The 72,089-nt window shown below is 34.5% G+C and overlaps 5 protein-coding genes across 8 annotated transcripts; 3 read left to right on the top strand and 2 right to left on the bottom strand.

Moving 5' to 3' along the window:
• Positions 1 to 9,240: 9,240 nt before the first annotated feature.
• On the top strand, positions 9,241 to 10,266 carry LOC140887594 (germin-like protein subfamily 1 member 13). Its single transcript, XM_073294940.1, has 2 exons — positions 9,241 to 9,404; positions 9,596 to 10,266. The coding sequence occupies exons 1-2, from the start codon at positions 9,281 to 9,283 to the stop codon at positions 10,156 to 10,158; spliced, it is 687 nt and encodes a 228-aa protein (XP_073151041.1). The 5' UTR covers positions 9,241 to 9,280; the 3' UTR covers positions 10,159 to 10,266.
• A 485-nt stretch (positions 10,267 to 10,751) lies between these two features.
• LOC140891448 (protein cornichon homolog 4) lies at positions 10,752 to 13,446 on the bottom strand. Its single transcript, XM_073299944.1, has 4 exons — positions 13,168 to 13,446; positions 11,950 to 12,131; positions 11,125 to 11,247; positions 10,752 to 11,017 (listed from the first exon to the last, which is right to left on the bottom strand). The coding sequence occupies exons 1-4, from the start codon at positions 13,237 to 13,239 to the stop codon at positions 10,975 to 10,977; spliced, it is 420 nt and encodes a 139-aa protein (XP_073156045.1). The 5' UTR covers positions 13,240 to 13,446; the 3' UTR covers positions 10,752 to 10,974.
• A 9,744-nt stretch (positions 13,447 to 23,190) lies between these two features.
• On the bottom strand, positions 23,191 to 24,723 carry LOC140876040 (uncharacterized protein At4g22758). The gene is made up of 3 exons (XM_073279880.1): positions 24,410 to 24,723; positions 24,067 to 24,265; positions 23,191 to 23,494 (listed from the first exon to the last, which is right to left on the bottom strand). The coding sequence occupies exons 1-3, from the start codon at positions 24,713 to 24,715 to the stop codon at positions 23,232 to 23,234; spliced, it is 768 nt and encodes a 255-aa protein (XP_073135981.1). The 5' UTR covers positions 24,716 to 24,723; the 3' UTR covers positions 23,191 to 23,231.
• An 11,196-nt stretch (positions 24,724 to 35,919) lies between these two features.
• Positions 35,920 to 39,815, top strand: LOC140875019 (methylsterol monooxygenase 1-1-like). Its single transcript, XM_073278529.1, has 5 exons — positions 35,920 to 36,335; positions 36,645 to 36,967; positions 39,066 to 39,213; positions 39,318 to 39,350; positions 39,482 to 39,815. The coding sequence occupies exons 1-5, from the start codon at positions 36,006 to 36,008 to the stop codon at positions 39,560 to 39,562; spliced, it is 915 nt and encodes a 304-aa protein (XP_073134630.1). The 5' UTR covers positions 35,920 to 36,005; the 3' UTR covers positions 39,563 to 39,815.
• A 9,477-nt stretch (positions 39,816 to 49,292) lies between these two features.
• Positions 49,293 to 53,563, top strand: LOC140879481 (uncharacterized). 4 transcript variants are annotated; one of them, XM_073283219.1, is made up of 2 exons: positions 49,293 to 52,056; positions 52,863 to 53,563. In XM_073283219.1, exons 1-2 carry the CDS (start codon positions 49,592 to 49,594, stop codon positions 52,867 to 52,869), a joined length of 2,472 nt encoding a protein of 823 aa, XP_073139320.1. In that variant the 5' UTR covers positions 49,293 to 49,591; the 3' UTR covers positions 52,870 to 53,563. The 4 variants fall into 4 exon arrangements, with proteins under 4 accessions (XP_073139320.1, XP_073139326.1, XP_073139336.1 ...); XM_073283235.1 differs by having other exon boundaries at positions 49,294 to 52,010; positions 52,860 to 53,563; XM_073283211.1 differs by having other exon boundaries at positions 49,294 to 52,056; positions 52,860 to 53,563.
• The last annotated feature ends 18,526 nt before the right edge of the window (positions 53,564 to 72,089 follow it).

The following is a 72,089-nucleotide window of genomic DNA, read 5'->3' as shown; positions in this document are numbered from 1 at the left end:
ATAATATTTATGGTTTCTGCAGTTTATTCTGATTACCGTTTAATTAAGTTAATTTGCATGCCTAAGTTCTGTTTAGTAGGTGATCCAGGTAAGGGTCACTACATTTATGGTATCAGAGCATGCAAAGTATTCTTGGGATTTAGATTCTACATAAGATAACCGTTAGGTTAATTTTGTAGATGGCAGATCGTGACGACCAGAGTTCTCATGGCAGTATTGGTGGGCGTTGGGGTGATGCCGACCGGGAGCCTCGTCGGGAACGCCGCCATCGTCATCGAGATGAGGACCGTTTCAGTGTACGTCGATTCTTGCAGATGGGGCCTAAGCCCTTAGTTGGAGGTGAGTCTCCGGAGGATGCGGAGAATTGGATTGACCGCATGGAGATGACTTTTCAGACTTTCCACTGCACCGAAGAGCAGAAGATGGAGACTCTTGGCTATCTTCTGGATGGGCGAGCCCGTAGGTGGTGGAGGTTTATTTCTTCACCTTTTGTTGCGGCGAGAGGAGTGGCCACCTGGGCCGAGTTCCGCACAGCTTTTCAGAAGCTGTATTTTCCTCCTGCACTCCGTCAGTCGAAAGCGGGCGAGTTACTGAGTCTGTGACAGGGAGCCATGTCTATTGATGAGTATCAGCAGAAGTTCTTTTATCTGCTATCCTATTGCCCCGAGATTGCCGACATCTCCGAGATGAAGTATAATCTGTTCCTTCAGGGCCTTAACCCTGAGATCCATGACCATGTGGCGGTTGGCGACAACATGTCCTACGAGGGTTTGGTGAGCCGTTGTCACCAGGCGGAGGACAGCATTCGGCGGAATAGGTCTTTCCCTCAGTCGAGGCCTGCTAGTTCTTTGGGTCCCCGTGCCCAATCATTCAAGAAGTCTGGATCCACTTCTTCTTCCTCTGGCTCTGCTGGTGTTGTTCGTTTCGGTAAAAAGGACAAGTGTGATCACTGTGGGAAGAACCATCCATCCGACAAGTGTCGTAGAGCTTCTGGAGCTTGTTTCCGTTGTGGAGAGACTGGTCATATCCGGAGGGATTGTCCACTATCTGGGGGAGGCAGTTCTGGTTCTGGTTCTGGTTCAGGATCTGGTTCTCAGGCCACCGTTCAGCAAAGGTCGCAGGGACAGCCTGCTGGGAGTTCTCATTTGAGGCCACGAGCTTCTGGCCAGGTGTTTGCCTTGAGGCATGATCAGGCTGTGGAGGAGAATGAGAAAGTCATCGCAGGTACATTTCTGCTTTATGGTATACCTGCTCTTGTACTTATTGACACTGGTGCATCTCATTCCTTCATTTCTGCACGTTTTGTTAAGAGGCATAAGTTACCATGCATTGCACTAGACGTAGTGATGTCTGTTTCTACTCCGATGGGCCAATCTGCTTTGGCTAAGCGTCTAGTGATGGGTTTCCCTTTAGAGTTCGAAGGGAACATTCTGTTAGTGAATCTCATGGTCCTGGCGATGGATGACTTCGATTGCATTCTGGGAATAGATATGTTGACTACCTATCGAGCTTCAATGGACTGCTATCAGAGATTAGTACGCTTTCATCCGGAGGGGAGTGAGAGCTGGTTTTTCTATGGAGAGGGAGCGCGACCCCCGATGCCTTTGGTATCAGCTTTGAGAGCCTGTCGAGCTCTAGAGTCAGGCGGGGAAGGCTACCTTATCTATGCAGTTGATTTGTCTGCTGAGAGCATTGGGATAGAGAGTATTCCTGTTGTAGATGAATTCCCAGATGTTTTTCCTGATGAGATTCCGGGTTTTCCTCTTGTTAGGGAATTCGAGTTTGGCATAGAGTTTATGCCAGGTACTTCGCCTATTTCTCGAGCACCGTATCGTCTGGCTCCGTCAGATATGCGTGAGTTGAATAATCAGTTACAGGATCTTTTGGACAAGGGGTACATTCGTCCTAGTGTATCTCCTTGGGGAGCTCCTGTTCTTTTTGTAAAGAAGAAGGATGGGTCGATGCAGTTGTGCATTGACTATCGGCAGCTGAATCGAGTCACTGTGAAGAACAAGTATTCGTTGCCTCGTATTGATGACTTGTTTGATCAGCTGCAGGGCACGTCAGTTTACTCCAAGATTGACTTGAGATCTGGGTATCATCAGTTGAGAGTCCGTGATCAGGACGTAGCCAAGACTGCATTTCGTACTCGCTATGGGAATTACGAATTCCTAGTGATGCCATTTGGTTTGACTAATGCGCCGGCTATATTCATAGATCTGATAAACCGTGTCTTTAGGGAGTATTTGGACAAGTTTGTCGTGGTCTTCATTGACGACATCTTGGTGTATTCGCGTAATACGGAAGAGCATGTTTCTTACTTGCGGTTGGTACTGCAGACTCTTCGAGATGAGCAGTTGTACGCCAAGCTGAGCAAGTGTGAGTTCTGGATGGATAGAGTGGTCTTTCTTGGCCATATCATATCCAGGGAGGGGATTTCTGTTGATCCAAGCAAGATTGAGGCGGTGCTTAATTGGTCGCGTCCGACGACGGTTGCTGAGATCCGTAGTTTTCTGGGACTAGCAGGGTATTATCGTCGCTTCATTTTGAATTTCTCTCAGCTAGCTCGACCTTTGACGCAGCTTACCCGCAAAGGTGTGGATTTCGAGTGGTCCTCCGAGTGTGAGGAGAATTTCTGTGAGCTTCGACGGCGGTTGACTTCTGCGCCGGTGTTGACATTACCGTCAGGATCTGGAGGGTATGTGGTGTACACTGATGCTTCTCTTCAGGGGTTAGGTTGTGTCCTGACTCAGAATAGGCATGTGATCGTATACGCTTCTAGACAGCTGAAGCTTCACGAGGACAACTACCCAGTCCATGATTTGGAGTTAGCAGCCATTGTGTTCGCTTTGAAGATTTGGCGCCATTATCTGTATGGCGAGAAATTTGAGATCTTCACCGACCATAAGAGTCTCAAGTATTTGTTCACTCAGGCGGAGTTGAACATGAGGCAGAGACATTGGATGGACTTTCTTAAGGACTATGATTGCGAGATTAAGTACCATCCGGGAGCTGCTAATCTCACCGCTGATGCTTTGAGTCGCAAGGTGCGACTATCCGCACTTCAGACTTGTTCGATGTCTAGTGCGATCAGTGACTGTTGTACTTCAGGTTATACCTTCAAGCATAAGAAAGGTATGCAGAGTATCCAGATGTTTGTGATATTATCTGAGCCAACTTTGTATTCGCGGATTCGAGATGCTCAGATGTCTGGTTCGAAGACCCAGCGTTTAGCTCGTTTAGCTAACGAGGGTAGCTCGTCTGGATTTCATTATCAGTCAGATGGCTTTTTGTGTTTGTCTGGTAGGCTTGTGATTCCACAGGATGAAGAGTTGCGAGAGGAGATTTTGTCTCAGGCACATCGCACTAAGTTGAGTATTCATCCTGGGAGCAACAAGATGTACAAGGATCTACGTACTCGTTTCTGGTGGAAAGGAATGAAACGCAATGTTTATTAGTTTGTTTCGAGATGTTTGGTGTGTCAACAGGTCAAGGCAGAGCACCGACGACCTGGAGGATTGCTTCACAGTCTGTCTATTCCTGAATGGAAATGGGAGTTTATCACAATGGACTTTGTGACCCATTTGCCGGTATCCCCGAGGAACTGTGATGCTATCTGGGTTGTGCTGGACCGACTCACCAAGTCAGCGCATTTCATTGCCTATAGTCGGGAGTACAATGTGGATCGTATGGCTCGGTTGTACATTCAGGAGATCGTTCGACTTCATGGAGTACCTGTGAGCATTGTCAGCGATCATGACCCCAGGTTCACTTCTAGATTTTGGGGGAGTGTTCAGCGTGCGATGGGTACTACTCTTTGAGTACTGCCTATCATCCGGAGACTGATGGTCAGTCAGAGCGCACTATCCGTACTTTGGGGGATATGCTTAGAGCGTGCGTCATGGATTTTGGTTCAGCCTGGCAGGATCATTTTCCATTGATCGAGTTCGCGTACAACAACAGCTATCATACTAGTATTGGGATGGCACCTTTTGAGGTGTTGTACGGACGACGTTGTCGTACTCCACTCTTCTGGGAAGAAGTGGGGGAGAGACAGGCTGAGGGACCAGAGTTTATCCAGCAGGCAATAGACATTGTTGATCAGATCAAGAAACGGATTAAGACTGCACAGGATCGTCAGGCCAGCTATGCTAATACCAAGCGCCTTTGCAGTTCGATGTCGGGGAGAAAGTGTTTCTGAGAGTGTCACCTTTCCGCAAGATTCTCAGATTTGGCCTTAAGGGCAAGTTGTCTCCCAGATTTATCGGTCCGTTTGAGATCTTGGAGAGCATTGGCGATTTGGCTTATCGACTAGCTTTGCCACCGCATCTTTCCAGTATTCACGACGTGTTCCACGTATCTCTATTGCGACGATATATGGCGGATGAGTCTCATATTCTGCAGCGGTCTGAGGTTCAGGTGAGCAAGGATTTGACTTATGTTGAGAAACCTATTCGTATCCTGGATTATAAGGATAAGGTTTTGCGAAACAAAGTCATTCCTTTGGTTTTAATTCAGTGGCAGCGCCGAGGCACTGAGGAAGCTACTTGGGAGCTTGAGGACAGGATGCGTGAAGACCATCTTGAGTTGTTTTGATTTTATTCTTAAAGTTGTATTCAGTTGAAAACTCTGTAAACGTTTGATTTGAATAAAGAATGTTTCTGATTTCTGTATTACATTCAGTACTTAAAATCTGATTTCGAGGACGAAATATCTTAAGTGGGGGAGAATGTAGTAGCCCGTAACCAAAATCAGTAATTAAGGAATTAATCATAATTACTTGGGTAGAGTTCGAAAGCTCCGAAGGTGAGTTCGGAAGCTCCGAACAGGATCGGAAGCTCCGATGCAGGATCGGAAGCTCCGATGGTATTACGTCAGGCATGACGTGTGGCAAGATCGGAAACTCCGATCAGGATCGGAAGCTCCGATCACCCCTATCCGAAGTCAACAAGTGATATTTTGACACGTGGCAGATCAGGATCTTCGGAAACTCCGATGGCAGGAGTGGACGTTCCGATCGAGATTCGGATGTTCCGATCGAGGATCGGAGGCTCCGATCGTTGTCTATAAATAGAAGGCCGAGAATTCATTTTCATTTGCCAATTTTGGATTTCCTCTAGTTGTATTCGAGTTGTTCCAGCCTTCCTAGGCTTGACCCGGGAGTTGTAGAGGCGTTCGATAGTCGTAGCGAAGTTGTGCCCAAGTTCTGGAGGCATCGACATCAAAGGGCTAACGACGGAAGAAGGTATAGCTTTTGCTTTCTAAAAATATTTAGGAGTATGCAATAGTTTAGTTAAGGCTTTTAGAGCACTATAATGATAGTAGTATCATTTGGCAGTGTAGAGCAGACTATAGACGTGGACCTAGAGTTGGTAGAGCTTGCACTGATTTGAGGTACGAAAGTACTGTTCGAGATATCCTGACTGAGTATGCATGTATTATGTGACTGCATGATTTATATGTCATTGATTTATGCTGCATTCATTTGCATACTAAGCTATCTCCTTCGAGATGTCTGTTAGTAGGGTTTTTCCCTATCCTGTTAGTGATTGGACTTCCATCGATTTGGGTCCGGCATATCCACTTGTATTATGGTATGGGAGCCACTTCCTGAAGCGACGGCACAGCGTGCTACATACCAGGGCCCGGTCTGTCTCTGTTATCTGATCCTTGACCTCGAGTTTATAGGGAGTTCACTTTGCATGCATGTATACTCATACTCTCGTACTGAGTGTTTTATGCTCACGTCTCGTACTCTGTGTTTCTGGACACCCTATTCCATGGGGCAGGTTTGCGATTGGACGAGGCAAGTGGATCCAAGAGGGGCTAGGCAGTTGTTGACCAACTGGAGCTTCGCCTAGGTTTTATTTTGTTGTTATTTGGATTGATACAACTATTCGATTGGGTTGTATTATATTTGGGTATTTACAGATTCTTTTACTTGGGATTGTATAATATTTATGGTTTCCGCAGTTTATTCTGATATCCGTTTAATTAAGTTAATTTGCATGCCTAAGTTCTGTTTAGTAGGTGATCCAGGTAAGGGTCACTACATAATTTCTCCTACCTTTCCATCTCTATCCTTTCAAAAGAGGTACTCTACTTCATAAAGGTAAACTTGAATCAATCGTTATTGCAATATCTTTGATCATTATTCCAAGAACTATCAAGATGTTAACTTTTTCATAACTTGAATTAACGAGCATCTTTGAAAGTAAGAATAAATTTGATGTGGACAATAAAACTAGCTAGCAGGATTATCCAAATAATAATTTAACAGAATTATCAATAAATTAAATATGCTCACAAAAATGCCCAAATAAGTAATATTAAATTCAAATAAAGGCAATCCACATCTCAAGATACCGAACACTCCATTAATATTTCATATTTGGACAAAATATTAACTTGTAAACGATATCTTTGTGTAGTAATCAAATATTGATCATAAGAACATATCAAATAATAAATTTTCCTTTGGGCCGATTTATTATTCATATGTAAAACCGAATAATAATCACATATTTATTACCACAACTGCACATGTAATTCTGTTAAATAATAACCTTCCTTTGGGTCGATTAATTATTCACATAAGTTACATATACAAAACCTTTTATATTTCAAAACAAATTAATTTCTACAATAGAGAATACTTTGGCGACATGTTGCTTTAATCAATTTATCCCAAAATATATATATACCTTAAACGTTCATTTATTCAAATTTAATATCAAAGAAAATTGACCCTTTTCTTACAAATTAAATGTTAAGTATTTTGGTCAAATTCAATTATTTAACCATTGACCGTACGGTCAATGATGTCTGGTGGTCAAATCAGGCAATTATCTGGTCATGAATGATCTTTTCGGGTTGAATTCCCGTATATTCAAAAAATTAATTGACTCATGTATATTGACCCGATAAACTTAATCCATAGAAAATAATCAATTAATTCAAATAATGCAAACCTCATAAGGGATACCGAAAATTGATAGTAAATAACATGTCAAATAATAATCTTCCTTTGGGCCGATTATTATTCACATGAAAAACCGAATAACTATCACTTTTTACCCTTCTAAAACGCATATGTAACCATATTAAATATTAAACTTCCTTTGGGCCGATTAATACTCATAAAAATTACATATACAAAATTTTTTATATTTCAAAATAAATTGATTTTAATCAACTCATTTTAAAATATATAAAAATAACCTTATCATTATTTGAATAATTGAAAATTTAAACTTTTAAGTCAAATTATCCTTAAAACCCAAAACAAAATGGATTTATAACCGAATGAAACTTTATCCAAAAAAATATATGATGGGTTAGAAAAAATTTACCAAAAATCTGAAATATTTTCGTTTTCTTGATTTTAAAATTATTTTTTTAAAAAATTTTCGAAAATTCGAAAATTGCCCCCCAAAAAAAACAAACCCTAACCCATCATCTTCCTCAACTAGATGTCGCCGCCCTTACTCCAAACTATTCCGACCGGCCCTTGGTAACCCAGAAAGAGGCGACCACCAAGACAACAACATCCATCCCGATCGTCCAGAGAATGGCGGGAAAAGTGGTCCCAATTGCTCTGTTTCGCGCACAAATTCCAGGCGCAGCTTCGGCATCCAAATTCGACCACTTCACGGAGTTTTTCGGCCAATAAACTGTACTATGTGAGGCGCCTGAACATGGTCAAGTTTTCGCCTCATCAATCGCCGCCGGAAACTGGCCGTAGGTCGGCCAATTTAACCAAAATCCGGCGGCCCTGAAACCCTAGATCGAAAAATCGATTTTTCAAGTTTTTTTTTTATAAATCCGAAAATAAATAATAAAAAAAACTGGACTGAAAATTCAACATCGATTCAAAACCATAATTTTCTGTTTTCGATTAGACCAAATCGAATATAAAACTGTATCTCAAGGATTTAAACATGAGTGGCTCTGATACCACTTGTTGGGAAAAATTCATATAAACTTAAATCCAGAATTGTCATGTTAAATCATCAAGATTAAAACTGTAAACTTAATCGGAAGCGTACCTTAATTATTAACAATTGATACCGATGTAGATCTGCATGGTTTGGCTTTCCAGATCAACACGATTTGTCTTGAGAGTTGCTTCAATTCTCTCACGCTCTCTAACTATCGATGAGAATAGAATAGAACAGAACGACAGTGTTGTCAACATCATGTGATCTGGAGACCATAACCCTATATTTATATTTTGGGATTCTATTTAAGCCCATCAATCAAATAGAAAAGATCACTAGTATCTACACATTAAAGGTCACACCCTATTAGATACATCAAAGCCCAAATAAATCGAAATCTTATTTAGATCAATTTCATGGGCTAACTTTATTTGACAGTCCACAACACATAATTATTTACATATAAGCCCAACGTTAGATTTATGAGCCAACATACGTAAATCCTTTGATATTATATATATATATATATATATATATATATATATATATATATAGTTTCGATCACATAGACAACCATGGGTAACTACGTGAGCAACAGCTGACGTGACAATCACTCATTGGATGTACAAGATGCCACGTCAGTTGTTGCTCACGTGGTTGCCCATGGTGGTTACTTGTGTGATCGAAAGTATATATACATATATATAATATGTGTTAAAGCTAGCTTTCCCGTTAATTCAAATTAATTTAACCATCAATCGTCGTCCAAATTCATGACTCTGTCTTTTATATATCAGTTACGATTATTCACGGTAGTATCTACTAATACATCTAGAAATTCTACGGTTGTTGAATGAATAATTAAACTATATATTTAAGAATCCATGACGCAGGTAATTAAAGAATCGATAAACGTTTTCTCTACCCTTGAACAAGTAAACTATTAATTAATTGTGACATATGCTCTAAGAAATAAGAATAAAACATATAATCAGCACGAAACAAAATCTGTATAAAATTAATTTGATTGACGTACGTGGTCGATTTTTACAAATGTCTTGGTCTTAATTCTTCCTTTGCTTAGTCATTGGGTTCGGTTAAGTAATGGATCGGAAATAATATTAAGACCACGTAAGTTATCCAAATCCGCAGGTAAATGATCAGTTTGGACAAGTTCAATTACGTACCTTTTGTTTATTAAGGAAATCTTCCGACTTGTTCAATTATTTCCAAGTATAAATACACTTACATTTTATGCATTTCAAACCACCTCTCAAGCTCAAACATTTCAGCAGATATAGCAAGTGCAATCCATATTCCTAACAGCTTCAATAGTTAACATGGCCGCCATTCGTTTCTTTCTTGGTTTTTCTGCATTAACTTTGATTTGTTCATTAGCTTCTGCATCTGATCCTAGTCCTCTTCAAGACTTCTGTGTTGCCGTTGATGATGCAAAGGCTTCTGGTAATTAATTCCATGCAACTTTTTTAGCTTTATCCAAGTTTTATTAATGTTTACTTTTACAGGATTATTTTGATCAACTTATAAGAAACTTTATACCATTTTATAATTATTTCATCATTAGACGTTATATTATAACTCTATTTCCTTGCATGTTTTGTATGTTCATGCAAAATTATATGTGAATGATGCAGTGTTTGTTAACGGGAAGATATGCAAGAACCCGAATATTGTCTCGGCAGATGATTTCTATTTAAGTGGTCTGAACAAGCCCGGAAACACATCCAATCCATTAGGCTCAAGGGTTACTCCTGTTAATGTCAACCAAATTCCTGGACTCAACACTTTGGGCATTTCTTTGGTTCGAATTGATTATGCACCATACGGCCTCAACCCTCCTCACACGCATCCTCGTGCAACCGAAATCCTAGTCGTCGTTGAAGGAACTCTTTACGTCGGGTTTGTGACTTCGAATCCAGCAAACCCGAACCAAAAGAACAAGCTTTTTACCAAGACATTGCATCCAGGAGATGTGTTTGTGTTCCCTGAAGGCCTAATTCATTTTCAGTTCAACACCAGAAAAACGAATGCCGTCGCCTTTGCCGGGTTGAGTAGCCAGAATCCAGGGGTGATCACCATTGCAAATGCTGTTTTTGGCTCCGAACCACCGATTTCTATCGATGTTCTTACCAAGTCATTCCAGGTTGACAAGAATGTGATCCAATATCTTCAAGGACAGTTTTGGATTAACAACTAAAAGAAAAATAGGCCACACGACTAATAAACTCCATTGTTTTTAAATTTCATACATGTTTCATTAATATAATAAAGTGCTTGCATTATAATATGATGCTTTGATGTTCTCTTTAATAATTTAGGCAAGCAAATAAAACCAGACCAGATGCTGAAGCATTGTTTCTCTTTTTCTTCTTGTTCAAGTATAATAAAGAATATTGAGTAATAGTTCTTTGATCTGATGCACTTATTAAGTTATTATTCAATTGGCAGTAAGTATTGGTTGATAATCGATAACTTCGTATCCAGATTATACCATTTGATGTTCAAAGTTTTTTGAACTTAACAGGAAAATTGTTCTTTTTCTTTAATTGATCATTTTGTGAGTAGTTACCATTTAATTAAGTTTTGACATCTTTGAATCAAAATAATTGGGATGGCTTTCTAAACGTGCTTTTCAGCTTTTTCCTCACATAATTTCCAAAATATTTTTCCTACACAAAATTTCCAAAGAAGTTGCGCCTCAATCAAGGGAGTATTTGAGATTGCTTAACTAAACTTTTTGGAAGCAATCTCAAACCGTCTTAACGAATATCCGGGTCAACAACAATTCGATGAAAAAAAAGTGAACGTTGGAATATGAAATATTCGTATAATTAACCTTACAGGTGCCAAATATAAGACAGCTTGAAATGTCAGGGAAAAAGAAAGGGATTAAATACATCTTGTGTTCAACTACAAACTAATTCAATTGCATGCTACAAAATAAAAAATCAATCCAGCAATGTAGTTCCCGTTTGACTGCTCACATTTTAGCCGTGGCATGATTCTGGAAAATTTATAGCGACTGCTCGTCGTCTTCTAACGCATTGTAAATCATCCTGCACAGAGGATAGTATGATAAATTCAATAATCTCAACAACGCTCCAGAGAGAGATCAAAACCGGCTTTTAATGATTATAAGAGATGCTGTATCAGTTTTACTTACCAGAACAAACACATGAAGAGAAGAAGTATTACGTAACCAAGCTTGAAAAGCCGTTGCTTCTTTTCCCAGCTTAGCAAATTAAAGATCTCGGTTACATCCACTAGGTGCTGCCTTCGAAGATACCTGATACAACAAAATAATGGCTCAAAAATGAGTGGCTCGATCAGCTAAAGGTTATGTAGCCTGTTCTAAACATCAAACAAACTATTTATGACGATTGAGAAGTTACTAGTTCAATGTTCTGATGACTGGTACAATTCTTCATTGTATTACCACCCCACTCTTTCATTAGAAGAGGTCATAGTGACCGGCAAGACATTGTTCTTGTTCTGACTCTGGTAAGCACAAAAGTCCAAACAATTTTGTTTTATCACTGCCTGAGATTAACGACGTTCATTTTCTCTTTCATAGCATCAATTTTATCTCTTTCGAGTAGACTATGATCTAAAACGATTCATGAGGGCTGTCAGGGGAGGAGGGTGGGATTGTCTTCTGAAAGGAAAGATGAGCAAAGTTTACATTTAGAAATAGCAAACAAATATTTAGTTAAAGTTTCGAACCCAATTCGGGTAGAACATTAAAAATTGAATAAATCTACAGTTTTTCTTCCACAAGTTGAAGTGCAAACTTCTCAACATAAATAGAAAGTCAACAAAATTATAAAGTTAGAATAGCAAAAGTATCACTCTCAAAAAACATGTTTCATATTATCAGACAATCAGTAAAGACATCAGCGCAGACAATGAGCTAGTTTGTTACAAGGGTGTATGTATTTATTCAGCAGATTCAAGCAAATAGAATTTAAGAAAGGCCGAGTGATCTTACAATCGAACATTGTAGTATAGGTATGGAAGACAGAGAAATGACATAACCCAATGTCCTGTTAAGAGGAAGAGGGCACACAAAACTCCTTGTGTAATGAATTCCGGTAAAACCACCGAATTTATTCGAGAAGCAGAGTCATATGGATTGATATAATCAAACTCTAGATCCGCCAAGCACATGAGCTGAATCAGATATAAAAAGGTTAGATAGCAGATACAAACACATTTCACCTAAAAGTTGAATCAATTCGATAAGTTCCATAAGCAAGTTGCTACCACAACAAAGCAAATACAGCTGGGGACTGAAACATGAATCGAAGCATTTTGCCTGATAACATTCAGTTGTAAAAGATCAAATTCCAGGTTCTAACCACTTATCATAAGCTCAAGCGGTTGAAAACTCTGGAAACCTTAGAAAGAACTCAATTCCAGTAAAATCTCGGTTTACATTTCTTGTAGAACTCGAATTTTTGTAAAACAAAAAAAAAATGGTCACTAAACATTATAGAGTATAGACTGCAGTTCCATATGCGGCTATGCCACTCTTGAGATAAGAGCCACCATCAAAATTTGCTTCTACTCCAGAGATTACTTATTGGCATTTGAAGCAAGCAAACACATTAATTGCAGCCTTAAACAAGTTGGCCTATATCTTAAACTACGTGCATCTTTCGTGCAAGAAAAAAAACCACGAGACCATGGAATTATTCTCTAACTACAGGGCAGAACGACAAATATTCAATCCAAATAAAAATTATAAAATCTTTCATAGACTAACCACTGGAAGTTTTGCTTCAAACCATTTGAAATTAGTCAATATCTATAAGTCTAACTCACAAATAGTTTAGAGGAAAAATCTAAGGAACCAAACATGTTTCCAACAAAACCCATATGGACAATTTAGCTGATTCAAGATCTCATCTTTCATTGCCATAAAAAAAAAAAAAAAAAAAGAAGAAGAGTTTGGATCCGAAAGAAAAAAAATAAATACACAAGCACCAGTTCTGCGTCAAAAATCAATTCTTTCACCGGCAAAAAAATACTACTTCATCCCAAAAGTCGAAATCAAGCACAGCAGTACACTCACAACCACAGAGCCAAAGAACCCAATTCATAGGATTAAATCCACGATCACATCAGGAGAAATCTTTCAAAAATCATTCAACATCACATCAAACCCATTGAAGCCAGAAAAAGATAGAATTTTGAACAAAGAAACCTGGAAAACGAGCATGACGAGTAGGGCAATGACTATGAAGAAGAAAAGCAACCATGCCCACACATCCCCCATATCCTCTTTATTCAATTTCCCAGAATACAAGCGCAGGATAGAGGGAAATGGGAAAAGATTATGATAGCTAGCGCCAGGTGCGTAGCGTATCCTGGTGCTTTACTCGAAAGAAACGAATAGGTCTTGATCTGGACTTCCAATCAGTAACCCTAATTTCAGGTAAACAAGAAATAGGAATTCTGCCTTTCCCCAAAAAAAAAAAAATAGGAAATAGGAATTCTGACCCCAGGTATCTTTTGTTTGCTAAATAATATCTTTGCGCCAAATTTAAATATCACATAGATAAATATATTTTTTTTGGATCAATAAATATATTTTTTTAACATAATTCATAAATCTATCGATTTTCTAGGCATAAAACCAAGATTGTTAAGCATTTTGAAAGATTTTTTTTCAAATCAAGTATAGAAATAATTTTGTAATTTCAAATGTAATTTGGAAAACAATTTGTAATATCCATTGTACATATAGCATTTTTCATATTTTATTAAAGTTTGTGGTGTAGTAGATAATCAACTAATCCTCATAAAAATTAAAAATAAAATAAAAAAAGAAGAAGAATATGAGAGATATTTGTTTTTTGGATAATTTTTCGATTTAGCAATGCAATTCAATCTTATTTTCTGCATTTAATGATACAATTTATGGGACGATTATTCTACACATAAATGTATATTAGTAATACTTCCTATGAAGTTATATAGTTTATCGTTTAAACTATTTAAAATTAATTATTTAGATTTTCAAAAAAAAATTATTTAGAATCTGGACGATAAAGTATTTTTGTAAATTTGATTTAGAGTGTTTGACTGAGCTTATTAAAATCAACTTATAAATTATACTAGTTTATAAGTTGGTTTAAGAATTTATAAGTTATAATGACTTATTTTTAAAATAAGTTGTTAAAGTAATTTGGATAAATTTATTTTAAACAAATTAAAGATATGTTGATGTGTTTGACGTTATAAACTTATAACATCTTTTTATTGTCAAAATTATCAAAAAATATGATACTGTGAAGGTTATTTAAAAATATTTTAAAAATTTTAGCATAAATTTTAAACCTATATTAAAAATATAATAAAAAAATTTATATTTTAATTTGAAAAATTGATATTCTTTGAATTTTTTTTAAATAAATATATTTAATGAATAAAGGACATGGTTGAGATTTATGAAAAGATGCAACGATATTTTAGAGAAGTAAAATTTTAAAATAAGATCTTTTTCAAAAATTTAAGGTCAACTCAAATTTTTTAAAAATATCTTATAAGCTGTCAAACAACTTATTTTGACCGCTTATAAGATGTTTGGCCAGATTATTGTCAAACAAATTGGAATATTATATATAAATTTTGTAGAGCTTCTAAGCTAAGACAAACACCCTCTTAATTCAATTAAGATTTCAGAGTAGTGAAAAAATACAAGTTCATTAGACTATTGTACTAGGAGAATATCTATCTTACTAGAAAATGTTACTATCCTTAATATTTTGAAATTTTTCACTTTCCAAATAAAATTAAATTGAGTAATTTTTAGTTTTTCTTATTTAATTTGGTTCAGAATAGATGTATCCATAATATTATTTGATATATATAAACATGAAAATTGACTTTCTGGAGCTGTTGTAGGGGTGGGTGTGACTCAATTAAATTCAATTATAGGAGCTTTATTTTGCTTGAGCAGAGATGAAGCGGAATAATTCGATCACTTTTTGCGTTGTTTATCGAGTCAAAAACTAAATATTAAAAACTTAAAATAAATTGATAGGATCGGTTAAAAGTCTAGAGGGGTGAATATACTTTCAAAGAGTTTACGAGAATATATTGAACTTGATCGATTTAACGAACGAGTTCGAGGATTATATTAGTGTCGAATGCAGTTTGGCAAACGAAATGTGTGCGAAAATATGTCAAACTGCAGATTTGAAAGCACTGAGTAAATATCAGTTTAAGGTGTGTGGTAATATGGTGAGTAAACTGAAATGACACACGTAGTTGTTTATGGATGTTCGGAGATTTCAAACACTCCTACGTCACCCCTTCTTCCACCTCGAAAGGATATCACTAGAAGACTTTGATTTATACAAGTAATTTGCACAAACCCAATCCAGTTTAGGTCTTAGACACTGCCTAAACAAGAATTCCTAGTATAATACTTTAGTTTCAGTCCTAGACTGATAGTACAAATAAAAGAATACAACTCGAAATCTTTTAGCACAAAGATTGATCCTTTAACGATCTGCATACTGCTTTGAGTGTTTGTGCTTTCGAGCTCCTTGATCAATTCTTGAGCGTAATAAGCTTTTTGTGTTCTTGCAAAAATGGCAGAGTTTTTGGAACGTGTCTTGTGTTGTTGATCAAGATCTCTATTTATACCCTTTGGATTACCAACGGTCATAAATTCGAATTGTCCTTCTGATAAGATTTTGAATTATTCCCGTTGGAATTGTCACTATCATCAACGAGTTCTGGAGCCGACATTTCCTTAGGATCGCGGCACTACCTTCTGCAGAAATGTCAGAGTACGGATGATCTTATCCGGAAATAGCACGGTAGTTAAACTGTTGTGGACACCTGAAGTAATCAGTTTAGTGAGGTCAACTGCTTTGTATCCCTGAAGCAATCAGTTTGGCAAGGATAAACTAATGTATTCAGTTTGACGAGGTCAACTGCTTTGTGTCCCTTTTAGCGCGGTCGTTGATGGTTCAGTTTAGTGATTCAGTTTGGCAACGTAAACTGTATCTGTCGGTCATAGAGACGTCACCATTTTCTGAATATCAGTTTAGTCCTTTTTTGTGGTTGCTCAAGTAGTTTGGCTTTCTTTTGTAAATACCAAAACTAAATTTTTCAACATAAATATTAATCGTAAAAGAATTTTTATTGAATAATCGTATGTTTGGATCAGGTGGGCTGTAGTTTAAAAGAAAATTGAATTATTAACTTGTAAAAAATTGAATTATTGAATTAAAGAAAAGGGGTTTTTATAGTTTTCATTCTTGTTGAACCTAAGCACTTGCTCAAATATAATTAAAAAAATGGAGGTTGATCATGGCAATGGGTCGGGTTTAAACTCGACCCCGCATTGAACGCGGCCTGGACCCGGTCAAGCGGGTTCAGATGCGGGTCTGGGAGCGGGTCCCGAGTTTGGCCAAACCCGCCCCACCAAAAAATATATATATATATTAAATATAAATATAAATTATATATGTATATATATTAATAATATATAATTATATTATTTATATTACATAATCAATACTTTATCCCTAATTTGAGTTTATAATATTTTTGGATTTAAATAATTTTAATATATTATGATATTTTTAATATAAAAATATATTATTATGATTTTTCTTTAGTTTATTAATTAGTATGTAAATTAAAATAATATATTTTAACTTGTAAAAACATTTTTTTTATCTTAAATATTATTAATATAAATTTAAAAAATAAATTTAATAATGATTTGTTAATTTTTTAACTTATTTAAATTTTTTATTTAATATAATTTAAATTATATTTAATTTGGCGGGTCCAACGGGTCTAACCCGGATTGGACCCGCCGGGTCCACGGGGCGGATATCGGGTTTGCCCAAACCCGCCCCGAACACGCCCCATTGCCATTCCTAGGGTTGACCCCGAAAAAGATTTCATTCTACATGAGTCAGAGACTTATTGGCTAATGTAGGGATGACAATGGGTCGGGTCTAAACCCGACCCGCATTAAACCCGGCCCGACGGGGCGGGTTTAGATCCGGCCAAGCGGGTCCAGATGTGGGTCTGGGGCGGGTCCCGGGTTTGGCCGGACCCACCCCGTCAAAAAATATATATTAAATATAAATATAAATTGTATATGTATATGTATATATATTAACAATATATAATTATATTATTTATATTACATAATCAATACTTTGTGTCTAATTTGAGTTTATAATATTTTTGAATTTAAATAATTTTAATATATTATGATATTTTTAATATGAAAATATATTATTATGATTTTTCCTTAGTTATTAATTATTATTTAAATTAAAATGATATATTTTAACTTGTAAAAACAATTTTTTTATCTTATTATTAATATAAATTTGAAAAATAAATTTAATAATGATTTGTTAATTTTTTAACTTATTTAAAATTTTATTTAATATATTTTAAATTATATTTAATTTGGCGGGTCCAACGGGTCTAACCCGAATTGGACCCGCCGGGTCCACGGGGCGGGTCGGGTTGGGTCCACGGGGAGGCGGGCGGGTCTCGGGTTTGCCTAAACCCGCCCGAACCCGCCCCATTGTCATCCTGAGGCTCATGCGGGGGTTAAATCGAGGGATGTACACGAATGGCGAAGACCTGAGAGAGGGAGCAACATGGTCAACCCCCAGAGCATACCTCCATAGTATTTCAGCAGAAAATATGTTTCACACGAGTATCGAACGCAACGCTGAGAATTTCTTCTCACGTCACCTCACGCCTTACCAATTCATCTATGTCATGTTGGCTTGCTCAAATTTAATTAAGCAATGCAGCAAAGTGGTGGCTTTTTTATTTAGAGTTCTGATGGAAATTTTTTTTTTTACTAACGAGAAATTCATAATCTGGACGATATGTGCAAGTTTAATTAAGCAATACCTCGTGGGACAAATGAAGGTTGTTTTTTTTTTTTTTACAAGTGGGCCAATGAAGGTTAATTAGGTATATATCATTATATATATAATATAAGTTACTGTTTAGTGTTTAGCAACTGAACTCAACAATTTCACAAAACGGAAAAGCTACTTAATTTCAAATTTCGTGGATGATTATACTTTTTTAGCGAAATAAATTTGTTACTCAAAATAATCCCAACATACAAAATCTTGTAACCAAGATGGAAAACCAACAAAACACCACGTTGCATAATCTAGGACTAGAAAGTACAAGTTTAGACAGCTTACGAGATGACACATTAGCATGTTTACGTATGTGTTTGAATCCCAAGAAATTGTCCTCACTCACCAGATCAAATATGACAGAAACCAGTACACCATCCAGACGCAAACGCTACGATGTGTCATTCATAGCTTAGAATAGATTTGTCCAGATCCAAGCACAAAAGACGTAAACTGGACAAAATTCTCTAGAGGTAAACTGACCACATCAACTGAGTTGACTTTAACCAAGATCTAAACTGAAACCATCAAGTGGTCATCAAGGAGCATCGAGCAGTCGACCTCACACCAGCAAACTGGACTGAATCAGTTTCTCAAAGGCAAACAATTGTACTCGACCAAAATTGAATTAGTCTCCCAAGCTAAACTGATGTCCGATCCAACTGAACAAAAGACTAAGCGAGCTAAATTGAATCAACGAAGGTCTTTTGGATAGACTTGTTTGTACATGACAACACGCCGCATTTTACAGAGCCCTTCAGTGTACAATTATGTCAGGAAATGTCTGCGGATGAGACAAGCTAACGGTATTAGTTCAAATTCAAAAGAGTCACTGCCCGCCAAACAGGGGCGGAGCTTATTAAGGCCCCAAAAAAAAAAGATGATATATGGCCTACTTTTCTAACCAGCACACACTACTTAATTTAAAAAAAAAAAAAAAAAAAATTATGAAGCCCAATAGCCGAGCACAAATTTGGATTGACCCAAATTTTGTTTTCTTAATAATTCCAATTCCACCTTGCACAAATCTTCTTCTGCGAACTGCGATAACTCAAGTCGGGACCTTTTTGAATCGGTCGCTGCTCTCAAGTCTCATCCTTCAAAGATCGTCTTCACTCGTCCGGGGCCAGAGATTCCATGACTTTTCTGCTTTTTTTCCTAGATTGGTCTCTATATTTAGGTAGGTAAAAATATAAATAGGCTAATAATTTTGTTTGTGATGATATATTAGGTTTCAATTGAACTTCTTATTTATTGTTTAATTGAAAATTTTAATTATATTAATTATGGAGAATTGAGAATTGAGAATGATGAATAATCACGATTCACGTGAGGGCCATTGACATTTGACAATTTAGCATTCTTTTTTTTTCCGGACACATAGAGTTGGGCTTTTCTTTTGTTTTTTGAATTTTGATACATAATTATTGGGTTTGTTTGTTGAAACAATATTGGTTTTTAGTAATAGGTCAAATGAAAGTTGTTTTGTGTTGGTTTTATTCTTAATTATTTTGTTGCATTGGCCTATAATTTGTTTAATTTCATTGTATGAGTTCACTCTAAACATTTATAATTTTTTTATTTTGTTAGAAAATCAATATATCTACGATGCATAGATTTTATAAAAGAAAAGATCCAAAACCAGAAATACAAAGAAGTGGAGATATTAGAGTTGTTGAAGAATTTGATTTCTCACGACTACCGGCAGATCGTGGATTAAGGACTCCAATTTGTTCTAATAATACCAACATTAGGGATCAAGTTCGAAGGGCATATAGATCATTTCCTACACTGAACAATATTTCTAGCTTCACTCCTGCCGCCAAGCAATGTTTTTGGAACCGGACCGGCCGGTTCGATCGGGAACCGGTCGCTGTTCCGGTCTGGAACGTCTCAAAGAACCGAAAAACCGGTTCAACCGGTTGAACCGGTTTTTCGAATTATTTTTAAAAAAAAATTAATTTTTTTATATTTAAAAATTTAAATTTAATTTTTTAAAAAAAATACATCATTATTTGGAATTTTTACTTCATTTAAAAAACTTATTTTAATAATTATTGATTTTTTTTAAATAAAATTATTTATTATTTAAATAATTTATAACTATAATTGATATTTTGAATATATTACATATTTATTTATCTTTCAAACTATGTTAAGTACATATTTTTTGTCGATATATATAATTTGAAGACTTTTCAGCTGCCCAACAATATTTTCCAACCTCGTTCTCGGCCACTAAAACCCTGTATCGGGTTTTAGTTTTTTTTTTTTAATTTTTCATAACTAAAACACAGTACCGAGTTTTAGTAGTCGAGGACGAGTTGAGAATCATTGGTTGGACAGCTGACAATTTCTATATATAATTTTTTCTATATATATAATTTTTGAGTTATTGGTTGGACCTTTTTTTAGGTAGACCAGTTTGATCACTATCGATGCGGTTATAAAAACATTGCCGCCAAGAATAAATACTCGCCTAGAGGATCATAAATGGCATCCGACTCAATAAGTATTCTTGCACATACACTCCATTTATGAGATATAAACTGAACTATTTCAATTTACCCACTCAATCGAGAAAACCAACAGAGAACATTTTGAAACTTATCAACTATGATTCGAAGAACACCAACAGAGCATTCAAGCATAGCAAATCAATAAGGATCATATAGTGTTAAGTGTTGTAACAAGTGTTGCATTAGTGATATATCAATTGAGGTGATGCAAACCTCTTTGTAACAATAAGCATTCGTAAATTGTGTTCTTGAGTGTTTCTAGGAGTTCTAAGATATACGATAGTGTAAATCTTAGTTTTGGAGTGGGCTATTCCAAGCCCATTTTTATAGTCAAAGTTTTCTAAAGGGAATTCTTGCGAACTTGAAGAAATGATGACATATGAGTATTTTAAATCTCCGAACAACCATAAATAAACATCAGTGTTTTTACTTTCAGTTTATCACACTCACGCACTTACTTCATTTGTTAGTCCATCAATTCATTAGTTCAATATGTTAGTTTACTTTATCCCGCACAATAAACTTGTTTGCAAATTAACATCAACACGCGAGGAAGAAAATGATTCAGTCGACTAACTTTAACTGAATCAAGACTAAGTATTTTGGAGATAAACTACTATCGTGATATCAAGCAATCAGTTTCCCTAGCAGTTTCACTTCTTCTGGACCGATTCTTTATGATATCAACCTATCCCAACACTATATATATATATATATATATATATATATATATATATATAATATATATATATATATATAAATAAGATGTGTTGAGAGGTCATATCTTTATTGTTATTATTATTATTATTATTATTTAATAATAGGTGAACTCTTTATAAAAACTATTTTAGTTTTAAATGTAAAAATCTTAAATTAGTCCTCAAATTTATTCTCTATTGAATACAACATGAGAATAATAATGTAAAGTTGAATACTCCAATTATAACCTCCTATAAGGCTATACCCACTTTTTCAAACTTCTGAAGACCACTCTCCACCACTTTTATCTTGACTTTTTTCTCTCTACAACTTTAACATGCTTCTTTTTTATTTCTTCAATTAAGAAGTAATTTGTATTATTTTTATCAGTCATCATTTCTACAAATTTATATTTAGTATATATTACAAACACTGTGTTGATTATTTAAATTATTTATTATAATATTTATGATTATAAAAAATAATGCTAATAAGACTTATATCTTATTAAGATGTTATAAATTCATAATCAAATTGTAAAATGCACGCACAACTTGTGGCTAGTATTTTATGAAAGGAGAAGATCCACGGTAGATCACGTCACGTGACATGAAGGGAAGGGAAAGCAACTAAAAGGAGCTAGCCACGATTGTTATTTTTAATTTTTAATTTTATATATTTTGCAATTCTCCGAAAAGAAGATTAAAATAATCAAAATGATACTTTACTGCGATCGATGAATTAAGTATATTTCCACGAGCTTCCTGGTCTAAAGTTTATGCTCTAATTTCATTATTTAATTTTATCCCTATTTCTTGGGTCCATGCCGTGCAGATTTCGAGACTTTTCGAGGCTTTCCTTTTATTATTATTCTTTTCGACAATGGCCTCGTGGTGTCCCGGAAAATAATGGCTTTGTTAATTTCCAGTCAGAACTCAGAGTTCCCCATCACCGTGTATTATTTCATTTTTTTTTACAAATAAAATAAACATTAACCACGTCGAAATAAAAAGTTGGGGCAACCGCTAAAATTAAAGGTGTTCATCGATCGGTTCGGTTTTAATTTATCTAATTTCGATTCGGTTTTTCTGTTTTCGATTTATAAAAAATGTAATCCGAAGTCAAATCGTTCTACTTCGGTTCGGTTCGGTTCGGTTTTTGTACAAAAATGGACCGGTTTATACGGTTCGGTTTTATCGGTTTTATCATTAATAATACATGACACAATAAAATAAATATAAATTTCATCCAACATGTAATTTAAATACCTCAATATAAAACTTAAAGTTATAGTCATATAGTAAAAAAAAAAAAAATAACAAACAATACAATAACAAACATCAAACCACAATCTAATAATATTTTTAAAAAACAAAACAAATTTTGATACGGTTATTCCGATTTTGATACAAATATTAAAATTAATAATATAAATACATTGTAAAATATAATATGTTTTTTACATGATTTCTTAGTAAAAACTTTTAAAAAAAAGTTTAAATGACTTACATAAACAACAATCAACTAAAAATTACATAAACAACAATCAATTAATCTACTATAAATTACATAAACAATAACAATGAATTAAATAAACAACAATCAACTAAACATTATTCAAAATGATTATTCATTCACTAAATATCATCTCATAAGATATATAATATAAATAAAAAAATATAAAATTATTAATTTAATTTAATTTCGGTTTTTTTGGTCGGTTCGGTTTTGACATATTTAATCCAAAACCGAATAAAATAAACTTCGATTTTAATATTTATATCCGAATTAAAAAATACGGTTTTCGGTTCGGTTCGGTTCAGTTTTTGATTTGCTCGGTTTGGATTTTCGGTTTTTTCGGTTTTATCCGAAATATGAACACCCCTAAGCCCTAGCCAAAACCAATTACAATTTGCCGACCAAATTGAACAAAAATACATTTCTGGACTACGTAATTTCGACAAAATAACGAGGCCCTGGCCGACAAATTTCATCAATCACCATTTTCTTGTCAATTATTATACATAAAATGAGACAAAAAAAAAGCATAAAATAAAACACAGGAGGCAGTATATAAATATTAATTCACATTCATATAAATATATATATATATATGTATATTATCCAATACAAGGTATGCATCCAAAAAAATTACAAAACCTTCGAGTTCTCACCATGATTTTCTCGATGTTACGGTGAAAGAATAATGAAGTAAAAGATATGGTGGATTGATCGCCACTCGAATTCAATTTAACATCGACTTGATACGAAGAATTTGAAATATTTTCTTCTCCGTTAGCCATATGTTGATGATCACTACTATATTTCCTAAGATAAAAGCTTCTGCACCCGATGTCGCCGATCAATTCCGACTTGCTCAGACCTGCGCATGCAGACACATTTTTGAAAACAAAATAACCCCCTAATTAATTTCTTTGGACACCAAAATAATTAAATTCATGCTACACCATTTAGGCCGGCCGGCCGGCCGGCAATAAATTCTACCTCTAGGCCTGATGAATTTAGTTAATATATTGACTATAATAAAGTCGACGTGTATTTATTATTTGTTTATATTATATATAATTATGGAAATCAAACTAATAAATGTTTTTTGAGAAATAATCAAAATATAATACATGTACTTGCCAACGATACTTGTACGTTAATAAATCAATGGACCAATTAAGACGTGCTGTCCATTTCTAATTTATTCTGAAAACCTGCTGTCCAATCAATCGATCGATTCGATTATATCCAAGAATCCCCGGCCCTCTTTGAAATTTGACACAAGCTAAGAATATATCGTAATAGCTTAGATTTGAATGCATTCTAGTGGCATGAATACAACCAGTTGTATTCGTTGTTAAATCAAAACAATGTATTATATATTGCGTATAAAAGCAATTAATTAAATAAGAAAGTCTTCTCTAATAAAGAAACATGAAAACATACTCTGGAGACTAAAATAAGATTGATGCAATTGGCAAGTTGAAGCGGAATGCTTATCCAAAGGAGGGATTCGTCCTTCTTGGTTGTACTTGTTTATCACGAGATTTATGGTTTCCTCAACGTTGGATCCCAACTTCACCAGTGTCTGAATCGGTCCGGCACTTCCCTCCACGGTCACATTCACCACAACCTTAGCATCTTTCTGGAGATTTAATTATAATATAATACAAATTTTTCGTTTTATTTAAGGTAATTAACATTCAAAATTCAAACATGGCATTTAATTAAACGAATATATATATTGGACCAAACAAAACGATTATAAATTGCATCTAAAGTAAAGTACCTGGTAGCTTTTCCGAGGGAAACGAGGAGGGGATATCTCCGGCGGAGTGAATATATCGACCCATGTCACCGGCCGGCAAAAAACTCCCTGATCATCCTCTTCCGCCGCAAGTGATGATCGTTTGATGAGAGACGGCTCCGACTTGCTTCTCTTGATCAGAATATTGGACGGCCCAAGAAACCTCTTATCAGCGGCGGCATGCTTGATCCTCCGACGAAAATCCGAAGACGGAGAGGAAGTGGGATCATTAGAGTACTTTGCCTTCCGGTTCGCCGGAATCCTTCTCCTCAGAAGTCTGTGGCGCATATATGACGAAATTTGGAGTGAGAGTGTGAGGCGTAGAGGGGGGGCAAGGGTGTAATGTATATGGGGGGGAATGAAAGTGACAAAGGAAGTTGCTTGCTGAAAGAGGTAGTTGGGTTGATTTTACGGGTGTCGTGCGATGTAGTTTAACATCCAATACGCACACGTACCCTTTTGGTTTCGGAATCGTCAATACAAATATGGTTAAATATTTCAATTCTTAGATTAGACCCCAATAATCCACTTAGACCTTCACTTTATTTTTAGTCATTTGATTTATATTTCTCTCGATACATTTTTTTTTTTATTTTCTACTTTATTATTACAATTACATGTCATTTTCAAGTTTCAACTATCATCTAGCTACTACTAGCTATCAATCTCTCCCAAATAAACAAATCTTTCAAATCATTAACCCCAATTCACACTTACTTCTCCTTCAAAATATTCCAAAACTATCAACTTCCTCAAATTAACACCACAATCAAAATCTCATCCGAAGCTAATTAAGGATGGGCATTTGGGTATCAGGTCGGATAGTTTTAACTTTTAAACATGTCACCCGAATCTAAATTGAGTTTGTGCCGGGCTTTTTTTCCAGATCATTGGGTACATGAATTTTTTTTAAAAAAAAGGGGTACCCCATTAATCAATAATTAAATACATGTTATTACTTTTGTTTTTTGTTTTTTTGAAAAATTATGATAGGTGAGTATTGACCATTGTTAAATTTATTACCTCGCTTTTAATCACATGTTTTTTTTTTGTTGTTGTTTTCATGCCATTTTAAAAAAAAAGGAATCACTGAAATTTCAGGTATCCGGGCGTTATCTGAATTTCTTCGGGAACCTGAAAATCGGGTAATGAATATTTCGAATCAAGTTTGGATAGTAAAAAATGCTATCCTTTTAATTTTACCGGTACCCAAACCCGGAAAACCCGATTCTATGTTGATCCATGTTTTCGTGAAGAATATTTTGTATTTAACACATGCACGCATATGTAACGTATGCAATTTCCTATGATCCATTGCACGGCACGGTGTTGCTTTGCATTTATATTTTTGACATGCACGTGGTTGAGTAATTAATTGTAGGAACCAAAAAACAGATAATGTTGCATTTAAACATTATATGATACTAGCAACGGTGCACTTGCATGTGTAATGTAATAAATAAAATCACTAAGTACATGGTAAAAATAATAGAAAATTAAAGAAAAAATATATGTTAAAATGCAAAATATTCTTATAATTGTGTGATATATATAATATATAAATCTTATATATTTACATATATATATATATATTAACGTGGTTTATTTTTCACTATCATAAAAGAGGTCGTTAAGAAAAGAATATGAGAAAGAATGTGAGAAAGTAGGGTAGTGATATGCTATCTTTAGTGAATAATAGTTTGGGTAATTTGGTACAACTATTAAAATGATCAAATATGGTTATTCTAATACCCTCGTATATTATAATATTGTATAGATTATATATATATATATATATATATATATTTATAGATTTGAAACAAACTATTAATCGTAGGAACAAAAAAACAAACAATTATTTTAAAAAAAAATGGATGACAGTGTGATGTTCGCGAACATCACAATGTATACATAGTTATCCTATACACTAGTGTAAAAAAACGTATCATGTAAAATTCAACACAAATTATAAAATATATTTTCAAAAATCGTGATAATTAAGGGTTATGATTAATAAGAAAAGTCCTCTGGCTCCTGATCATCTTTTAAGTTGGAACTCTATTGTAGTGTTTTGAAATTTTTTTTAAGGAGAAGCTGATTGATAAGTGCTTTTTAAAAGCTTTACTGCTACAAATCAATATCTATATATTACCCAAATTCTCAACCGATATCTGACTATCTGAACACGTAATCGTTCTTTCTTTATTGTTCTTCATTCACTCCATGCATTAACGAGACAACGATGGTAAAATAATTAATTTAATCCTTAATTACTTATTATATTTTGCTATTTTAATGTACTAACGATTAAAACTCGAAATTTTTAGTACATTAAACCCGACCTTAATATATAGGATATATATACTTTGGTTATTTTCCCCTCCATCGATTAATTTTATCATACATTAGAATGTGTTGAAATATAGACCCAAATCATACAAATTTTATGTGATATTCATTTATCAACACTACTATATTAAGTGTATTGAATTACATATATTAATTATAGCAAAAATTATATTTTTGGTATTGTAACTTAACATGCCTGCACTTTTCGATGACTCATTATTTTTCAGCGATATGTCACCATTCCAATAAAAAAATTATTTAAGCTTGAACGAAATAAAAATTAGTGCACTAAAATTGTGAATTGACCGATAACATAAATTAAAATGAAAAACATGTCAATTATAAAACCAAAAATAATTTTTTTTTAATAATTATATCCAAGGTCGGCCCTTATGGTGGGAGAGCCGAGCGAGCGCCCAGGCCCTATTTTGAGAGAGGCCCCCAATTATTTTTAGGAATTATTATAATATCCATATAATTTTAGCTAATTAAAGAGAAATAAAATATTTGAAAATAAATCTCCATGACAAGCACGTACGTACAACCATAATTTAATCACTCGCCTCTTTCAATCCATGTTAGGTTTATCAAATTTAATTTTCATCATCAATTCTTCGTAGTGTGCTCTTCTCACATACAAGTAATTGTTATTTATTTTGATCTTATTTTATTTATACATTTTCAATTATGTCTAATTTTAAATTAAACTAAAAGAATTTATAATAAAATTATGGCATAAAAAGAAGCTTTTTCAAGTTAAAATTATTAAAATTTTATTGAGTACTACAATGAGTCAAGAAATATTAAATGATTTGACGAATATTTAAGGATATTTCATGTGACAATATAATTAATGACTTTGCTTTTTTATAAAAATTACAATTAGGGTGCATTTTATATAATATTGGTTTTTGTTAAATAATTTATAGTAAGAAATGATGTAAAGCATTATTTCTATTAACTAGCTTTACAATTACATATTAATGTTTACTTTGATAATTATGATATTAAATTATTATTATATATATATATATTCGAGTTTTAAAGCTAATGAGATAGAACTCATATTTTTTTATCGCATTGGGACTCGTTTCTCATGTAATTAATTCCGTATGAACCAACAGTTCATATCCCATAAATATATGTTTTTATATATTGATACATGATTTTTTTTTTTCATCCCAGGTACGTTTTATTTGAAGCTGTGATTCTTTTTACGATACAAGGGACGTTGTTTCGTTTCACGTCACAATATAATTAGTATGTGCTTTAATGTTTATCGAGCTCGAAAACGTTTTTTTTTTTCTGGATATTCTTTGAAACATATTATTTGTGATTGAATGACATACTAATTGACTTGCTGGATTTTTTTTATTACTCCTGTATTATCTTACTATCTTATTAAATTAGAGATTATTTAATTAACAAATTTTTAATTAATTGGTGAAACTTGATTTGAAATTATAATTATTTTCTAACTTAATTTTTAATAAAACCAAAATTATTGAACAAAATAGTCATTTTATACAGTTTCCTCTTTTCTAGCCATTAAAAGCCACTTTGTGCCCTTTGATATTATTTTATTTACAAATATGACACTCACTTTATAAATATATATTTTTTGTGAATATGTGTTTAAGAAACGTTATATTTTTATTATTTTTTATTTTATAATTTATTATTTATTGTTTTATTATTTTTTAATTATTTAATTTATTATTTATTGTCTTTTAAAAAAAAAGAAATATACGAGCACGCAACGCGTGAAGTGGAATACTAGTTACTAAAATTGATTGAGATGAGTTGTAATTGCAGCGGAAGGATTTGGGCCGAATTAGCTACTTTTGTATCATATATATTTTGAGACATTTTTTTTGCACTTTAGGCTATACTTGTATATATGAAATAATTATGATCATTGGCGATAAGGAAGCTCATTTTAAAAAAAAATAAAAAAAAATTGGAACAGTCTAGAACTTGTGTGATTATTCTTCAATGCCAAAATACAGGAAAATGACGAGTCAGGGAATTTTTTATTTATTTATTTTTGAGGTAGATTCAAGGATAATTTAAGTAATCCTTATTCCTTAGTAGTTAGTATCTACTTTTTAGCCGAAAAAAATACGGGCGGAGAGAGACGGTTTTGTTATCTGATCATTTTTTTATTCGGAAGTAGGGTCGTCTTTTTCTTCTTTCTTTTTTCTTCTTTTTTTTTTAATTAGGCCATCTCCAATTTCAAACACCATTTTGGTGCAAGTTTTGCACTAAAATAGCGCAATTTCTGCACCAAACACAACACCATCTCCAACTCATTTACACCAAATCTTACACCAAAAAGAATATTCTCAAAATATTCCTTTTATTTCACATATATTAATTAATTTTATTCAACATATTTTTACAAATTATATAATTAATATTTTTTTAAAATAAATTAACGTTTATAAATATTTTTACAAATTATATAATTAATATTTTTATTAATTAAAATTTATTTTATTGTTAATACATATAAATATTAATTTTAATTTTATGATTTAACTATTATTATATAAATTAAAATAATACCAAAGGTGGGGGCGCCAAAATGGCGCAGAATTTGGCGCCCCGTTGGAGGATTTTCCCTGCGCTAAAATGGTGCGTAGGGTTGGAGATGGCTTTATTGTTATTAAGTTGTGGATGCTGCGTACCGGGATTTAGAGCCACTTGATGAGTGTTCTGACTTCTGCACAATATGCAAAAAAATTTATTATTCATTTTCCATTTAAAAAAGCAATTTTTTTTTTAGTTTCAACCCTGATTTTTTACGTTGTTTCTGATTAATTATCAAAATTCAAAAGTTAGTCACGCGATGATTTTGAATCTTACAAAGTGTGTTAGGATCAAAACGTACGCAGAGAAGATGAATATATATTTTAAAATATTTTTAAAAACTTGTTTTATAACTGAGTTGAATTATCATTTCGATTGTCAAAAAAAATGTTTAATAAATTTTCTTGTGAGAACCGATATGGTCAAACGGAAATATTCTCACACACTAAATTGAACTGAAAGCTTAGGCAGACTGAAAGCAAATAAAGTAAAGGGTGCGAGATATTTTTTTATAGAAGTTCGAATCTAACACTTCTACACGTCTTCCCTTTTTCTACGGGGAAATTGAAATATAGCGAGATATGAGAATAACGTCTTTATTTTATTTGTCTTTTTCTCCATCAACTCAGATCAATTTTTTTTTTAAAAAAGTATGAACGAAGTTCGAAGATAATAGTTGATCTAGTTTGGGGATTTGTCTACGCTAGCACATGGGCAATGCCCATGTGCTGCATCCAATGACCCATCTTTTTTTGAATTTGATTTGATCTCATTTTAAATGAGATCATATCAAATCCAAAAAAACATGGATCGTTGGATCCCTATTCGGACACTACCCGAATGGGGTAGCATAGACAAAACCCTAGTCTGGATTGTCTGAACTGGTTTGGTAGCCAGAATTGGTCTGACAATGAAGATAGATCTGGAATGATTAGAATAGTTTCTTTATAATCAACACATGGTCCACTAATATTACTAATCGGAAAAAAAGTTGTTTTGGTCCTCTATCTTTACTTGTTTTCTCTTTTAGTTCTTTAACTAGTTAAAGTTCCGTATTACTCCTTTAACTTTTAAATTTTGGTTATATTGGTCCTATTTTTATCGGATTATCTAATTTTTGTCGGAAATTGATGACTATACAATAAAATTCGATGATTTTTAATTTGAAAGATAATCATACTACTTGGAATGTCACCTAATTTTATAAATTTCAGTATGTTAATAGAATAAATATGTGTTCATAATTTTTTTTTAAAAAGCAAGCAAAATCAAAAGTAAAAAAATTGTGAACTTTAATTAGAATTTTTTAATTATCTCAATTTTTGGAATGTTTCTTGTTTCTCTATTTGAGAAAATGGTTTCCTCCACAACCAAAAAATAAAGAAAAAATTAATATTTGACTAGATTAATTTATGTTTGAATAAAAAACTAGAAAAGTTAAAAAAAATATGATTATGAGCATTATAGCTCTTTTTTTCCTCATGATATATGGAAAATTAATTTTTAAACTTAAATACAAATCTCTAATGATTGAATCGTTCATTGAACTTTTTCCGATGAGATTTGATTTTTCTTCATGTATAAATGATGTTTTTTCTCTAGAGTTTTTGAGGATCGCTTAATCTGGACTGGTGTTATTTATTGGGGTAGAAAGATACGAGAAACATGTTTAACACATTAATTTTTTGAATTTGCTTATTATTAATATTAATAATAATATTATTATTATTTTATAGTTCGGTTTAATAATGTGAAATTTAAGTGGCATTTCGAACAGCATGGTATTCTACTATTCTTTCAAATTGAAAATCCCAAAAAATTCTTGAAAAATTAAACATTCCGGTAAAAATCGAACCAAAATAGCAAAAATTTAAAATTTAAAGGACCAATATAGAACTTTTACTAGATAGAGGATTAAAAGATAAAACACGTAAAAATAGAGGACCAAAATGACTTTTTACTCTTACTAATCTGATAAGAGATTGCTTATCATTAGTCTTGTTTAGATCAAATAAATAAGTCCAATTATGATATAATATTATAAGTTTGATGTTTTCTTAGTATTGTACAACGTTTCATCTGATCAGTTAAACTTGATCGAGTAGAGCCATGGGGAGATACCGGGAAAACGTATCCAAGCTCCTCTATCATAGAAAATAATTAAGAGATGAGAATAGTAAGGGAAGGTTTTCGCGTATCGATAGTTTTCCAAGTGCTTCGTCCTCTGGCTATTATCGACTCGGGAATGAACGAAATCGCTTCACTTCAAAGTGGAGGTTTGGGGTAATGATGGACTGACAGATCAGCTCCAAGGCCTGAGTGCCTAGGTTGCAGTGGTAAGAGTCGCTGCCGATGATTGGTAAGCTTAGGCGCCTAAATGTCTGAGTTCGGAAAGCCTTCCTTCTCTACCTATCTCAGGTTAGGCGGGAAGCTTCATCAGGGCTGGCGGGAAAGTTGCATCTTGCTCAGGATGAGAGGGCTACTTATGCCGAGAAGCGTAGTTGAATGTGAGTTTATTCTCTTCTCTCCGTCTGAGCTTTCAAAGATATACCGACAGTTGTCTTCTAAGATTACCGGGAATGGAATAGGACGCTACGAATACGAATTATTGAATGGGGGGCATTTTCTAATAATTATTAGACAAATAGGGCACTAGAACGTCTTCTCATGTCAACCGCTTTACTTTTAGATCATTAGTAAAACGCATCAGAGAAAGACATAGCCTTATAAGGGCGAGGTTCAAACGAGGAAAGGCTTACGGTGGGTGCCTTTGTCATTGCCAAAATTAAGATATTGTCTTATCAAAGTGATTATTATATTTTGATAAATAAATTGATTTCTTTTTTGAACAGTACCTTTATCCTATTATTTTTGTTTAATCCAAATTTATTTTTGTGTCCATTAAAACGTCAGACTATAATTTACCAAACAATTCAGCTTGAAAAATTTTCAGGTTTTTCATTTATATTTTCAGTCACTATAAACTCGAAAAAATTTCATCTTTCCATTTTTATTTTAACTAGCATAATCGCACACTCGTTGCGGTTGTATAAAATCATACAATATATTTAATATTGTATGTTATATATAAATATTATTTTTTCAATAATATTTAAATTTATTTTTTAAAATTTATAAAATAATATAAAAATAAATTTAAATTATTTTTTATCAATTTTTCTTATCTACAATCTTTAATTGAGAAAAATATGAAAATTTGAAATTTCAAATTTTCAAAAAAAAAATAAATAAAAATAAAATTGTAATATTTATGTTACATAAGGTCAATTTCGGCAATTTAAAAGATGGTGTCTAAGGGGGAGATTCTTTATATATAGGAAGAGATAAGAGGGAGATTCTTTATATATAGGGAGAGATATATAGGAAGATATAATATTATCTACTTCTGATTTTTTCTTCACACTTCTTTGAAATTTATAAATTCAATCATATCTCTAAGCACGTAATTTTTACAAACACTCTTTTTAGATGCATGAGTCATATTGGCTTCATTTAGGAAATATATTAATTAAAATAATATTTTTAAAATACTGTAACAAAATATATTGAATTTAGTTTTTTTATAAAAAAAATTACTGTGATTGCTGTTATTAGGCAATAAATCCACACATTAAGATAATATTTCGTTATATTTTTATGATAATATTTTCGTTATTTGGGAATATATCAAAAACATGTGTTGGCCACATTTTCGAATTAAAAATACAGTGTTTACATATTACCATTTCCAAGGTTGTTATTACCTTAAATTTCGTCGTTGATCATTGCTTTGAAAAAAATGTTTTTATCGTTATTATATATCATTTAATTTATTAACTTTTTAAAATCACGTGATTGATTTTTATCGCTATTTTCAACTTCATTGATTAATGTGATGTTTGAATTGTTGTGTGTTTTAAAAATATTTAAGTTGCATCGTTATCATCATCTATATCTCTTGATAAAACGGCGAACACTCGATCCTCAAATTGATATCAAAGCAAATGTGACGAGTTTGATTTTCATTGATTGCACAAAAAAGTGCAATTATTAGGAAGGATGTTATTAAGTGTAATAATTACTCATACCAAGTAGGATAATTGATATATGATATGGTTGAGTTGTTGTATTCTTTAAAAATATTCGATATGTAATTGTTGAGTTGTTGTATTTTTTAAAAATAATTTAGCTGCATCGTTACTATCATTACTATCAACTAGAGACGGGGCCAAATGGAAGTGGTGGTGCGACCGCCTCCCCTCAACACCTCTCTGTCTCTTCTTCATACCTCTATTTTGTTTTTGAAAAAATTATTTTCCTAATAATTTTAACTTCCTACCCCTATTTTAATTTATTCAAATTCTCTCACAGCCTTACTAATTTTTTTAATTTAATAATTTAATTTTTTTGTAAAAAAAATATAAGTCAACTCAATCCACAATAACAATTTTAAATAAAAATTATTTTACTATTAATATTTATTTTAATGGTATTTTTAAAAATAACAATAATAAACTTGAATTAAATATATATTCTATTTATTTAGTAAATACAAATTTTTTTCACTAACTAACTTTGATGATGTAATGATATATTTTGAATACCAAATATACCATTATTATTGTTTTCATTTACATCTTGAATGAGATGCGTGCATACACATAAATGTTTCTTAGTTAATACATTTTTATAATCCATGTTTTTTCAGGACTTATATGAATTTAATATTCAAAAATTTATCTTAAGATAAAAAAAAAATTTAATAATTAAAAAATTTTTAAAACCGATAAGATATGATAATTATATCTAAATTGCAAATAAGTTAGTTATATCATTATTAATATTTATAGAAGATGATATAATTATAAATTTCATTTGAGTTTTATACAATTAATTAGACATTGATTAATATATAGCGTAGATTTTTAAATATAAGTAAAGATATTATATATATATATATATATATATATATATAGTAAGATAATAAAATAATCTATATAATCTTTAAATTTACTGCATAAAAAGAACTTTAAGACATAATTTTTTGAGACGCATGCACATGACACCAAATGTGCACATTAAAAAATGATCCACTTTTGTTTTGGAATTCGCATTCCTCCCTCTTATATATTATATACTAATACACTAAGCACATGCATTGCATGTGCACATAATATAATTTTATAAAAATAATAATTTAAAATTAAGATAGTGGAATAGTGGGGATAAGATGTGGGAGTTTTTTAATCCTAAATGATATTTTTACCTTTTAATCATTGAATATATTTGAAATAATTATAAGGATAAATTTGAAAATCTATTAAAATGACCAAAGTTAGTTACTCTAATGGATTTATCAATTATAATATAGTAAAGATATAATTGATAATTGATTGATTAAAAACATATGTGACTATGTGAGTTGTTGTTAAAACTTAAAACTGTCACCCCACTCACTATATATTGAATATTATTATGATGCTCCTATGCAAGTAATGGCGGAGCCAGAAATTTTAATCTACTCAAGCTAAAATTCTAAGCTCTCGTGTACTTTAATATTTTGAATTGAGCTATCCGAGCTAACACCAAATTAAACCAAAATTATTTAAAATTTTTATATACAAAAAAAAAAAAAAAATCGGATCACCCAGGCTAAAACACGGGTGCCCTTCAACATGGCTCCGCAACTGTATGCAAGTATTAGGTAGTGTTTAGGATTGTTTATTAGAAATAATTTTGAGTTTTATTTCCTAGAAGCAATTCTAATTGTATTATTGTCTCTTTATGTTATTTACACATTTTCCTTTGCCTTGTATAACCGGTGAGAATTCCAAATGATGTCTAATTTCATCCATCAGAGATTTTACTTTCCGAGAATGTCTTTTTGGATTTGAAGCACATGCGATGACAAGCGAATTCGGCGGCGCATAAGCTTGCTCGACATGCTTCCTCTTCTTCTCGTCCTCTTACTTGATCTTTTAGTGGTTTCCATCTCGGTTGAATATGCTTGTATCTAAAGACAATTCAGTCTAATGACAATTATGTTACTCTAAAAAAATTATAATTATCAAATTAATATTATTTTTTTAGTAGGTCTCTTATGAGACAGTAACACGAAAAAATATGGGTCGATAGTGCTTATGTCTACGATAAAAAATAATTTTTTTGGCATAAAAAGTAAAAAATATGATATTCGTCTCACAAAATTGACTCGATCGTCTTATACGAATTTTTATATAAATTGGTTTTTGAATTTCTTTTCTTAACCAAGCAAAATGTAGATGTCAGTGGTTATTGCAATTTGTCTCGAACGATATTTGTCCTAAATTTAGTGTTACATAGGCCACCGTTTATTCAAATAATTTTTTTTTCATTATTAAAATGAGTTCGTGTATCTTTTTAAATAATTTGCAAACGTTTCCAAGTTTCTCCAATGACCAATCTCATATTTAGGAATTTACAGATGCCCCCCTCAACTTTTTCTATTTGAATATTCGCAACCTCTTCCTTCCCGCATAATTTAACAAACTAGATTCGGCAGAAGCGAACAACTCAGCACACACAAGAGTAGCTCTCACCCACAGAAATTGCACAACACCCCCTCCACCCAAATTTGTGTTCTAGTCTCTACTGCCCAATGCTGCCGTACACCACCGTGGCAGAGGCGGAAACCGTTCTGGGGAGATCGCTCACGGCGGCGGAGTCCCTATGGCTTAGCTACACCGCCGCCAAATCCGACTACTACCTATACTGCCTCAACATCATCTTTCTCTTTGTCATTTTCTCAATCTTCCCCCTTTACTACCTATTTCTCGAATATTTCTTCAAGAACACCATCGAGCCTTTCAAAATCCAGCCCAAAGTTAAGATTTCTCTCTCCGATTCCATAAACTGCTACAAATCCGTCATGCGTATGTTCTTTCTTGTCGTGGGTCCTCTTCAACTGGTTTCATATCCTACCATCAAGGTATGTTTTTTTTAATAAGAAATGCAAACCATTCTTCCACTGCCTTGTCAATTTGGACTTTTCCTCTTGTTGGGATAAATGATTGTTTATTTAGTGAATTGCCTTTGCCCAATCATTAAATTCGTGGATGCGATTATTTCGGTCGGAAAATTATGTGTTTTTGTTCAATGTATGGTTTGATGCTGGTTATGTTAATATTTTTGTTGGGGTTTGATTAAAGTTGCAATATTTTTGCATCCCAAGAATGTAAGCATTGCAGTTGTTGGGTCAAGAAATTTGTTTTGATTCTTAGTCTTCTATTGAATGTAGATGATTGGGATAAGAACAAGCTTGCCATTGCCTTCTTTGTGGGAAATTGGAGCACAATTGGTGGTATATTTCATCGTCGAGGACTACACAAACTATTGGATCCATAGACTTCTGCATTCGAAATGGGGTTATGATAAGATTCACAAGGTGCATCATGAGTACACTGCTCCAATTGGGTTTGCGGCGCCGTATGCTCATTGGGCTGAGATTTTGATCCTCGGGATTCCTTCTTTTCTAGGACCTGCCATGGTCCCAGGTCATATTATTACCTTCTGGTTATGGATTGCTTTGAGGCAGATAGAGGCCATTGAGACTCACAGTGGGTAAGGCACTTTGCATGCTTGATGTTCATGCTTTAGCGTGAAAACTTTGGGCTTTTGCTTGATTAAGTGTTGTTTTTATCTACTTTCTTTTATTAATTTGACCAAATGATGGCTAAACACTGTTGTTTATACACTCTTTTAGATTTGTTTACTTTTCTGAATTTGAATTTATCCACTGGAAAGGGAAAGGGCTTGTGGGATGGGCGGATTAGGTCAATAATCGTGGATTAACTTTGTGCACGGGTTTATCCTCTCTCTCTGCACTTAATATTTGGTATTCCTTTTCTTGTCTGGTGCTCTCTTCCCCCTTTTCTTAATCGAGTAGTTGATTTGCCAACATAATCATTTGATAATTTTTAGGCTTAACTGCTCCAACTTTTTGTCAAAGAACACCCGCACATATTTGCCCTGAACCAAGACACATGTTTTTGCAAATCCGCAGCTATATCACTGGGTTGTTTGTTTGGCCTCTACAGCTCTACCCCACCAACTTGGTTCATAATTTCCGTGTATTCCATTTTATTCATTAAAACAGCAGGCATTTTACGGTAGCAAGTCTTCTATATTTTGTGCATCAACCTGTGTCAATATATTGTGCGTCGATACATATGTGGAGTATAATGGATCCACTTATTACCAATTTTCTGTTGAATCAGGTGAGAAGTTGATGTGAGGGTTGAACTTAGAGTGCTCGTTTTTTTCAAAAAAACTCATATTATGTTATTCCTAAAAGAATAAAAGTTTGCATCAAATGGTTATTTCTATGAGTGGATATCTTACATTAGTGATTGATGATTGGATATATAATTGGATCATAGCATATCTACTTTTACCTTATGTAAATTGAAATTAAGTAGTCATAGGCAGATAATGGCAAATAAGGCAATGCAAGTAGGGTCTATTTTTAATGATTTAAAAGTAGGAATTCGGAAAAAAAGGCATGACACTTTCAAACTCATGCAATCATTATTTTTTTATTTGAGCTTTAGTGTCATGATCTTAGCTTTGAAAGTGCGCCAATTAAAGCCATAAATCAATCAATTCTGTTGGAGAAGGTGGAATGGAACTGTAGATGAAATGGACAGAGGACATTTACTTGAAATAATAAAAAGGTGAAACATGTAAGACTAGCAAAAAAGTGAGGTTGGTTCAGTTTACTTCATAATCTGATGTTTGTATTTTGGATTGTGCTTATCATATAATGTTTGTTGGAAGCAGTTAAAGGAGTATTTCGTTTTTATTTAATAATGTAAATGAGTTAGAGTGTACTGTGACAAGTATTTATACTTAGTAAACGAAGATTAATGTGAGAAGGAAAGAATTACTTCGGCCAAAATATAGTCTAATAGGAATGTACAATCATCCACCAGCTAAGTGTTCAGAGATCTAGCTACAAATTTCAACATGTTTTCCACATGCATGAACTAATATTGTCATCAACAGCAATCTCAAGATACCAAAACGACAGGAAAATGTGTTGTGATGATCAGAGACTCAGAGTCCATTAAACTTATTCTTAAATTGTGTGTCCTGTGTGTTGTGGTACCTCTCCAAGTCCATGTTAGATTCTCTCTTTTTACATCTTTTCTATTTTTCCTGATATCATGTAAAACATGGATGACTTAGTTTGCAATGACTATATAGCTGTGCCTAAAAGTTTTCTGCCTTCTGATTTTGATTTTATATCCTTAAAACTTAAACTTCTTATCTTTAAGCTGTCAAACCGTTATTCAGCCCTGTTAATGTTGTGTACAGAATTCAAAATGTTTGAAGGTTAAAAACTCTCTTCGAACACAGTTCAGTTGATATCATTTTGATAATTTATTCTTCGGATTGACTCTGATTGTAGCAAATTTAACATTTGTAAATAAATTACGTCTTTCGAGGAGCAAAGCTTGTGTTTCAATGAAGAAAATAACATCTATCCATGTACTGAGATGACATTAATTTCGATATTGGTCGCATTTGCTCACGAGTCACGGATAAGCAACAATTTCCTTCTGCCTGCTTTGTCCCGGGATACATTTAATCATGTCAAATTGTTAACAAGAAGTGATACGATTCCGTTGTAATTAATATGTTTTTGACAATAATTCAGGTACGACTTCCCCTGGACTCCAACGAAATATATTCCTTTTTATGGTGGTGCGGATTACCATGATTACCATCATTATGTTGGCGGGCAAAGCCAGAGTAATTTTGCATCAGTATTTACGTATTGTGATTACATTTATGGCACTGACAAGGTGATTATTTGAATAATTTGTCATTGTTATTACAAGATTAATTGGCTTCCAAACGTAGTCATTGACGAAACATTGGTTTTTTCCCCTTCTAAAAAAAATCACAGGGTTACCGTTATCAAAAGAAAGTCCTCCAACAGGTAAATAAAACCTTAGTATTTTTTGATCATGTTTCTTTCATGTCTCAAGTCTTTGTCTTGCCAAACAAGACAATCATCGACACTCAATTCAGTACATTTCGCTAAAGAAAATTTACTTTCGGTCTTTGCAGTTACGGGAGGGACTTAAAAGCAACGGCGTAGAGAACAGAAATTTGCAGGACCAATCAGCTCAAGCTTGTAAACTTGATTAAGTGTGGGTTCAAAAACTGGCTGAAAGCTTTTGTGGGAAGGCTAAATGTTGTTGTTTGGGATTTGAAAATGTATTAGTTGGGGGAAATTGTGTTCAAACAAAATCTTCTAAATGAATCCAATCTGTTGTGATTGTTAATTCTGCAGGCACTGTGTTACCTGAGTTTGTACAGGTTGGTTCGTGATATATTGCTTTTCTAGTCCAACTGCAGTTCTATTTATGCATTGTTTCTGTTTGTTACCATAGTATGTTAACTGGCGAGTTTATTTATTTATTTTTTAAATATTATTTATTTGTGTTTTTTCAAAGATTTATGTCAATTTTGCAGTAAAAAAAAAATAGCATCAAAATGTTCTGAAAAATAATATGAAACATTTATTATGTTTTCGATGATGATTTCTAAAAAATCTGAAATAGCTTTCGATTGAATTGTTTCAAAAATAGTGTGAAATACAAGGGATGAAAACCTTGGTAGTAGTTACAGATATTCTATTTAAAATGAAATTAGAAGAAGGCATGGAAAATGTTTCCGAAATACATATAATATGTACTCTGTTATAAAGTAAAATAGATAACTAAATATGTATAATGTGATATAATAAGCTAAAAACCTTTGTTTATGGCATAACATTTAATAAATATATATATGTCTCCTGAAAATCGAATTAAATTTGTGATTCTTTCTCTAATACAATCGGCCAAAATATTTCAAGGCCCAAACCCAGTTCCAAGCTTCAATATATATCAGAGAATACCATTTTTAAAAAATAATAATAATTCAAACTATGTCGATTTCATTTATTTATGTGCTTTCAAAAGGTTCACCTCCATTCCTATTTATTGACTACTTTATCAACTTTTTAATTTTTCTACGAGGCCATACTCCAATGTTATTCACTCCACAAGTGTCATTAAGCTTTTTGGTTTTTTTTTTTTATTGCTATTATTTTATTTATATAAATTAAAATTCTGGTTCTGTAAACATTTATATATCGACACGAATTTTGTCCAGTAGCCTCAACTTAATATCAACAAGCTTGATTTTTGAACTCAAATCATGTGTTGACCAAAATATCCCCAAAAAGAATTGAAATTTGATGCTCGATTTGAAGAATTTACGTACGATCAATATAGTATTTCAAACTCGAACCCGAACTCGAACCGAATTTTAATTTGATGTTCCATGAAATCAAATCTGCCAATCTCCAAGAATGAATGTGCGATATGTATGAAGACAGAGGTCACCAACATGCCAAAATCATTCATTCCCTAGGCCCAATAATTTCGTTCATTCTTGAATCCCTTATATATTACTATTATTACCAAAGCAATTTGCATGTATTGATTGCCTGAGTTTCCATTATTACCAGAAAAAGCCCATACGCTACACTTACAGCCTTAATCATATGCCTTCGTTATTACAACTATTGAGTACATAAGTACAATATATGGGCATGTATTATCATTGAAAACCCTTTGCTTTCCCATGCTGCGCAGTTAATTATTTGTACTTTTTTTTTCCCTTTTATTATTGCCTATTCACAACTTTTTCACATTATTATGTATGAATTATGTATGCCGGACCCAAATTATAATAATAGAAAAAAAAATATATATATTTATATACATCACTTGGGGTTTTTTAATTCCACTTATAATATTATATAATGGAGCATAAAAGTCCACTCTAATAACTACAATTGTACTAGACCAAATATATTCCGATCCCGATCCATAAATCCACAGATTTTAAAACCTTGAATTGTATAATATATGGTCAAGGTAGTTTCAAAAGTTGACAAAAGGGCGAATTTACGTTGTCATAATATCTTAGGCCTCTAGGTTTCTTTTTCTAAGCATCTTAGGGAGAATTATTGTCATCTATATATTCTCTATTCCCATTAATTCTTCAGTTCTATACATATAAGTATCATTACGTCTACCTATAGCATAGGCTACCAAGACGAACCATTTGTCTATAAAATGTCAAGTGCCCATTTTCAAGTTCCTTCCACTAAAGATATAAATATGTAATAAATAGACGAATATATACATATAAATGTATGTGATTATAAAACAAATACAGTATGATACGTAACAGGTGCAATTAGATATTAACGTAAAAAAATGAGTTAACAATGTCCAATGTGATTTCTTGTGTATTAAAATTGTTTTTTTTTTGGTCTGAAAAAATCTCTCTCACACACACACGAGAAATTATAATAATAACAAGTTGCTCCTTCTACCGCTAAACTACACAATACACATTATAAGTTACACGATGTAATACACACACACACAGCACACTATTATTTTTCAGATACACTTCACTACTATTATTTTTCAAATACACTTCACTTTTATTTTTAAATTATTGTCCTTCTAATTAATTGCTCTTGTTTTAGTAAATTTATTTAGTAGTCTTCCTTCCTAAAATTAATTATCAAGAACTTTATTATTCAAAAAATCATAATTAAATTTATGAATATCCTTAAATATGGGATATTACATGATAAATTAAAACAAAAATACTACTAATTAAACTATTTGTTTATTATATGTCATCTTAATTAATACTTTTTTTGTTTCCCAATTTTCCAATCAAGTTATTTTCAGATTTAGAGGCTCGAGAGATTATAATTATTCCTAGATATGCTCGAATACATTTTATTTTGGAAATTAAATGAAAATGTTTGTAAAAATTTTATACTACTAAACATTCAGTTTTGATCTCACGCACCTTAGGGTGCGAGGATCCACGTACACCCGTGTCCAAAATAATTTCGATTGCCTTGAAATTTCACGGTAGGGTCGTCTCAAAAATGCGAATCCAACGATGTATCATATGATATAAATTTCAATCTCGGTGATGGGAGATTTGAAAATGATCGGAAATAAGGTGAAATATGCAATTTTCAGTCATCTTCACATTTCCGACCACCGAGATTGAAATTTATATCATATGATATATTGTTGAGTTTGTATTTTCGAAAATACCCTACCGTGAAAATTTCAAGGCAATCGGAATTGTTTTGGGTACGGGTGCACGTAAATCCCCTGCACCCTAGGGTGCGTGGGATCAAAACTAACTAGACATTATTAAATTAGGGATATATATATATACATACATACACACATATATAACTGTATTATAATTTATATAATACTTTTTCATAAAACAAGATAATTAAATACGCTCATAAATTTATTTTTTTTTTAAAAAAAAACCAATCCGGCTCTCTTGTCTCTGGCTTTTTAGGAGAGAATTTGCAATTATACGTAAGTTGTCATATTTTTTGTTTTAGTCCTATAACTTTTCAAATTTTGATCTTAATACAATAATTTGGATTTTTTTTTTGTTTTAGTCATATAATTTTTTCAAAGTTTGATCGTAATCCAAAAACTTTCTTCGATCTAAAAGTGTTACGAAATACTGTGAATCTATTATCATGCACCCTTTTGTATACTATTCAATATTCATGGAGAAACAATATCTTATGAGCCGAGCTGGAAAACCAGAGAGAAAAACCCAAATACAATGGTACTCTTGCAAGAAAAAACCAAATTTAGCTAAAAGATGTACACATGATTTAGGTTGGCGACGTATATTGATACCCTTGAAGTAGCATCTCTTTGATAGTAGTTATGATCAGCCTCTCATCTGGTCCTAAACATTCATATGATTCACGCACAGCTCTAATCACCTCCGAGGAATCAGAATAAATACATACGCTCCTTATAAGATTGCAGCTTTTACAGAGCCTCGACCCATGGAGGATATATATTGGCCCAGAGTTCTCCTCTAAAAACAGATCCTATAGAGCTAGGCTTACTCGACCATTAATTGCAATCTCGGATAATATATAGCCCCAATCGAAAAACAACCCTTAGTTTCATTATAACAAGCATCGACATCCAATCTATTGGTATTAGGAGAACTGGAGCTAGAACTAAATAGGTAACAAAAGTTTGTAAGCATCTAAGAAAAAGTTATCAATACGAAAATAAAATAAAATAAAATGAACAACTTCTAACTTATAGCGTCCGTAATAATGGACTTTACAGAATGAGATGAATAATGGGTGTATGCTTTGTTCTGATAGTAACCATTCGTAGCTAGTTAGAATGTTTATGTGAGTAGGACAATGATGTGACGAAGGAAGCCAATAAAAAAAATAAAATAAACACTTGTTCATCAGCTAACTGCATGAAAACATTGAGTAGTCGATTTGGTATATCAATAAAACACAAAAATTTCATAATGGCATATATATCTATAATCTATAATATTTATTAAATTTAATTAATATATATGGAGTAATCGATTTGGTATATCAATAAAACACAAAAATAAATTAATAATATAATATCCTCTCGCTTAAACTAACTGCATGAAAATATTGAGTAGAAATACTGTGAAATTAAATGACAACTATAAATTAGAAAAGGGGGGAAAATTCTCTCATGAATTTATTTGGAAAACCTATAAGTTTCTGAAATTGATTTTCCAAAAAATATCGAAATTTGAAATATCAAAATTTCAAAAAAAATAATAATATTTATATCACATAAAAACAATTTCAACAAATGAAAAAAAAATATATATATATATGTGTAAGGCCGTAAGGGAGAGATTCGGAAAAGATAATATAATACATCTGTCATGCTTTGCGTCCAGAGGCGGACTCACACAGGGACATGACCCTCCCTCATTTTATTTTCGTGAAATTACTGATATATCTTTAGCACTTTATTAATAAAATAAATAATATTTTACAAAGAACATGTCCACTACAAACCAAACAGTACAAAAAGCCATAAAACCCTTTTTCCGAAAAATCCTTCTCGGTCTCTTCTAAAAAATAAAAAAATTCTCATTAGCAAATAGCACGTGAAAATAGAAGATACATAGCATATCAATTAGTTTACAAACTTTTAAAAGAGTCTTTGATTTTACTTGTTACTAGTATCACATTAGAGAAAACATTTACATCTACGAAGATTGTGACGAATAAATTTACAACGGAATTGGTGGTATATATTAAAAATATATATAATTATTAACTCATTTGAGTAGATAGTAATGATTTAAATTTTCTACTCGTTTTTTCGTTGATATAAGTTATATTTTATTCGTTTATATGAATAATGCTCCCTAAACAAAATTCTTGAATCCGTGTCTGTTTTCGTTCTCATATGGTATGAAAGTTTTGTAACATTATATTATCTCGTCGATAATATATATTATTCGCGTCTTCTGATTTTTTTACTTCTAACCCTTAACATAAATATATATATACTCTTTAATTATTTTGTTTAAATCATTGTTAAAACTCTAGCGATTGTCATAATTTTCATGTAATTAAGGTAGTGTTTGAGAGAGCTTCTAGAAAGCACTTCTCACTTTTTCTTAATAAAATTTTATAAAATTTCAAAATTTTATTAAAAAAAGATGAGAAGTGTTTTGTAGAAGTTCTCTCAAACACTACCTAAATGTGCTATATATACAAACAATGGTTATACATGAGGATCAGAGTCCTACGAATATTCATCTTCGTTTTTTTAGGATCCGAGTCCTATGAATAAATATATTCTTATACATAAACATATTCACAATATTCTACAGTATGATATATATATATATGTATATATATATACAGATTTGATATTGTGAGCACTCATGATATGCACTTATGTGTGCACCGCTGACGTGGCATCCTTTACATCCAATAGGTGAACGTCACATCAGCAGATGCACACATAAATGCACATGATAGGTGCTCACAATATCAAAACTCTATTATATATGTATTTATGTATGTATGTATATAGAGGACAAAGCCTTCACGCACATAAGTATAATATTTCATTTCATATACTTCATCCGTCTCAATTATATGGTCCACGTTTCTTTTTTTATTTGTCCCAATACATAGTCATATACCATATTTAGTAATTTTTTTGTACACTCATTTACTAATATATCCCTATTAACTACACATTGAAAATTGTACAATCATTTTTTAATACATTAAATAGGGATAAAATAGGAAGTTTGTATAAAATTTACTTTTCTAATAATTTTTTCTTAATCCGTGTGAAATAAAAAGTAGGATTATGTATTTGAGACGGATGAAGTATATATTTGAGAAGTTACATATATTGTTCTGTACTTGTACTCGTATAATTATAAATACCATATCTTGAAATTAACATGCAAATATGCCTCCGGTTCGTAACATATATTTGGTTTTTTTGGCCTGAAAATGTTCGATATATTAATAAGTTGCTACGCAGACATATGAATGACTGATCTTTGTAAACTCTTTCACGTAACTTATTGTATAATACCATGTAGAATATATATACATATATATAGTATCTTATAATTAACATTGATATTCAACGATATATATATATATATGTAGATACTGATTGGACATGTATTACCAATCGGAGTAGTAGTACTAAAAAGGAGCACTTTGTACAATAATTAATAATTCTCCACAATTCTTCTGATTGGGGAACAATTACTATTTATGGCTAGTTTCGAACAAAAAAATATGGAAATTTCTGAAAGCCATATTCTGAGTCTAAACCAAACCAAACCACATCAATATATATATATATATATATAAAATGCATTAATTATTCGTTAATTTGTGTATCGGCTGTCACGTTATAAAACATAGCCAGATTTTTGACAAAATTTAAAATGTATCGAGAGAGGGCATTCACTTTTATAGTTAAAAGTACTAATTTTCAAAAAGGTTGCCTGACCAAAAAGAAAAAAAGAAAAAGGGGTTAACAAATTATACGTTTAATTACTCGTTCAATTTAAATGTGGGTGTTTTCCAATCTTAAGAAGACATGAAACTAATAAAATCTCAAACAAGTGATTCGATAATTTGTATAGAGGTTTCTATATGGCTAAGGTTTTTAATTGGTTGATTTTAGAAGTTGATCATGAATCAGGTCACAAAATTGAGTCGATGGCGACTCAGTGGGATTTAAATCCGAGTAAAAAATTCCTTAATCATAGATATACAAAATTAAAATAATATTAAAAAAAATACCTAGCCTTCTAAGCATATTGTTTTTCAAAGAAATGCGAGATTTCATGGTGAAAAAGTTTTTAACCTGGGTGGACCCATTGGGGGTTGGGTCGAAGATTTGAGTGTTGATTGGAAAGTAGATTTGGGGGGAGCATTTTTTTGATGGCCACTTTTATATTCTTTTGTTTTGGTCAACACAGCTGTACTAGGACTAGAAAAAAAAAATATATATTTACAAAAGAAAACTGGTGAGATCCATCGTATTTCCTAGGTTGCCCATTTGTCTTGGATTGCGCTTGAAAAATTAAAATTTATTAAATTATTTTTATCCGAGTACAGTTATATTATAATTATAATCAATTAAATGATAAGTAGCCATTTTGTGTCAAAATGAATTATAATTGTTCAATTGGGTTCTACGAAATTTAAATATATATATATATATATATATATATATATATATATACACTAGTGAAGGTGATATGGACTTACTAATAAATTATGAATCGATATAGAAAAAATGTTAGGTACGTATATATGTAAAAAGTTTCCAAGAAAATTCAATGTTGGAGAAAAAACAAACAGCAAAAGGACTCTACTGACCCCACCGGACCCCAACAAAAAGGAGAAAAAGAAAAAGCCCCGTTAAATAAAATAAAGGCATATCAAACAAAACCTCGCCATCAAAATAGCGTAGGTTTATTGATTAAAAAAAAAAAATAGCGTAGGTTTATTTTTAAATTACAGTATTTGTTGGTCATTAGTTTTATTTGAATTATTAATATTACATATCTACTTAAAATTTTAAATTGTCTCCTGCAAATCTTCGACCAATAAAAACTTGAAATACGAAGAAACGGGTGCCCTAATCATGTAACAGAGACGTAACATATATAGAAAAAATGTTAAATATACATGTTAATATGTTAAATAGTTTGATCCAAAAGATAGTAGGAAGATGAATGTATATATCTATTCTATATTATAAAAGATGTGTAGGTTAGAGTAACTACATTGGGGACATCAAAATAATTTATTCCAAAATTACGTTTTTTTAACCATTATTTTACTAAAAACTTCCCACTAACTCCATGATTTGTTTTTGTTTTTTTTAAAAAAAAAAAAACTTTTTTCTACACACACAAAGTGTGTGCATTTTTTACTAGTGTGGATAATATATTTGCACCAAATCATAAGAAAATCAAGAGTTTTTTTTTTTTTCATACTAAGGTACTGTTTGAGACATCTTTTAGGAAATACTTCTAAGATTTTTTTCATAAAATTTCACAATTTTGTAAATTTTATGGAAAAAAAAAAAAGCTAAGAAGTGATTAGAGGTGTCAAAATGAGCTAGGTCTGTCGAATTGGCCCGTCCCGCCATACAAAATTGGTGGGTTGGGTTGACAATTTCACAACCCGCCTAAAAGGTGAGCCGGCCGGCCGGCACCGCCCCGCCTAATGGTGGGTTGTGGTGGGTTGCGGATTGACCCGCAAAAACCCGCCAATTTACACGTGAGCCCGTCGGGTTGATCCTCCCCGCCACCTAAAGTAGGTGGGTTGGGTTGGTGTTATAAATCAAGTTATTGAATATTTCGAATAAATCCCGAAATTCAAAACTACCTGTTATCCAATAAAAACCTAATATTCCTAGTAATAACCTAAAAGGTAGGCCGCCCCGGCCCGGCCCGCCTAATGGTGGGTTACGACCGGTTGTGGGCCGCCCCGTCCTGCTGGCCCGTTTTGACACCTCTATAATTGATTCATATGAGCTCTCTCAAACACTTCTTAAATCATTATTTTATTGGATCTGATAATTGTAAACTTTGAAGTCATCCTAGTTTATAATCTTTAAAATTATTATTCAATTACACGGCCACTCGAATATTATTTTAGGACCGATGGATTATTATAAAAATTGCACTTGTAATAAATTATAAAAAAATTGCGGGGGCAGATTAAAAAAAAATACAAAAGGGATGTGTTTTGGGTTTAATCTTTAATTGCTGTTGTAATTAATTGGTGGGTTAATTTGGTGGAAAAATTTGAAATTAGAATATATATTTTATCAGTCGCATAAAAAATAATTCATTATAAATTAATTTGCACTTTATTTGGGGAATCCCAGCTCACGTTCCATTTCTCAAATTTTGTAATCTGTCCCTTTTGCAACCGACGTACCATTGTGTTATAAAATTATGTGTACAAATCTGTCGTCAGACAGCAAAATAATATCAATTATAACAATAATAATTGTTTTTGGTTTTTTAATAATCTTTACTATCTATTATTATTATTATTATTATTATTATTATTATTATTATTTTTATTAATCCTCACGTTAACTAACTTCAGTCCGTTAATGTGATACTAAAATTTATTTACACTATATCTCAAAATTCAAATTATGTCAATAAAATCGTATTTAATCTATAAACATCGTATTATAATAAAATAATATATGTTTTTTACACAAAATTTAAATATGTTCGCACATATCACGCAACAAAGAACAATAGTTATGTTTATGATTTCTAACATGTCATTTATACTTTTTTTTTTCTCTATTTTTTTAAAGTTTTCCATTTGAAGGGAAAAGGAAAAATGAATAAATTAATAATGCAAAGTTTGAAAAATACTATGATGTCTAAAACTTCTATTGATGAATAGAGGACAAGCGCGTCTTCCATTCATATTCTTCGAAAAACTCTTTGATCTCTCTCTCACTCTCTCTCTACACTAACTCCATTGCTCTCTCTCTCTCTCTCTCTCTCCCTGACTCCATTATCTCTCCTGGCGGCGCCACCTCACTCAAAGATTCGCCGCCGTGGAGTCCTCAGCCGGGAATGCACCCATGTCACTCCATTACCATCAACGACTCAAAAGCCGTAAAATTCTTTCGACTTCAAGATTTTGACTTGTGAAGAATAATTAGAGGACATTGACTCGTTGCACAGTGCTGCGACGTATCTTTCACCATGGAAGCACCGAACGCCGGCACGTCCGCCGCTGTGGAATCTACTTCCGTCTCGTCTGACGAACTATCAGCGAAGGCGGTGCACAAGAGATATGAAGGGTTGGTGATGGTACGGACGAAGGCGATTAAGGGCAAAGGCGCGTGGTACTGGGCACACCTCGAGCCGATTCTTGTGCATAATCCTGATACCGGGTTTCCCAAGGCCGTGAAGCTCAGGTGTTCCTTGTGCGACGCCATGTTCTCCGCCTCTAACCCCTCGAGAACCGCCTCCGAGCACCTGAAAAGGGGCACGTGCCCGAATTTCGCTTCTTCGCCGAACCCCATTTCTTCGGTGCCTCCGGCTTCTTCTGTTTCTGTTGCTAGCTTGCCCAATACTCCTAATATTCCTTCGTCATCCCAGCCGTCGCACAACCATAGGAAGCGTACTTCTCCCGGAGGTAATCGCGGCGGAGGGGGTAGTGGGACTTCCGGAGGTGCAGTGAAGGCCTTGCCCGCACACCAAGTGATTGTTCCACCATTGGCTGTTGTTGATCCATCAAGATTTACGGTGGATTTAGCTTACCCACCTGCTGTTCCAATTGCTAGTACCAGTGCTGTCATCATCTCTTCTAGTGCAAGTCCCGGCGGCCGAGGCAGCGGTACAGGAACTGGCGCCGGCGGCGGGTTGTACTGTCATCAGCAGCAACAGCAGTTGGTTTTATCAGGTGGGAAAGAGGATTTGGGAGCTTTGGCTATGTTGGAAGACAGTGTGAAGCGGCTCAAGAGCCCTAAAGCAATGCGGGCACCGACTTTGAGCAAAGAACAGGTTGATTCTGCATTTGATCTTCTTGTTGATTGGGTTTATGATTGTTGCGGGTCTGTTACATTTTCAAGCCTTGAGCATCCAAAATTCAAGGCATTTCTGAATCACGTAGGATTGCCTGCAGTTTCAAGGAAAGAATTAGCTGGGTCTAGACTAGATGCTAAGTTCGAAGAGGCTAAGGCCGAGTCTGAGGCCAAGATTCGCGATGCAATGTTCTTTCAGATTGCATCTGATGGCTGGAAGTCAAAGGATTGTTATAGTCATTCAAGGGAGGAGAGTTTGGTGAATTTAGTAAATTTGGCTGTGAATCTTCCTAATGGAACTAGTGTGTTTAGGAGGGCAGTTTTTACAAGTGGTTACACTGTGTCCAGATATGCAGAGGAGGTTTTGTGGGATACTATTACTGAAATTTGTGGGAACAACGTACAGCATTGTGTAGGTGTAGTTTCAGACAAGTTTAAAGCTAAGGCTTTGAGGAATTTAGAGAATCAGCATCAGTGGATGGTGAATCTTTGCTGTCAATATCAAGGTTTGAATGCACTGATTAAGGATTTTGGTAACGGGCTTCCTTTATTCAAGAATGTGACTGAAAATTGCTCGAAACTGGCAAATTTTGTTAACAACAAGTCTCAGATTCGGCATAGTTTTCACAAGTATCAGCTGCAGGAATACAGGCATGCCAATTTGTTGAGAGTGCCACTGCGAAGTTATGAAAGATCAGATTTTGGTCCTGTATTTGCAATGGTAGAGGACATATTGAGCTCGGCTCGGGCTCTTGAGTTGGTGTTGTTGGATGAATCATACAAGATGGTTTTAATGGAGGAGCCAATTGCCAGAGAGATTGAAGAAATGATGAGGAATCCGCATTTCTGGAATGAATTGGAAGCTGTGCATTCTCTGGTGAAATTGGTGAAGACCATGGCTCAAGATATCGAAACTGAAAAACCTCGGATTGGACAGTGCCTGTCCCTCTGGCAAGAGCTAAGGTTAAAAGTGAAGGATTGGTGCTCTAAATTTCACATTCTTGAAGGGCCTGTCGAAAAACTAATCGAGAGAAGGTTCAAAAAAAATTATCATCCTGCCTGGGCTGCTGCCTTCATTCTTGATCCACTTTATCTGATTAGGGACACTAGTGGAAAATACTTACCACCCTTTAAATTCTTGACACCTGAACAAGAAAAGGATGTCGATAAACTCATAACCCGTCTTGTATCGAGGGATGAAGCTCACATTGCATTGATGGAGCTTATGAAGTGGAGAACCGAAGGACTCGATCCTGTTTATGCTCAAGCAGTGCAATTGAAGCAAAAGGATCCCAATACTGGTAAAATGAAGATTGCCAACCCCCAAAGCAGCAGGCTTGTGTGGGAAACGCACTTAACTGAGTTCAAATCATTAGGAAAGGTAGCAGTTCGGTTAATTTTCCTTCGCGCGACTTCTTGCGGTTTTAAGTGCAACTTGCCTTTAATGAGATGGATTAGTGCTAATTCCCATTCAAGAGTTGGAGTGGACAGGGCTCAAAAGCTAGTTTTTATTTATGCTCATTCAAAGATGGAGAGACGGGAAAATTCGGATGACGATGATAAAGAAACTGGCTGCCTTTTTGCCTTGGAAAATGGTGAGGATGATGTGCTCAACGAAGTTTTTGTTGATACATCCTCTGTGTAAGATTTCCTTTGTTTTCTTCCTTTCACATTTCAATCTATAGGTCAGTTTATATTTCGCCACTTTTTTTCTATGGAATACTTTGGAATTTAGAATGATTGTGGATTAGAGAGTGGGTGCTTGTTTGTAACATATGATTGATGATGTAAAATGAGAGCATTTAACATTATTGTTCCTTTAGAGAATGAAATGATAAAGTTCATTGATAAGAAGGCTTTTGTTTTCTTCTATATTATTCCAAATCATTTTAGATTTGTTAGACAATGTCTATTAGTTCATGAAATCAAGTGTTTACAATTTGATGAAATGGTCACCATATATAGCATGTGTATCAATAGCTTGTTGAGCTCTTCTCCAACTGTTCTAATCAGTCGTTGGGTGCATTACATTGAATAGTTATCATCTTACTTGTTTTTTGGTGGTTCAACTAGTTCTTTTAGTGACGCCAGGTGATTTTTCAGAAATTTTGATGAAACATTTTACCTGCTAATTCACAAAAATGATGGATGCTTTAGATATTTGCCAATGCGGGCACTGCTGATTCATTTGTAGACCTTGCCCTAAAAAATTTAGCTATCAACCATTTAATATATGTCAGGAACCTAAAAATGAAATACTTTTCATCGGAACCCTTATTTATCAGACTCTACAGATTCTTGAAAAACTGAACGACTCCATGACCGTGGTAGTACTTGCTGCGGATGATTTATGATTCTTTGATATATTGGTTCTCTCCATTGATTGGCATGCAATTTCAAATACAGAATGATCCATGACATAAGTTTTTATTCTTTGATGGCAGAAGCCTATGACAGGGGCATTGTTAAAATGGCAAGACCTCCATGAGCAGATCGGAGTCCATCAAATCTAGAGACAATAATGGATCGAGAAAACGTGGATGAGGTTGTTTGAATATTTCGAAAGGTGGACCAAGGAACGTAGCTTTGTTACCTTAATCAACAACCTCGGAACTCAGACAACCTATGTGTGGAGCTGGAGCAGCAATTCAAACTGGTGCTGTCTCATCCCTACCCTTCAGATCACATGTTCTTGAAAAGTCTAGCCCCACGACGAACAAAGTGGAAGTCTTTTTCCGAATTTCGGTAGTTAAAGATGGCCCTCAAATTCAAATCATAGTATAATTCATTGGGTCGCTTCTCCTTTAAACATTCAAAAGTTGGCGATGATATTGTTCGTGCAAGGTCAGAGGATTATCATTTATCTGAAAAGGTTGCGACGACCCGTTCGATCATGAGCACGCAGGACGCAGTGCAAAAAATGGACGATGGAGATCGATTTGATAACAATTATGAACTCATTTTTTGGCTCCCCGGTGGCTAATAGACAAACGCCGGGTGATGATATTGTTACTCTCGGGTCGTTTTCATTGTGTTTGTAGTTCATGATATGTAGATCCTATTTTAGGATCACAAGTTTCTTGATTTATTCTTGAAAATAAGTAGAGTTTGGAATTTATGACGATTTGATATAAATTTTCTATTCGTATCGGCCGCCGGCATAATGAAATTTTGTAACTCACATTCTACTTTTCCTTTAAAATTGTATAGTAGATAAACAACAATTAGATTGAATTCATAGATATATAAGTGGTTTGCTCCCGATGTCTCCTATCATATTTTGTTATTGGTATATTGTTATGGCCAAACCCCATACTTTAATGATTCTTGAATCGAAATATACATAAATTATTTGTTTGGGTTATATATATATATAATACAATACAATACAAGCCATGCATACAAAATGGATGGAATCATTAATAAAGATTGGGTGATCATCATTTGGGTTCAAGTGAAACGTCTTTCCTACATGGTAGATGCTATATACTCATTATATTTCATCATATTACCATCTTGGATCCCCTTATAGAAATGACATTTTTAATTATCACGGTTTTCAAATAAAGCTAAGGGGGAAATTATTAATCTCTTTTGGTTTCTAAGGATAGCAAGTAGCTAGTTGTGTTAATTCATGAATCTGTATCTCACTTTTTCAACAATTTGCTCAACAGTGTGTATGATGAGATTCGAAGCATGAATATGCATAGAGTTAACCTATTTTTCTTGATGATGCACAATAGATTGAGTCAGTCCTTCGTTAGACTTTTTTCGTTTCGACCCAATCCATATATGCAGTAAAAATCAACAATTTTGACCAATTTTTTTTTTTCAGGAATCAAGTCGAATAGCCGTCTCAAAAATTAATTTATAGTCTCATAAGAATTTTATGACAACTACCATATAATAGTTACGTTTATTGTTGTCTCTAGAATATAAGAAACTTGAAAAATACATCTTCCTCACATTACTTTTATTTTATGGAAAAAAAGATTCAAATTAAATAAATTAATAAAATAAAATATAATCACACTTGGTATAAAAAGTACAATATGTATATAGACTAGACGCATTGGTCATGGACTAATTAACTACTTGGTTAAAAACAATGAATCCACCCACCTTGAGAGCGGATTTCATTTCACACAACATAAATGAATGAAAAAGAAGAAAACTTGTTGGAGTAAAAGCAAAATAAAAATAGTAGTAGAGAGTATTATGATACCTTTAAATTTGGCTTTATGTCATGTTGTAATTACCTATTTTAGTGGAGAGACAAAATGGTTGTCGGCAGGCAGAGCTTTGTCAAAACATAAAAAGCCTTATTTAACATTGACCCCTCACCAACTACGCATTATTAGTACAATTTTATTATAACTCTTTTCTTTATTTATTATTTGTTATTTAATATACTCTACTATATAGGCAGGGGAGTACAATTTTTTTTTTTACCATATTATGCTTTTGTTTCATCGCATTCCCCACTAGTAAAATGGCAAAATATTTGGTGGGTATAATCATTAATGTACGACGACAAAACTATGTATATATATATATATATATATATATATATATATATCTTTTTTTATTTGAAAATTTCCTTTTTTTCCTTTTCAAATGTTCGTAAAGATTTGCTAAGGTAAGATTCAACTACATATTGTCTCCCAAATAAATCTTGCTACTATTTTTCCACAGCTGTGGTCTATGATATGTTTTCTTTATTTCAATCATACAATGATACAAACACACGATAAAGTTTAGATAATATTTGAAATACATTTCGAACTCACAAACGTCAAAATACAATTTGAATTATAAAATTTGATAATTATAAGTTATGAGATCCTTTTAATTTGACTCCACGTCACATTTATTGTGGTGGACCAAACGTATACATTAATTACTATGAGGGCTTATATGCCGACACCTCGAATAGCGGAGAGTATAAATATTTGGTCATTCTAGTATTAATTTGTACATAATTTTCGAAACATTAAAATTTTAAATTCTAAACTTATTACAAACAAAGTTTTTACCAATTATACTTCAAAATTTCTGAATCTACGAATAATATTTCAATAGTTCGTAATCTTTGGAGTAAAACAAAAAAAAAAAAAAAACAAAAGAAGAAGAAGTTCAGTGTATTTTATTATATATTTAATTTATTTATGTATGCTTTAGTGAAATATTTAATTTGGGTGCAAGGCCGATGTTACATACTGTTGTTTCACGTGTTTTATTGCTTTATCATTTCATTTCATTTCATTTCTCTAGCTTGTGGGTACGTAGTGGAGTAATGATCTTTTCATATTATTATTACAAAAAAGTCTTCTTTCTTTATGTCATCTTTACCGAATTCTTTGCTTCGTATGTTTGCCTCCTATCCTATTCGAGTATGAAAGTAAAAAAGGACAACTTATTTATGTATTTTTTGTGAATTTTATAGTGGAAAGTAGTATATATTACGTACGAGAATATAACCACATTTCGTGTAAAATCATATGATTAAAAAAATGTTAATCGATCGATTTATCACCAATCAATATACCAACTCATGGCTTTTTCGTTACTTTTACAATTAAAAAAAAAGAAAAAAATTATATGATGGGTCATGTAAATCCATATATACATAGGTGGAAAAATGGATGGCCGAAAACGAGATATATGTCATTGTAGAGAAGATTAAGAAATGGAATTAGTAATTAAATGTGTGCAATATGATGCCAAAATAGTAAAAAGAATATATATGGTTGAAATGATTTGGTTCGTTGTTGGTGAAAGCTAAGTTGTAACTAAGCATGAGACTCCAAGGTGAACCCACGTTAAATTATAATTAATGAGTGCGGTGGTTAATTTTCTGAGGAATTCATGAATTTATCCTCACTTTTTCCATATATGTGTGTGTGTTATGAGATATTACATAATCGTCTCTCTTTCTTGTTCTTTTCTTGGCATTTTGCCTAAATCTAGGATCATGATAACATGTTATGCGTCGATCGCTTTCTCAGTACGGATAATTATTCCATCTCGACAACATGAATAAATATGTATGTATTGTTGAGTTTCATGTGTGCGTGTGTTTACAGGGAAAAAAAATGAACACGTTTTAAAATGTGTTCTAAATTCTTAAAATACGTTTTAAGAACAAATTTTTTATGCTGAAAAAGAAAGCACAAAAACGAAATACTATAAGTAAATAATATGCATATAGTTGTTGCCAACTAATTAAGTTGTTTATTCCGTGAGTTGTTTGTTTTCATGACGATCGTACTTTGAGTCATAATGTAATGTGCATGAGCGTGAATATTTTTTAAGAAAAAAACAATGTTTTTAATTAATTAAATGCTAAGTTAGTATATTATGCATAACTCGTTCTAATAAAATATATCCCTTTTACTCAAATATAAAAAAAAATCTCATGCAATTTATTTATAAATCATTGAAAGGAATATTTTATTCCTTAAAATCGTCCTATTTTGAAAAAGATTTTATTTTAATATCTTTTATTTTTCTTGGACATGAAATAATTTTATATAAGTTATTTATTTCATTGAATAACTTGATTTGAGATTTGATTAAATTTATCATAATATTTATTATCTTATCTCTAATGATTTAATTTCTTTACCATGTAGATTTGACTTGATCAAAAAGGAACAAGATCTAGAATCCTATGTCTACAAGAAAACATATTGAAAAAGGATTCTTGGTCTATTTATTTAAGATAGACGTACACAAGGGAGAGAGATTAATAGAGAGAAAAACGTGAGAACCGAAGTACGTACATTGTGTGAAAGCTGAAGATCTCTCTGAAGCTTAGTTGAAGCTGTGACAACTTGAAGCCGTGTAGAACACTTGAAGACCGGAGATCAAGAAGAGTGCTGCTCGTGTGATTTTGGCTTCAACATTGTTTTTCTCCTTGCTGTGTTTTCGTTATTCTATTTCATATAGAATGCTTTTAGGAGAACGTTTACTATTTATTTTCTCACTTGGTTTGAGAAATTGAATTTTACAATAATCACTAGTGTTAGGGTTTGTAAAACTCTTTGAAAGTTTTCTAGTGAAGTTTTGTCCTGAGGCAATGCAAGAGTATTTTATACTCTTGCTTAAATCATTGAGTCTATTTATATGGTTGCTTGTTTATTTTATTTACATTTTATTTATATTCCGCTGCAAATTACTCAAGGTGTTATTGTAGGTGTTGTCAATACCTTGTGACAACACCTCAAACTGTTTATATGCAACCCCTTTTTCCTTATAAGTGGCATCAGAGCCATCTTCTTGATACACTAAGAACTGATCTTGGTTTGTTTATTTTATTACAGGAAATAAGATGGACTCATCGTCTGTTGCGAACTCGTTCCTGAAACCTCCGGTCCTTGATGGCATGAATTACACACTATGGAAAAATAGGATGCGATATACTATTAAAGCAATGGATGTTCGTGCTTGGCAAAGTATTCTGACTATTTGAACTCCTCCAAAGACGCTAGATGAAGATGAAGACTACATCATCAAGCAAGAAGAAACTTGGACTGCCGAGGAAACACAAAGTTCAAGCTACAATGCTAAAGCACTCAATGCAATTTTTGCAACTGTTGATATGAGGATGTATGAAATCATAGCTGATTGCACTGTTGCTAAGGATGCATGAGATGCTCTTCAAGAACACTGTGAAGGAACTGATAGCGTGAGAAGAACAAGATTGAGATTGTTAAACGCAAGATTTGAGAATATCAGGATGGATGAGAATGAATCTATTGCTGATTATGATAAGAAACTTAGGGAGATAGCTACAGAGGCACATGCTCTTGGAGGACCTATTGCTAGTGAAACTATGGTGAACAAGGTTCTTCGATCCTTGCCTAAAATATTTAATGGGAAGATTTGGGCACTTGAAAATTTAAAGACACTTCAAAGATGAAGATGACTGAACTGATTAGCATCCTTCAAGTTTTTGAGATGAACAATTCAGAATAAGAGAAGGATAAAGAAAAATCAATAGCCCTTCAAGCCTCGAAACCCTCATACGAGGAGTATGTTCAATTTCATCAAGAATTTCATCAATCTGACTTGGAAGATGATTCGATCTCTCTTATGACTAGGAAATTCAATGATTATCTGAAGAAGATGAAAGAGTCAAGAAATACGGATCAAAAACTCAAGGCTCCAATGTTCTCTAACAAGCCTTTAAGGATTACTGGACCAGAACAATCACCAAGGAAACCTGTTGATACTCCTAAGCCTCGACTGATGTTGGAAGGGAAGAAGAAGTTTGTGTCAAAGAAGTTGGACACTGTTCAATGTCATGCTTGTCAAGGTTTTGGACACTATGCAAATGAGTGTTCCAACATGCTTAGGAAAGGGATGAACACGTCCTTGAGTGATGGAGAGTCTGAAGAAGAAGAACAAGAAGATGAAGAAAGCCATACTGCCTTATCTGCCCTACTGAAGAGCAAAAAAAAGTTTCAAGTCAATCCTTTAGGTGTTGCCGCAGGTGTTGTCACACCTGGCCGCAACATCTCCCAAAGGTCAGTTTGTTTGAATTCCTCCATTACTAATAATATGTGTGATAATGATATAGGTGAAGAGACAATGTCCATGGAAGAAGCTCGGATGATGTTTGAAGAGTTACATACTGATTGGATTGAAAGAAATAAGATGAATACTATTCTTTCAAAGGAAAATTCTGATCTAAAGGCTGATGTGTCAAGACTGGAAGTCATGCTGAGTAAGCAAGACATGGAATTAAGCCAAGTGAAGAAAGAACTCAGAAAAGCAAATGCTACTTTGGCCAAGTTTAATTCAAGCACTTCCAAGCTTGATTCGCTACTCATGATGGGAAGAGATGGTACGGCTGGTTTAGGTTTTGAAAACAGTATATTTGAGGTTGGTGAAAGTTCAAAAGACTCTGTGTTTGTCAAGAAAAGAAGCAGTACAGAAAGCTCAAGCAAAAAGGCCTTACCTATTGATCCTCCAAAACCAAAGCCACAGCCTGTTGCTCCTTCAATGTCTAGAAGGAAACGTAGGTACATATGTCACTATTGTCATAGACCTGGTCATATTAAACCGTACTGTTTTAAGCTGCAGAAAGACTACAAGTATATATCTGCATCGAAGGTGTTGCCAACACCTCCCCACAACATCCCTGGAAACAGATCTTATGTACGAAAGATTTGGGTACCAAAAACTGATATTCAATGTCATATGATTTATAATGCTTTAAGAACTAATGTTTCAGGTGCATGGTACTTTGATAGCGGTAGCTCTCGTCACATGACAGGTTCCAAAAAGTTTCTCACTGACTATGTTGAACAGAAAAGTGAAAAAGTAACCTATGGTGGAGGTTCAAAAGAAAACATTGTTGGAAAGGGAACTCTGAATGTTGCTGGTCTGCCCAAGCTTCGCAATGTGCTTCATGTTGAAGGATTAACCGCAAATCTAATAAGCATAAGTCAACTTTGTGATGATAATCTGCATGTGCAATTTGATAAAAAATAATGCAAAGTTTTTTATGATTCAAATCTCTGTGTCATGACAGGTACTAGGTCATCTGACAACTGCTATCAACTCGGAGAAGAGACGACATGTAGACACACCAAAGTTAATGAGTTCGATCTATGGCATCAAAAATTGGGTCATGCAAATTTAAAGACATTAAAACACATAAGTAAGTTAGATGCTGTAAGAGCTATGCCTAACTTAAAATCTGGTATTTCATTTGTGTGTGAAGCGTGTCAGAAAGGGAAGCAAACTAGGATGTCACACGAGGTGTTGCCAACATCTGTGACAACACGCTGCCTTGAACTTTTACATATGGACTTGATGGGTCCAATGGATGTTGAAAGCTTTGGAGGTAAGAAATATTCTTTTGTTTGTGTGGATGATTTCTCACGATATACTTGGGTAAATTTTTTGAGAGAAAAGTCGGACACATTTGATGCCTTCAAGAAACTGCTCACTAAAATTTCGAACCTATACAATCTGAAGGTAATCAGAATTCGTACTGACCATGGTAAGGAATTCGAAAATTCTTATTTTGCAAGTTTGTGTGATAAGAAATGTATTTCTCATGAATTTTCTGCTCCTAAAACTCCACAACAAAATGGAATTGCTGAAAGAAAAAATAGGAATTTGCAAGAGATGGCAAGAGTGATGTTATGTTCGAAAAATATTTCAAAACATTTTTGGGCTGAAGCCTTGAATACTGCATGTCATATTTCAAATAGAGTTTATTTGAGGAATGGTACTACTATTACATCCTATGAAATTCTCATGGAAAAGAGGTCAAACCTTAAATATTTTCATGTTTTTGGATGTGTATGTCACGTTTTGAATGATAGAGACCATCTTGCTAAATTTGATGCAAAAAGTGATAAGTGTATGTTCTTTGGATATTCATCAAATAACCGAGCCTATAGGATGTATAACTTGAGAACAAGGACTATTTTTGAGTCAATTAATGTTGTTTTTAATGACTTTGCAGATCTAAAGAAGAAAACAGCTGAGGATAAAGTTAATGATCTGCTGGATAATTCTGGAAATTTAGATGATGTCAAGGAGTGTTGCCAACACCTTCGACAACACCTCCTACAGAAAATCCAGAATCAAAAGTTAAAAAGCCTACTAATGAGAACATTGATGAGAACAGTGAGGTAAATAAAGCTGGAAAGAATGTTCCAAGCAGAATTCAGAAGAATCACCCAACCTCACAGGTCATTGGAGATGTGCATGGAGACTTGCAAACTCGAAGGAAAGAGAAAGTGGATTATCGAAAGATGGCAGGTTTGTTGTGCATGAGTTCTACATATTCTCAGGTAAGATTCTCTTGTTTCGTGTCAAACATTGAACCCAAAAAGGTTGAAGAGGCTTTAAAAGATGAGTTTTGGGTCAATGCTATGCATGAAGAATTAGAACAATTTGTTAGGAATGATGTTTGGTACTTAGTATCGTATCCTGCTCATGGTAATGTCATAGGAACTAAGTGGATTTTCAAGAATAAAACTGATGAGTCGGGAAACATCATTAGAAATAAAGCTAGGTTGGTAGCTCAAGGGTACACACAGGTTGAAGGGGTGGATTTTGATGAAACCTTTGCTCTTGTAGCCCGCATTGAGTCTGTCCAACTTTTGCTTGCTATTTCATGCAACATGGGAATGAAACTTTTTCAAATGGATGTAAAGAGTGCCTTTTTGAATGGGATCCTAAATAAAGAAGTCTATGTAAAACAACCTAAAGGGTTTGAGGATCCAAATCATATTGATTATGTGTATAAGTTAAAAAAGGCATTGTATGGATTGAAGCAAGCACCACGTGCATGGTATGGGAGACTTACTGAGTACTTGCTCAATATTGGCTTCAAAAGAGGTGAAGTTGATAAGACTTTGTTTGTGCAAAAGTCTCAAGGTAATATCTTAATTTGCCAAATTTATGTGGATGATATAATTTTTTGTGCTTCAAATGATAAACTTGTTGATGATTTTGTGAAGTGTATGTCTTCTACATTTGAGATGAGCATGATTGGTGAGTTAACATATTTCTTGGGCTTGCAAGTGAAACAAATGCATGATGGTATATTTTTGTGTCAAAGCAATTATGCTAAAAATCTTGTAAAAAAGTTTCTGAATGACAACACTAAACACATGCGTACACCTATGGGGTCTAATGAAAAATTGTCTAGGGAGGATGTTGCCGAAGGTGTTGACAACACCCTCTACAGAAGCATGATTGGTATTCTTTTGTATTTAAGTGCTACTAGACCTGATATCATGTATAGTGTTTGTTTTTGTGCTAGATACCAGTCTAACCCAAAAATTACTCACTTGAAGGCTGTAAAACGTATACTGAAATATGTGGCTGGAACTTTGAATTTGGGTTTGTGGTACACTAAAGAAACCAATTCGAATTTGATAGGGTTTAGTGATGCTGATTGGGCTGGGGATTTAGATGAGAGAAAGAGCACTTCGGGAGGATGTTTCTACTTGGGGAATAACTTAGTATCTTGGTATAGTAAGAAACAAAATTGTGTCTCAATGTCTACTGCCGAGTCTGAGTATGTTGCGGTTGGTAGTTGTTGCTCACAACTCATTTGGATGAATCAAATGCTAAATGATTATGGTGTAAAGAGTGATACTCCTATTGTGTACTGTGATAATTCTAGTGCCATTGTTATATCCAAAAATCCAGTACAACACTCTCGAACCAAACACATTGACATTAGACATCACTTCATTCGAGATTTGGTCGAGAAAAGCATGATCTTAATTGAGTTTATTGGAACTAATAACCAATTAGCTGATATATTCACAAAAGCTTTGGATTTCAAGAGATTTTCCAGTCTAAGGAAGTCTCTCAGTATGTGTGCATTATAGACAGAACTGAGATGTTGTCAGGAGTGTTGCCAACACCCTGTGACAATACCTTTTCATGCATGTGCATTTTTAAGATTCTAGGCATAGTGCATTCATGCATTCATTCTGTTTTGTGATGTGTTTGATACTTTGTAACCATTGACTAGTTTTCACTCAGGATTCTTTGCAAATTAGTTTTCAGTTTAATTGGATTAATTGATCAAGAAGAGTTTTGACTAAGTCACGAAGTAGTGGAGGGACGTTCGTGTATTCATCTTGTTCCAAGTGAAAAGTGACTTTGTAAATTCAAAATAACAAAAGAACAAAAAATTGAATCAATCATCAAATTTGATTGATAATCAGAAGCAAATGGAAAAAGTTACCTAAAGGGGTCCATTTGAATATCGTTCATTTAGTGTGCAGGCTACCACTTCTGCAAAAATAATGAATTGGATATAATAATTTTTCTGAATCCTAAAGTGTTGCTGCGAGATGTTGCCAACATCGTGGATAACACCTCACTTGTCAATATTTATTTGTGCATAAAATTGAATTTTATTTTTATGTCACACTCTGTTTTTAGACATAATTAGGGCATGCATATTTGTGAATATATTTGGCCGAAAGGTTACAAATTCTGATCAAATAAAAATTTCGATTTTTGCCCTATCATCTGAATTTTTGAATTTGAAAGTGATTGAATTTTACTACAGTGGTGTTATATTCTGATGATGAGTTAATTTTGGTAATATATCTGTGTTCTTATCTGTTTAAGGAAATATTCTACTTCCTTGTTTCGTATCGCTCTAGTATTTTTTTGTTCTCCCGTTTTTCAAAATTGCTCAAAATTTCTGTGTCCTTCATTCTTTCATATTCTAATGGCAAGAAAGGATTTTGATCCACAAGATATTCGATCGGAGATGGGCTATACAGAGGATGTTGCGGAAGGTGTTCCAACACCTATGTCACCACACCCCGTGATCGAACAAGCCCTGATTCCTGTTGCTGAAGAACACGTGCCCTTAGATTACATCGCTCCAGGAGAGCCAGGCAATGAGATCGATGTGGAAAATTTTCCTGATATGTCCGTGCTAAATAAGGTGTTTCCCACGAAACCCTTGACTCGCCGATCCAAGAGGCAAGCTGGATACAATCCTGATTATACAACATCGAAGAGATTTCGAGGAAAAGGTCAATCCTCTAGACCATCGTTGGTGGATACTGAGTTTACTTCTGGAGATAAAAGCTCAGATGAAGATTTCAAGCTGGTGCATCGAAAAAGAAGGAAAGCCAGTGCGATGGAACCATCTGTTCCAACTATCCCTATTCCATTTGAAACGATCCTAACTCTATAATTAATAAATAAATATGCGGAAATTTTTTTTTTATATACATACTAAATAAAATATGTACATATATGCCCATACATATATGCACAGAATAAAAAGATTTAAAAATAAATAAATAAATAAATAACTCACATAAAATGCATTCCTTAATAAAATAAATATCTGAGTCAAATATTGAATTAAAATACTGCATAAATAAAGGATTAAAGTTTGCATGCACCGAAAATATTTAAGTAAAATATTTCAAACCCAACCACTGAAAAATACTTAAAAATGTGTAACATGCTGACATATTCAAAAACATGCAACGTGACTCAGACATCTATCACGGTCACGGGGATCACTGCCAGTCTGCTCATACGTCCTCGCCTTCGGTGGGTACTAAATCCTCCTCTACGTACTCACCTGCACCATACCAGTGTAGTGAGCCTAGAGGCCCAACATGCTAACATAACAAGGGTTTAAAATAATTTAAATCAATTTACTACTAATACATAACATATACATGAATGAGCATGCTTAAAAAAAATATCATAACATATCATAACTTAAATTAACTTAAATATCATAATACATAAATATTGTTGAGCAAATTATTTTCTAACATCTCATGGTTGTATCAGTAGTGTAACCTTAAATCATACATTAAATACTGATCAGCGTGGAAACCAACGTACGTGGCGGTGACGAATCACCTCTTAAATTGGCAGTAACCTTCCCTTCAATAGTTCACATATGGGGACGAATCCCCCTTAAATTGTCACACTAATTCAACTTTCAACATAAAATATTTTCTTCTGCTCAACCTTAAACATTTAATTATGCATAAAATTATTTCATGAATGCATGTACTTAAATAAAAATGTGTGTCCTTCATATATATTTAATTTAATTTTTTACTATCATATAAATATTAAAATAACTTCAATGCATAAAATAATTAAATATATATTCAGGACACATGCAAATTTCTCATGGATTGTACTGGACTGCTGGTCCTAACACTCAAGCCCAATTTCTTAAATCTGGCCCATTAACGATGAGACTGGCCCATTAACATACTTAAGCCCAATAAAATTGTTCTAAGCCCAAATAAATTTATTAAAGCCCATTAAAACATTCTAGGCCCAATAACAACTTAACCTGGCCCAATGGGCCCAAAAGCCCAAAGACTGGCCCAATAACTTTCATGGGCTCAAAAGCCCATAAAATTAATGGAATAACTTAATTAAAATTTTAAAAGCCCAAATAAAATTATTTGGGGGTCCAAATAATTTTATTTCTAATTAATTGGCCCAAAAACCAATTAATTCCTAAAATACTTTAAAATTAAAAAGACTCGAGCCCGGCCCACAAAACCCGAACCCGGACCAACCTAACCCGACCCACTAACCTACTGACCCGACCCAGGCCTCAACCACCCGACCCGGCTCCTTTCTAACCTTAAAACCCGAAACCCAATTCCCCCCCACCCCTCACCCGTGCAGCCGCAGCCGCGGGCAGCAGCCCTTCTAGGGCTGCTGCCGCCCTGCTCCGGCCGCCCTGGCCGGATCCCCGCCGCCCAGACGTAGCCCACATCTGGGCGGTTCGAACCTAGCCACCGAACCACTCTCATGCAGCCAAGGACATCGAGCCGCAGCCTCCTTCCCTGCAACCCTAAACCTGCGCACAGCCTCCCTCAGCCGATGCAGCTACTGCCCAGCCCTCCCTTGGCTCGATCCACCTGACCAAGACCAACTCTAGGGACCCTAAGGCAGCCTATAACCCTTGGACCAGCAGCTAGAACCACCATGGCTAAAAGAAACGTGAATATGACCAATAACAACCCAATAATCAAGCACATACATCATCACCAATTCGTTTTCTAAAATTTTAATTGGAAAACTCGACTGCCAACACACACACACATAATATCTGATACAGTACGAAAATCATAGATAAAAAACATGCCTTGCACCGAAAAACGAAGAGAAAACGAGCGTGAGACGATTCCGGGACGACGGGACGATGACGACAAGCTTGGGAGCTTCAAGAAAACGTCTATGGTGCCTTAAGATTTCTGACCGAAGATGATGATGAAGATGGTGGGGTGAGGCGGCTGAGTGAAGTAATCGGTTGAGGTTGGGTAGGTTTAGGGTAAATTTTTGATTAATTAGTATATAGGGAAAATAAGATATAATTAAAGGTTTTCAAATATAAAAATATACAATTTAAAATTTCCTAATAAAAGTAAATAATCTGATAAGTTATTTAAAATCCCGAAATTAAAATTAAGGAAATTTTAAAGATGCTAAAAAAAATCAATATTTTGGCTTATTTTGAATAAAATGGACTCCTAAAATTATATAAAATTAAATACTAAAAATTTTGAGGTAATAAAACTCAAAATAATATTTTAGGGCTCTAAAAAGGCTCATGAAATTAATTGGCTAGAAAGTTGTCATCTCGTCCGTCCACGGTCCCGTCTACGCGATAAAATAATTAAAATACTAAAAATCATAAAAATCATTAATTATGGGTTAAATGCTTAAAAATAAATTAAATCATGCACAAATAATTCACATAATTATTTAACCCATAAATCACAAATTTAAATAATTAAATACCCTAATTATGCATGCGGATTTACGTATTTAAAATACCGGGTGTTACAATTCTCCCCCCCTTAAATTGAATTTCGTCCTCGAAATTTAAAGTACTTACCCGAACAACTCCGGGTAGCGAGTCCTCATGTCTGCCTTGGTCTCCCAAGTAGCTTCCTCCTCCGAGTGATTCAGCCACTGGACTCTGACCATCGGTATGACCCGCGTCCTAAGCCTCCGCTCCTCCCTAGCCAAGATCCGCACTGGCCTCTCCTCATAAACTAGATCTGGTGGCAACTGCAAGGGCTCGAAATCCAACACATGCGACGGGTTAGAGACATATCTACGAAGCATGGATACATGGAAAATGTTGTGCACTGCCGCTAGCCCTGGTGGTAGAGCTAAACGGTAGGCCAACGTGCCAACTCTCTCCAAGATTTTGAATGGCCCTATATACCTCGGATTAAGCTTGCCTCTCCGGCCAAAACGCACTACTCCCTTCATAGGTGACACCTTCAGGAATACGTGATCACCTACAGCGAACTCCAAATCTCGTCGTCTGTCATCTGCATAACTCTTCTGCCGACTCTGAGCAGTCCTCATCCGATCTCAAATCTGAGTCACAATGTCAGCTGTCTGCTGCACAATCTCAGGACCCAGTAAAATCCGCTCACCAACCTCATCCCAATGCACAGGAGATCTGCATCTCCTCCCATACAATGCTGCATAAGGAGTCATACCTATAGACGACTGAAAACTGTTGTTATAGGTAAACTCCACTAATGGCAGTCTAGTCTCCCAAGAGCCCCGAAAATCAATGACACAAGCTCTCAGAAGATCCTCGAGAACCTGGATCACCCTCTTAGACTGACCATCTGTCTGGGGATGGAATGTTGTGCTGAACAAAAGCCTAGTCCCCAAAGCTGTGTGCAGTCTCTTCCAAAACGCAGATGTGAATCTCGGATCTTTGTCTGACACAATCGACATTGGGATGCCATGCAGTCTAACAATCTCCTTGATGTAAAGCTCTGCATACTGTGTCAATGAGTAGGTAGTACTCATCGGCAAGAAATGAGCTGACTTGGTGAGTCTATCCACAATCACCCAAATCGCTGTGCAACCTCTGGCACTCCTCGGTAAGCCAACCACAAAGTCCATCGTAATATTCTCCCATTTCCATTCCGGAATAGGAAGAGGTCTAAGAAGTCCTGCTGGACGCTGATGCTCTGCCTTGACTTGCTGACAAGTCAAGCACTCTGACACCACTCTCCCGATGTCACTCTTCATCCCGGGCCACCAATACAATAGCTGCAAATCTTTGTACATCTTCGTACTTCCGGGGTGAATGGAGTACGGAGATGTGTGAGCCTCTGCTAAAATCTCAGCTCTCAACTGATCGACGTTCGGTACCCACATCCTATCACGGTACTGAACAATACCATCCACCACTGTATACAAGAGGTTACCCCTAGCCTCATCTCTCTGTCTCCATCGCTGCAACTCCTCATCAGTAGACTGTCCATCCCTAATCCGATCTCGCAGAACTGGCTGCACCGTCAACACTGACAAGCTCGGTGCATGACCACTCGGATAACACTCCAAGTCAAATCTCTGAATCTCGCTCTGTAGTGGTAACTGTACGGTCAAACATGAGACCACTGACGACTTCCGACTCAAAGCATCTGCTACTACATTAGCTTTACCCGGATGGTAGCTAATGTCACAGTCATAATCTTTCACCAACTCCAACCATCGGCGCTGTCTCATGTTCAACTCCTTCTGTGTGAAGAAGTACTTGAGACTCTTGTGGTCTGTGAAAATCTTGCACTTCTCTCCATACAGATAGTGCCTCCAGATTTTCAAAGCGAAAACCACTGCTGGTAACTCCAAGTCATGCATCGGGTAATTCTGCTCATGAACCTTCAGCTGCCTCGACGCATACGCAATAACCTTGCCACACTGCATAAGTACTGCGCCTAAACCCAGCTTAGACGCATCGGTGTACACCACTAACTCCTCGTGTGGTACTGTCACTGCTAACACCGGTGCAGTAGTGAGTGCTTCCTTCAGCTAATCGAAGCTCCTCTGACAGTCTGAACTCCAGATAAACTTCGCATTCTTCTTGGTTAAGGAAGTCAAGGGTACTGCAATAGAGGAAAAACCCTTGATGAACTTCCTATAATATCCTGCCAAACCCAAGAAACTGCGAATCTCCGAAGCATTCTTCGGAATACCCCAATTCTGCACTGCCTCAACCTTCGACTGATCAACTGCAATCCCATCTCTCGAAATAATGTGGCCAAGAAATGCCATCTGCTCAAGCCAAAACTCGCACTTGCTTAACTTGGCATACAAACGATGCTCCCTCAAAGTCTGCAAGGCTATCTGAAGATGCTGTCTATGCTCCTCGATGCTCCTAGAATAGATCAAGATATCATCAATGAAGACTATGATGAACTGATCTAGATACGGCTGAAAGACTCGGTTCATGAGATCCATGAAAACCGCTGGAGCATTGGTCATCCCAAATGGCATCACTAAGAACTCGTAATGCCCATATCGTGTCCTGAAAGCAGTCTTAGACACATCTGCATCTCTAACACGCAACTGATGATAACCAGATCGCAGGTCGATCTTGGAGAACACCGAAGCTCCCTGCAACTAGTCAAATAAATCCTCTATCCTCGGCAGTGGATACTTGTTCTTCACTGTGACCCTGTTGAGCTCTCGGTAATCGATGCACAGTCTCATACTGCCATCTTTCTTCTTCACAAATAACACCGGAGCTCCCCACGGAGAAAAGCTAGGACGAACAAAGCTTTTCTCTAACAACTCCTGAATCTGCTCCTTCAACTCTTTCATCTCGGTAGGAGCAAGTCTGTACGGTGCCTTAGAGATAGGCACGGTGTCTGGCACCAAGTCGATGCCGAACTCCACATCTCTCACTGGTGGAATTCCTGCAACATCCTCCGGAAAGACATCCGGAAAGTCACGAACCACCTCTATCTCTGATAATGATCTGCTAGATGACTCTGAAGTCGTGACGATGCTCGCTAGAAACCCCTGGCAACCCCGTCTCAACAACTTCCTCGCCTGAATAAGAGATATCACATGAGGAATATCACTGCTCTGAGATGCATGAAAAGTGAACGGGTCGCCTACTGTAGGTCTCACTGACACTGATCTCCGACGAAAATCAATCAAAGCTCCATTGACTGTCAACCAGTCCATACCCAAAATCAAATTGAAACCACTCAATGGAAAAACCACCACATCTGCTTGAATGGAGTGTCCCTGCAGCTCCAACTCCAGTCCTCGAATAACCTTCGAGGTAGAAATAATCTGCCCTGATGGCATAGTAACATCATACCCACTGTCAATAATCTCAGGTGTGATGCCTACCCTCCTAATAAACTCCAGGGAGATAAACGAATGCATAGCTCCTGAATCTAGCAACGCAAACGTAGAGTTGCCTCCAACTAGAATTCTCCCTGCACGCAGAAAATTCCCAACAATTTCATACCACTACCAAATTTTCCCCAACGAGTCACTACTAATTCTTAATTCTAATCACAAGTAAAACATGCTTCCTATTCTAACATGCAGTTAAATAACCCAAATAACAACAATTCCAAAATAAAGACGAAATTTTAACCAAAGGAAAATTATTAAAATGTTAGGGGTAAGATATACCGGTGATCAAGGAGGTGTCTGGATCTACCTCCTCGGCCTGCATGACGAACACTCTACCAGCAGTGTTCTTCTTCCTCGGGCAGTTAGCTATCTGATGCCCTGGCTCCCTACAGTGATAGCAAACCCCTGCTCCCAACAAACACGGTCCCGAATGCATCTTCTGACACTTCGGGCAAGTAGGAAAACCTATGGCATTAGGGGCCCCGCCCCTCTGCTGCTGTGGCCTCTGCTGCTGCGGCCTTTGCTGCGGATTCGGGCCCTTAGCCGGCCCTGTAAACTGCTTCTTCGCAGGAGGCTGCGAAGATGGTCGCTGATACCCAGCCTGAAACTGCCTCTTCCCTTGCTGCTCCCTCTGCATCTCTCTCCTACCCTCCTCTGACCTCAGTGCTCTACTAACTGCCGCCTCATATGTAGCGACATCCATCATACGTATGTCATGCTTAATATCCGCTCTCAGTCCCTCCACAAACTGTCTCATCTTCTCCGGTGGACTGTCTGCAATCAGAGGCACAAAATGACAGCCCCGCTCGAACTGGCTCACGTACTCCATAACAGACCTGTCCCCCTGCCGGAGACTCATAAACTCCCGGATCATGCGACTCCTCACATCCTCCGTGAAATACTTAGCGTAGAAGACACGCCTGAACTCCGCCCAAGACAGTGTAGGAAGGTGAACTCCCCTAGCAGCACCCTCCCACCATAGAGCTGCATCTCCTCTCAGCATGTAAGTCGTACAGTTCACCCTGTCGGCGTCTGTGATCCCCATATAAGCAAAGATGGACTCCAGAGAGCGAATCCACCCCTCAGCCACCAAAGGATCGGTGGTACCAAGGAACTTCTTTGGTCCCTTCTTCTGGAACCTCTCAGCAACGTCCTCCTCATGGGACCCTAAGGCACCCTATAACCCTTGGACCAGCATCTAGAACCACCATGGCTAAAAGAAACGTGAATATGACCAATAACAACCCAATAATCAAGCACATACATCATCACCAATTCGTTTTCTGAAATTTTAATTGGAAAACTCGACTGCCAACACACACACACATAATATCTGATACAGTACGAAAATCATAGAAAAAAAACATGCCTTGCACCGAAAAACGAAGAGAAAACGAGCGTGAGACGATTGCGGGACGACGGGACGATGACGACAAGCTTGGGAGATTCAAGAAAACGTCTATGGTGCCTTAAGCTTTCTGGCCGAAGATGATGATGAAGATGGTGGGGTGAGGCGGCTGAGTGAAGTAATCGGTTGAGGTTGGGTAGGTTTAGGGTAAATTTTTGATTAATTAGTATATAGGGAAAATAAGATATAATTAAAGGTTTTCAAATATAAAAATATACAATTTAAAATTTCCTAATAAAAGTAAATAATCTGATAAGTTATTTAAAATCCCGAAATTAAAATTAAGGGAATTTTAAAGATGCTAAAAAAAATCAATATTTTGGCTTATTTTGAATAAAATGGACTCCTAAAATTATATAAAATTAAATGCTAAAAATTTTGAGGTAATAAAACTCAAAATAATATTTTAGGGCTCTAAAAAGGCTCATGAAATTAATTGGCTAGAAAGTTGTCATATCATCCGTCCACGGTCCCGTCTACGCGATAAAATAATTAAAATACTAAAAATCATAAAAATCATTAATTATGGGTTAAATGCTTAAAAATAAATTAAATCATGCACAAATAATTC

The sequence above is a fragment of the Henckelia pumila genome, chromosome 1, assembly GCF_033568475.1.
Source record: "Henckelia pumila isolate YLH828 chromosome 1, ASM3356847v2, whole genome shotgun sequence".
Taxonomy (NCBI): Eukaryota; Viridiplantae; Streptophyta; class Magnoliopsida; order Lamiales; family Gesneriaceae; genus Henckelia; species Henckelia pumila.
Note: the sequence above shows the minus strand (reverse complement) of the source record. Positions and strands in the feature narration are given on the sequence as shown.

Bases quoted from the DNA above. Each gene is read 5' to 3' on its own strand.
- LOC140879481 (XM_073283211.1), top strand. From the start codon at position 49,592: ATGGAAGCACCGAACGCCGGCACGTCCGCCGCTGTGGAATCTACTTCC.
- LOC140875019 (XM_073278529.1), top strand. From the start codon at position 36,006: ATGCTGCCGTACACCACCGTGGCAGAGGCGGAAACCGTTCTGGGGAGA. The intron at 36,336-36,644 runs GTATGTTTTTTT...TATTGAATGTAG, and splicing joins TTTCATATCCTACCATCAAG to ATGATTGGGATAAGAACAAG. The intron at 39,351-39,481 runs GTAAATAAAACC...CGGTCTTTGCAG, and splicing joins AAAAGAAAGTCCTCCAACAG to TTACGGGAGGGACTTAAAAG.
- LOC140891448 (XM_073299944.1), bottom strand. From the start codon at position 13,239: ATGGGGGATGTGTGGGCATGGTTGCTTTTCTTCTTCATAGTCATTGCC. The intron at 12,132-13,167 runs GTTTCTTTGTTC...TATCTGATTCAG, and splicing joins TCGTCATGCTCGTTTTCCAG to CTCATGTGCTTGGCGGATCT. The intron at 11,248-11,949 runs GTAAGATCACTC...TTGTTGTATCAG, and splicing joins CTATACTACAATGTTCGATT to GTATCTTCGAAGGCAGCACC.
- LOC140876040 (XM_073279880.1), bottom strand. From the start codon at position 24,715: ATGCGCCACAGACTTCTGAGGAGAAGGATTCCGGCGAACCGGAAGGCA. The intron at 24,266-24,409 runs GTACTTTACTTT...TTAAATCTCCAG, and splicing joins TCCCTCGGAAAAGCTACCAG to AAAGATGCTAAGGTTGTGGT. The intron at 23,495-24,066 runs GTATGTTTTCAT...CTGCATGCGCAG, and splicing joins ATCTTATTTTAGTCTCCAGA to GTCTGAGCAAGTCGGAATTG.
- LOC140887594 (XM_073294940.1), top strand. From the start codon at position 9,281: ATGGCCGCCATTCGTTTCTTTCTTGGTTTTTCTGCATTAACTTTGATT. The intron at 9,405-9,595 runs GTAATTAATTCC...TGAATGATGCAG, and splicing joins TGATGATGCAAAGGCTTCTG to TGTTTGTTAACGGGAAGATA.